Below are 72,089 nucleotides of genomic sequence, written 5' to 3' on the forward strand. Positions count from 1 at the left end.
CTGATCTCACATAATATGAAGGTATTTGCACTAAAACACACACCCAGTAATCATGTTGCAATGGCTCACTGCAATGATTGTATTTCTACCTTACCAAATGACTTCTGCAGATGTAATAATTTTGTCTGATGACTGCTTCTGAAATAGCATTACAGTTTCTTACTGCATCGTTATTGGTTCGATACACTGTGGATGGCAATAAAAAGCAGACCAATTGCGAATCGCAATAAGGTACCAGTTTGCCATAGAAGGCAGAAGAGCCACCCTCCTCAAAATCTGAATGGCTTAATACATACCACAAACACTTTCATAATACAAATGCTTCTGATTTCTTCAACCCATGATTCCTGTTCTTCTTTCAGAAAATTTAACCTGCATTCTCAGTCTAAACATTGCCCTGTGGACTCTATAGCATGCATACTGAAAAGTAGTTTCAGAGCATGAGTAGTTTCAAATATCCAATAAAGCTGAGTGTTGGAAGATAGATATAAGAAATTATTTCTTCATGAAACACATAGTTAAACTATGGAACTTTCTCCCCCAGGAGGCAGTGATGGCTACCAAATTGAATGGCTCAGTCTCCACATTCGGAAGCAACAAGACTTCTGAATACCAGTTGCTGGAAACCACACGAGGAGTGAGTGCTCTTGTGCTCAAATGCTGCTTTCTGGTTTCCCACAGGCAATTGTTCAGTCACTGTGAGAACAGGATACTGGACTAGATGGGCTACTGGCCTCATCCAGCAGGCTCTTCTTATTTTCATGGTATACAGGTGAAACTCAAAAAATTAGAATATTGTGGAAAAGTTCATTTATTTCAGTAATTCAACTTAAAAGGTGAAACTAATATAGGAGATAGACTCATGACATGCAAAGCGAGATATGTCAAGCCTTTATTTGTTATAATTGTGATGTTTATGGCATACAGCTGATGAAAACCCCAAATTAACAATCTCAGAAAATTAGAATATTAAATGAAATCAGCAAAACAAGGACTGCAAATAGAGCAATATTTGACCTCTGAGAAGTAGAAGCATGCACATGTACTCAGTACAGTGGTGCCTCGCAAGACGAAAAGAATCCGTTCCGCGAGTCTCTTCGTCTAGCGGTTTTTTCGTCTTGCGAAGCAACCCTATTAGCGGATTAGCGCTATTAGCGGTTTAGCGGCTATTAGCGGCTATTAAAGGTTTAAGAGATTAGCGGATTAGCTGCTAAAAGGCTATTAGCAGCTTAGTGCCTTAGAAAAAGGGGGTGGGGAGCGAAAAAAAATCACAAGAATCGCAAGACATTTTCGTCTTGCGAAGCAAGCCCATAGAGAAATTCGTCCTGTGAAGCTCATTGAAAAATGGAAAACCCTTTCATCTAGCGGGTTTTCCATCTTGCGAGGCATTCGTCTTGCGGGGCACCACTGTACTTGGTTTGGGCCCCTTTTGCATCAATTACTGCCTCAATGCGGCGTAGCATGGATGCTTCCTTCCTTCCTTCCTTCCGCAGACGAGCTTTATGGGGATGCTAATTTCATTTTCCAGTAGGACTTTGTCACCTGCCCACACTGCCAAAAGTACCAAAACCTGGTTCAATGTCCATGGGATTACTGTGCTTGATTGGCCAGCAAACCCGCCTGACCTGAACCCCATAGAGAATCTATGGGGCATTGCCAAGAGAAAGATGAGAGACATGAGACCGAGCAATGCAGAAGAGCTGAAGGCTGCTATTGAAGCTTCCTGGTCTTCCATAACACCTCAGCAGTGCCACAGGCTGATAGCATCCAAGCCACACCGCATTGAGGCAGTAATTGATGCAAAAGGGGCCCAAACCAAGTACTGAGTACATGTGCATGCGTCTACTTCTCAGAGGTCAAATATTGCTCTATTTGCAGTCCTTGTTTTGCTAATTTCATTTAATATTCTAATTTTCTGAGATTGTTAATTTGGGGTTTTCATCAGCTGTACGCCATAAACATCACAATTATAACAAATAAAGGCTTGACATATCTCGCTTTGCATGTCATGAGTCTATCTCGTATATTAGTTTCACCTTTTAAGTTGAATTATTGAAATAAATGAACTTTTCCACAATATTCTAATTTTTTGAGTTTCACCTGTATATCTTTGATCCAAAAGCAAGGGCAAGAATCAGGCCAAGGTCAATTTCATAGAGAGTACAGCAAGTCAGAAAAACTAAAATCAGGAATAAGAAGCCAGAACTTGGAGTTGTTTCCAGTAACATGGGAGCTGAAGAAAGAAACTCTGGTGTCCTGAACCTCACCCTGACCACAACTGTTGCTATTAAAGAAGTTTCAGTGACTGCTTACTCACAAGTAGCGAGAATACTCTGAACCCATAGGTGCATATTGTGCTGCCACTCTTCAGCTTGAACCTGGACCTTTTTGTGCCAATGTTCTTGAAGGTTGGGTGGTGGTTCCACTTCCTCCTCTGACAGCTCCAGGGGTTTTCCAGCTTGTCCCAACCTGGGGGACCCCTGAAAGAAATCTTCAATAGTGGTTTCAGGGGACTCTGTCTGCTCTTCAAGGTCACTGACTTATGGGCCATTGGCTTTGTCAGTGGAGGACTTCATGCCTATATTGGGCCAGTGCTAGACATGACAGGGATGCCATTTAGATCAGCCCCAAGACACGGTTGTTATTGCCTCTTATCGCCACTCACCCCAACATAACTTGCTGAGTTTGTGAGAGCATGTGAATGAAAGGGTGGGTGCAGTGAATCATTAAAAACTGAAATAAGACTGGGCTCAGCCTCACTTCTACCATGTCAATGAAAACTAGACCTGTAATGCAACAATTTACCCCCAGTGTAAGCAATTTGGAAGAAATACTATGCTGGTGAACAGGTAGGCACATAGTTATCTATCATTCCTCTGCAAGTTGTTATTTGAATAGTGGTGCTGTGCTACTCTGCTGCATTTTTATTTTTTTAAAAAAAGAAGTTCCTTAGATTTGGTGCCTTCCTGTTGCATTTCTATAGCCCAAAGAAATACAAGGATGCCGTTTGGTAGTCATTTCATTACTTTGATTGAAGACTTTTCTAAAAGAAAAAAAATGAAAGAGAACAAATCTTAGCCTGAGACCTGTTTTCCCCGCTTCCTGTATCAGGCGCTACACATTCCCTGACATGAACTCTTTGACCAGATCTCCAAGGGCATCATTAACTGTACCTTGCGTAGGAATGTTTTGTAGTGTAGATATAGTTTACAGCAGACTCTGTGCCTTTATCCTATAACAAGCCAAAGCCAATTACAAATAATGAGACATAAGCTGGAGGAGAATGGGGGCACGAAAATCCGGCATCCATGCAGGGCCCCAGCTAATTTAAGGTATTTCCAGAGTGTCACCAAGTGAGCATGGAGGCTTATGGGCTGCCTGTGTTAGTTTGTAATTCATGAGAGTGGCTCAGTCCGGAGGCTATTGCAAAATTGAGTGAGGACAACAATCTGTTTGGGAAAAAATAATGGCTGGCTACATCGTACCGCATTGGATCACACAGCTGTCAAGGTATAATTTCTCCACATGTCACAAAGGTTAGTCCAAGAGGCTCAGTGCTGGGCTTATTTTGTGAGTACATTCAAAGAAATAGTTTTAGCTTTGAAGATAAAACAAAGCAACAAGTGCCCACAAGATTGGTTGGGCAAGAAATGAAGGAAGAGAAAGGGTTGGGTTTGGAATTCAAGGATTTGCTGGCTTACATGCTTGGTTCTGGGAAGAAAAAGAGAATTCTGAGAAGTAGAAGCTTGAATGAAAGATGAAGAAGAGGCCTGCATAATATAGTGTCTTTCTGTTGGGTTGCAGAAGCAAATAAAGATTGAGGTTATGGTGAACCTATGTAGATTTGTCCCCCACTTTGTCCCATGGGTTTGGTTTGGCTATCAGAAATTTCTCCCCAATCCTAGCTCCTCTTTATCCTGGCAGCTCATGATCTATATAGTCGCTATGTATATAACAACATATAATGTCCTATCCAAAGTCCAGTATAATATGAGGTGACCACACTTCAAAGAACAAAAGATGAAATTTGATGTAGAATACTACGTATTTGATTCCAAGCACTTTTATCTCTCACTATAATATTTAGCTTACATCATCAAAACTTACAAGAAGACTGCCCATTTTTGTATCAGCACAAGCACTGATTTTATGCATATATGTATTATATATACTTTGAGTGGGGCAGGGAGAGCTCTGAAACTGCTGTCCCTGTCAGCGTTTCGTAGTTCTCAAACCTTCTGATCAGCTTCCTTGAAATATCCTTTTCAACATGCTATATTATGGATTTGTGATAATGTCCAGTCAAGTCTGGCTACATTGGCTGAAAATCTGGCAGTTATGATCCTAGGCTTCAGCTTCATGTGGTGCTGAGGGAAATGAAGGATATCCGTAAGAAACCTTTAGTTCAAACTTCAAGACTTAGCAGCCTCTAGGAATAGGTGTAGGGGAAGTGTGAGGGCAGTAGTGAGATTACTCCCCCCCGCAATTTATCTCCCCAAATAAACTTAAATTCTCCCTGATTCCACCTCACTTGAATGTGGAAATGACATTTTGCTCATCCATAATATGTATGAAGTGTTAAAATACAGTGGAATACTGTAATGTTACAAAACATAGTTTAAAAGCACTGAAATACATTATTTGTACATTCTACCTTATTCAGTTGGTCCCATCTTCTCCTGAAGTCATCATACTACTATACTGGAGAATGAGTTACAGTGGCTGAGTGGCTGGACATCACACTGTATGGTGCTATATGGGCTTGTAAGTTTTGCTTTCCCTAATTTTTCTACTTGTTTTCAAACCAGGACATTTCCAGAAATGTGGTGAAATAGGTGTTCAATCTTCACACATGATGGCGGTGTACGCTACCCTCCCTCCCATCTCTACAGGAGAAATATCACATAGGAAGTAGGAACTCCAGGTTTATCATTAAGCCCAGCAATTTCCCACCTGGATAGGGCTCAGAATGGTACAATACTGTATGAGAATGTATACTGAATAATAAGAAAGAGTGACAATTTTCACTTATCAAGCAAAACGGCATTTGCCTAATGGTTCACTTCATGAGTAAGTAGCAATCTGGGCTTTCTGCCTAGATATTTGATTTATGCTGCTGTCCAGAAAATATCCCTCTACCCCTGCAAATTATAGCAAAATGGTTTATATTATCAGGATTTTCAGGCCCCTGGGAAACTTGAAGTCATGCAAACAACTTCACTTTCACAGAAGAGAATTAATGACAAACCTGAAAACGCACAAATGAGCAATGACCTAAAATACTTTGCAGTTTATGTGGCAACATTCAGAGCTTTCTGAAATGCAGAAAAACAGTTACTAAAAATATCTTAGGATCTTTCAGATTGATTTCGGAATCATTTCTTAAATGTCTTGGCCATAAATGCATATAAGATCTTAAAATGAGGGTTTTATTATTTTTACATAGGATTTTTTTTGGGGTGGAGCAATGTAAGATTGTCTTTCATAAACATGGTTTTAACAATGAGTCTGTGAGTGACTGTGGAGGCCAATTCTGGATCCACACGTCCTTCCAGGTGGGAGTTGATCACAGTGTGGATTTGCCAAACATGCCTTCCTCTTAGCGCACTTCTCTCTTGCGTCCTGAGTTCGAGTGTCTTCAAAGCCCATGACACCTTTGGTAAATGCTGTTCTCTAATTGGAGCACTCACAGGCAAGTGTTTCCCAGTTGTTGGTGTTTATGCTACATTTTTAAAAATTTGCCCTGAGACAGTCTTTAAACCTCTTTTGTTGACCACCAGCATTACGCTTTCCAGATTGCACAATATACCAGGTTATTGAAGTACCGGGTTACTGAATGAACAAGGGGTTGGCACTGCTGGCAGGTTGCATGCTCAGAATAAAAATAGGTAGATGATAGATAGATATAGATAGTATCCCACACATATGACTAGGTTACCATAGCCACTCTGGCAAGTTCCAACACATATAAAAGCATAATAAAACATTACAGATTAAAGCTTCCCTATACAGGGCTGCCTTCAGATGTCTTCGAAAGGTTATATAGTCACTCATCTCCTTGACATCTGATGGGAGGGCGTTTCACTTCCAAGAAGGCCTTCTGCTTGGTTCCCAGTAGCTTCACTTCTCACAGTGAAGCTTACAGAAGACCCTTGGTGCTGGATCTCACTCAGTGTTTGGGATGAATGATGGGAGTGGAGACACTCATTCAGGTATACTGGGCCAAGGCTGTCTAGGGCTTTAAAGGCCAGCATCAACACTTTGAATTGTCCTCAAAAATGTACTGGGAGCCGATGTAGGCACTTCAGGGCTGATGTTATATAGTGTCTGCAGTCACTCCCAGTCACCAGTCTAGTTGCCACATTCTGGATTAGCTGTAGTTTCCGAGTCACCTGTTTTTCTTTTTTCCATTAGGGCTATGGTGCAACTTTAGGTCATATTACAAAGGTAAAATGATGTGGATATGTGTGTGAGAAATGTATATGTCCATCCTCTAACAGCTGCAATAAAGCTTAAAAAAAAGATTAGAGATGTGATCTCAGATAGCTCTCATGTCTGTTTTGGCCTCTAGGGCCCCATCTCAAGAGTTTAATAGTCAATCTTCCTTCCTAGGGAACTCTGGTGTTATGTACTGAGTTGAATAGGATCCAAACTGCAGCAGTCTGATTGGTCCTAGAACAATAGGATCCAAAATGCAGCAGTCTGATTGGTCCTAGAACAATAGGATTCAGAATGCAGCAGTCTGATTGGTTGACAGGAACCACCCAATCATGCTCCAGATAGAAGTGAATCCACAACCTGATTGGCTTACAGTAGAATTCCGGAATTAGCCAATCATGTGCAGCCCATTGTGTAAATAATGTATATAAAGCAGATACTTTGAGGGGACATTCATTTATTCCTCCTCACCACTATGAGCTGAATAAAGAGCATGAAATCACTTTGCGACTCTGAGTATATTTCATCTGGGAATTGTAACTCTGTACAGGGAAGGGGATCTCCTAACAACTTTCACCACCCTTCACAAACTACAGTTCCTAGGATCCTTTGAGAGAAGCCACAACTGATTAAAGTTGTGTGACACTGCTTTAAATGTACAGTACAGAAAGGGCCTAGGTATGCTTGTCTTTTTATGGAATATGCCTTGTATGGTTTTTATCACTTCAATAGGCTTAATGTTCATTTCATAACAGTATAATACATAAATGATATAATTAAGAGGATGGCAATGTTAAGTCAAAATGCTGTTTTGAGTTTTAGTGTTAATCAAAAACACGGTCATTTACATGTTTTGCAATCAAATGTATGTGTATTGCAAGTTACATCCACTTACTACTTTTATAACAGTGATTTATCCAATTTATTATGTTTTGAAATGACAAGAAATAATCAACAAGAAGCATTAAACTGTAGCCTTCAAGCTTATTGAAGCATAATTGAATGACAACTTATCATGTCAAAAAGTTTCATTTTTGCTGGCATAGAAACAAAGCAAATTATTAAATCCATGTTTTTTAAAGCATAAAATGCTAGTCTAGTCCTATTTTTGTTTTCCCTCTTAATTAGCTGATAAGTTCTTCTACCAAAAACCCCATCAGCTTGAGAAAGTTAATTTAAAGTCTTCATTTTCATTTAAGTAGCCAATTACATGCAATATGGAAGATTTACTAATGGCAAATCTTCTCCAGTTTTATTTGAAAATGCATGTAAACTCATCCTTATTTTCTCTTGTTTTGGAAGAATAATCAAGCAATGCAATAAGAGCACTTTAATTTAACAAAGCAGTTTCTTAATCCTTTCCATCAGTTTAATTACACTGGTATAAAAGAGAATAAAATTGATTTCCTGTTCACCCGTCCTACACTGATAACGTAAGAACCTACTTTATCACTTTATGTATTGATGAAAGCATACATTTAAATAAACATATACATTACTGAAACTACATTTTAGGTCAGGAAAAGAAATGTGGTCTGGGCATGGAAGCACGCCAGAAAACAGCTTAAGGTTTGCAAGTGTTGCCAGTGTCAGTCAACTGCTTTGGGAGTGGGAAAATGAATCTCTTTCCCATATCAACAAGGGCGATTTCAGGGAGAACATAGATTCTGATTCTCAATGCCTTCCAATAAGTGATCATTGCTGTCAAAACTGGAAGAATTATTTATTCAGCACTACAGTGACTTCTACCTCAATTTTCTCCAATAGCATAGTAGGATTCCCAAGGCCAAGGATCCATAAAGACCTTACTTTATATACCAGCTGCTCACTACTGGCTATTTAAATGTATCAGCTTCATCTTGCCACACAGTATGGAAATCCCCACACTATTACAAAACTCAAATAAAACTAAAATTAGTAACTGAATAAGCTCACCTCCTGAGCACTGCCACTTTTATGTTTGCTGTTCTGTCCAAGCCCTATAGAAATATCAAACTGGGACTGCAAACTAGAGTTGCAAGAAGGCATCAATTTCTCTTCTGACCCACATTCATCACATGCAGCCCTGTTTCTGTTCTGCTGCAGTTCAGCTTCTGTCAGCAACTACATTTATTCATCCTTCGGGCTGCTGTGGTGGAATTTTACCAAAAAGAATTATGTAATTAATTACATTATCATTACGTGATTCCACACCATTCATTTCAATGCAAAAATCCAGTCATTGAGATGAAAAACAGATGCAATGCAAATTGGGAGTGGGGAGGTAATCAATTACGTATCATTTAAAGACCAAGAACAACAGCAGCATTGGATTGATTCCATTCCAGATGTGGGAGAAATAAGCAAATATTGGCAATTTCTGCCTCCATTTTCATCAGAATTCTCCAACATTCCTACCAGGATACACTGGGCAGACAGTACTCTGTCAGCTGTCTGCCTTGTGTGTGTGGTTTTCTTAATTTTATTCTCCTTCTAGCTTCAGAGTCTCAGCTGTATCCATACCTGATTTCAATTGTAGGAAAATATTAAATATTTACAAGTTGTGATTATACTTGCAAAATAGCCCTCTTGGTGAAGTTACTTACAGAACACACTTTACTAAAAATACTTTCTCTCTTTCTTGGATGGACTTCTCCAGCCCTATTCTAATGGTCAGGGATGAATGGAAGTGGAGTTCCACAACATCTACAATATCCCTATGCCTGAATTGTTGTTGTTGTTTAGTTGTTTAGTCGTGTCCAACTCTTTGTGACCCCATGGACCATAGCACGCCAGTCACTCCTGTCTTCCACTGCCTCCCTCAGTTTAGTCAAACTCATGCTGGTAGCCTCGAGAACACTGTCCAACCATCTCATCCTCTGTCGTCCTCTTCTCCTTGTGCCCTCCATCTTTCCCAACATCAGGGTCTTTTCCAGGGAGTCTTCTCTTCTCATGAGGTGGCCAAAGTATTGGAGCCTCAGCTTCAGGATCTGTCCTTCCAGTGAGCACTCAGGGCTGATTTCCTTAAGAATGGATAGGTTTGATCTTCTTGCAGTCCATGGGACTGAATAATTCATGCCTGAATTAGGCAGATTCAAACCAGATGAATGTCAGATTGCTGAGAAAGTTGCGGGGAGGGATCTCTTTAAAGATGGAATAAAATATGAAACCCACCCATCCCCTACCTTTCCTTTCCAGCCTGGCCCTGATACCAGGGCTGGTGAGGGGCGTTGGGTGCAGGGGGGGGCAGCTTCAATACTTTGGGACTTACTTCTGAGAAAACATACACAGGCCTGTAAACTTATGTCTTATGGGAGCACTATTTTTTACAAGCTGCTTTCCTGACAGTGTGCATTTCCAAAGCCAGGGTTATTTAAACCAAGCACATCCCAGGGAGCAAATATGCTTAGTTGGAATGGTACAGTACAAAATACTATTTGCCCTCCATTTCTTTTATCCCTCCCCATCCCCCAGCATGACAGTTTTTGGAGAAAAGCTTGCCACGGTTTTCTAGTGAGTGCACAGCAGGTGTGTCAAATATCACAAGCATGCGATATTGACACTTGGCTGATAAGATTTGCATGAAACTATAGTCACTGGAGTCTTGTTTTGCAAATAGACAGCACTGCACCACCTTTATCAATTTCAAAAACACTTAGCTTTTTCATGCATAAAACGTGCAGTAACATTTTCCTAGATTTTTTCCCCCTAAAAGAAGAGAGGGCATGGGGGAAGAGAAAAGAAAGTATTTCATTTATGATCAGTTCCCCGTAGTGCCAGGATGAACGGGAAAAAATGTGAGGCATTATAAATCCTTGTTTCACCCCTCTGCATTTATTTCCCTGCAAATGTCTTATGCAAATGTGGAACATTAGCATGTTCTTTTTCAACGCAGAGTCTCATATCTTGATAGTTTCTTCTCCCTCATTTTCTCTGTTTCTTCTCACTTCAGAGCAAGTATGTGTTGAAGGTTGTGCTTTATTTTTATTTTTTTAAAAAAAACCTTTAAGTGTCTATTACCCAATTGTTTCCCTCAGTTTTATAGAAACACACAAAGAAGGTACATTTATCACTTCTAATTTACCTGTTCAGAGTTGTCGCTTGGATTCACAGACTGCATATATAACAATGGAGCAGCTATTGCACATAAGAGAAAAAGCCTGAAGCCTTTCCAAGTACTTAGTGAGAATCTTGCTAGTTTCAGCTACTGGACTGGAATATTAATTGCCACAGATTCTGCTAATTCTAAGGACTGATTTACCTGAAACATTTTCCCCCCATCAAAGCTTAATGGTCCAGACAATTCTCAAACAACTGCATTTAACTCCATTTTTTTTCTACAATGAACCTGATATTCATTGGTCAGTCCTCTGATCAGTGGCTTCTTCTGCGACCCAAACAATATCATACATACTTACAAATGAGGCAGATAACAACAGATTTGAGGAACCCCAAGATTTGCAGGAAAAAATACTTATATTTGCTTAAAATTTTTTTTTGATCTTTTAAGATCCATGGAAACTTTACTCCCAAATAAAAGTTCTTGGGATCACTGTGTGACTGGTCATGTGGTAATTCCCACAAATAGTGGCTTTCCCATGCTTATCACATCACACACACACACAGAGTCATGGTATGTACTTGATTGAAATAGCCTTACACCCTAGGTCACAGGGCCCTATTCTATATTTCTGATCATTCTAATTCTAATCCTGATGTCCTATTCATTTTTGTGCTGCTGGTGGTCATTGTTTTAAGAATGCTTTAGAACAATTTTGCTTTAGCTCTAGAGTAGAGAAATTCAGAAATAATCACAGGTAAAAGCTGGGCTGGGTGATCGAACATAGCTTCAATGGTTGCCCTGCAACTCAGCCTGAATATAGATCACACTGTAGTATTGGATTTGGTACTTGAAATGTTGAAGCTGCTCTTGGGTTTTCATTGCATCTTTTGTTCACAGGTGAGTTAATAACATGTTCTTGTTTTATTTATCTTCCTTTTCCATGTGGGTTAGCCATCTCCAGATAAAGTACTGCCTGCTACAGTATATGCAGCTTCTGAGCCATGAGTACTGCCATCTTCCTTTCTAAGGGCTTTTCCACTCACATGGCTATTTAAAATGTTTAACAGATAGCTTTCTCTGCTTACTAGCTCAGTTCAGAAGGCAAAGACGACTACAACTCCATTCTCCCCATAAGGAAATGACCCTCCTCAGTGCGCATGCATTTTCTATGCCTTAATTAAAATGGAGTTTGTATTTCCCACTTCCCAGATTTGATTTTGCCTCCATCTTTAGTGACTGGGAGGGAGAAAACTATATACGTGTCAGAGCAATAATTTTAACTCTTGTCTTTAACTTATGCACACTACATTCTCACATGTGCTGCTGTCTCCTTCATTTTATCAGGATGTATTATATATTATATACATATAAATGCTCCAAAGGGTTTAAGAATCTAATTCTTATGCTCCTGGGAGTTATCTTTTATTTTAGCATAAAAAGAGTGAAAACATAAAAACTATGAAATTCAACAACAAAAATATTTAATAAGACCAAGTCTAAGAAAGCGCCAAAGTAATTATGTCTTGTAATTACAAGAAATGAAAGTGCCCAGCTAGTTTGCACTGAAATGCAACATTTACCAGCCCGCAGCGAGGTAGAGATTAGCTTCTAATTGGATGGAATTAAAAAAAGAAACAACAGGGGAGTGAATGGAACGGTCTTAAACAGTCTGCACCTTTACATGTAAGGGTTTTCTTTATGAACTTGAATGTGTTCTGTGCTATAGTATACCAGACATCCTGTAACACCAGACATCTTGAGAGCTGTTCTATGAGCAGAAATTAGCATAAATCTGAACACTTTGTTGATGAATACAGGTAACCCATTTACCAATTGTCAACATACCATGATGTGCATATGCTTCCTTGGTATAGTGGGTTGTATCTAACTCTACAAATAATGAAGAGGATTTTACCACACTTCCACAACATCAGTGACCTAATGTCCCAAAGCATCCAGCCATTAATGGTAGTTCTGAAATTAAGAGCCACATTTCATTTACAGAATCACAATTCTATCCCATACCCCCATTCTGAAAAGCCCATTCTGAAAACCCCAAAACCACACCAACCAATCAAACTTCACGTTCCCAGACCCCCCAAGTGACAGTCCTGAATTTTCCAGTGACAGTCCTAGGTTTACAGAAGCCATTCCAGCTTCTGATTTCATCCTGGAATGTCCCACGTTTCCTTAGGACATCCCCATTGACATAGGAGAAATGTTGGAAGGTATAGAGTTATGTGACTGCTGAACCAAGGGCATAAGATATCTAAAGGGAAGATTTTTCATGTTTTATGTTTTATTATGTTTTTATGTATGTTGGGCAGAGGAGGAGGAGGAGAAGAAGAAGAAGAAGAAGAAGAAGAAGAAGAAGAAGAAGAAGAAGAAGAAGAAAAAGAAGAAGAAGAAGAAGAAGAAGAAGAAATAATGATGATGATGATAACCCTATTTTCATCGGAGAAATGTTGGAGGCTATGCATCCCTAGTCTCACATTTCTAACTCAGTTTACAAAGCCAACCTTATATCCACCAACGGAACCATTGTTGCTGAAACCCAATCAGATTAAAGTTCATTTGAAGCTTTAACACTGGGACATAAAATGCTGCTCTCACTTCTCTACCATGTGTCTCTCCAAACCCATCATTTTACATAGCACATGGGAAAGCATGGTTCTATAGCTCTGGAATAACACTCCAGAAGGCCCTGCTTCTCCTGGAAGCCTTGGAGTAGCATGAAGTCAAAGGCAGGGCTGCCTCAGCAGAACATGAGCTGCAGAGAGATTGATTTGGAAAGAGGCGTCCATGAATATCCAGTACCCAGACTGATCTGGGCTTTATAGGTTAGCTAGAACATGGAAGTGGACCTAGGAACATGCTGGTACACTGTTTCTGTACCAGTGTAATGCACTTCTCTTTTGGTATTCTCATGCAGATATTATCCTCTGACTTCAGAACACATCAGTGCCTCATTTTTATGTCTACATTTGAATTAGGAGAAATCCTATTTGGAAAATGCCAAGAGGTGTCATTTATGTTAGCCAGTTAGTGATGGCATGTTGACTCCTAGCTGAAAACAGAACTGACACATCTAGTCAAGAAAGTGCCAGCTGGATGGATTTTTGCCCAGTTCCTCTCCCAATAGAAGGATGACAATGTGCGACTAATGACCAACCATGTGGAAGCTGCGAATTAGAGTTATTCTGCCACTACATGAAAGGCACTCAACAATGAATTATTCTTAGTTATCATAAACAGACATTGGGAAAACCTTGAGAGACTGCCACCATAAGACTTTTTGTTCCTGCTGCTGAGAATCCTTCCCCAACACACATCAATTAAGCTTGATAAAGCAGAATAAATAAAAGTCACATGTGGTGTATTTCTGACTGACTGCATTGATTTTGTCCTTGTGGGTAGATTTAATTACACAGTGTATCCCAACATTGGTGTTTTGCTTTGGGTGAGGTGTTGTTTTTTTTTGTAATTTTGTTGGCTCACTTCATTCAATACCTTTCTATTTCTCTGTTAGGGTTACGGAATAGCTTTCACAACCTTTCCATTCTGCAAATTTGTATCAGTGCCAGTGAGTTAAAAAACAAATGCCAATTGTTACAGGATATGACTACAAAAGTTTATATGGAAACTGTAAATGGCTGTTAGGTAAGCCTGATTTTTTTTCCTTCCAAAAATGTTTCTTTCCTCTTTCTTTCTTTTTATCAGTAATGAGACCTGTTCTTTATGGCCACTTGCATTTACATGGGCATCTTCAATATTTTGTGCACTGTAATGAAGGGGTTTGTCATTGTCATTCCCAAGAAGAAGGCATCTTTTAATTTCGTGACTGCTGTCACCATCTGCAGTGCTCATGGAGCCCAAGAAAGTAAAATTTCTTACTGCCTCCATTTCTTCCCCTTCTATTTGCCAGGAGGTGAGGGACCAATGGCCATGATCTTAGTTTTTTTCATGTTGAGAACACCCTGATGTTGGGAAAGATTGGGGGCACAAGGAGAAGGGGACGACAGAGGACAAGATGGTTGGGCAGTGTTCTTGAAGCTACTAACATGAGTTTGACCAAACTGCGGGAGGCAGTGGAAGACAGGAGTGCCTGGCGTGCTCTGGTCCATGGGGTCACGAAGAGTCGGACATGACTAAACCACTAAACAACAACAATGAAGGGGCAGTGACCAGGTACAATCTCTCCAACTGCTCTTCACAGCTTCACAGCCCCATGACCATTGCCCATTACAGTGTCTTCAGTTCTAGCCTCTACTTTTGCTTTCCTACCTCCATTTCCCACAAATTTCTTCTGTTACAAAGATTTCTTCCCTTCAGCAAAAGATGGGCCAAGGGCAAAAGGTCCCTGCATGCTCTGAGACATAGAATTATAGGGGAACACACAGCTGACAATGGCAGTTGACAAATCATAGGATTCTCAATATTTTTTTCTGTCCAGCAAATACCAGTTTAATTGGCTAGGATTACCCTTTCCACATTAAACAGAATTACTTCATTACCTAAGAACCCAGCACTTTCTAGTTAAGATAGGAATGCAACTCAGCCTTCAAAAGAAGAAAGAAAAGAACAGCCTCGTTTTATTTTCTCCTTACACAGAACATTTTTCTTCATTTTCTTTCTCTATTATATAACCAATTATTCAGTAAGGGCTTATCCACACTTACCCTTTGCACCCTCTTTCCAGGCACAGGTCCACACTTTAAAGCTCAATGTCCCAAGCATCCCCACCCCCCTTAAAGCTGTAGGGCAATGAACAGCAAATTGGTTGGATTTTCCTGCTCAACTTTAAAAACTGGGTTTTGGCGTGGAAAGCTCCGGAGCAAAAAGGATAGAAAGTTCTAAAGCGTGGACCATGTCTGGAAAGGACAAGGGATGGCCCCTCAATGGAGATGATGAAAACTATCAGTGCTTTGGCTAACCTTATATCACCTAGCTGCATTTGGAAAGATGTATTTGTTGTGGGAAGTGGAAGTGGAAGAGAACTGAAGGATTGTTTCTTTCCTTGCATTATATTTGGAAAATATACTAAAATTTAAATAGTAAATAAAACATCAAAAATGTCTGAGGCTCAAGATTAAAATAAAATCAGGTATGGCTATAAGATAGGCTTTCTTAACCTAGCTCCTTCCATATATTCTAGGCTTCATCACTGGTGACTATTAGTCATGCTGGGTGAGGCTGATGGGAATGATAGTAAAAAAAATCTGAAGGGGACAAGTTTGCAGGGAAGTTGCTATGGCATGAGCTGTCAACAAGCACTTGCATTTACTACTTCTCAACAGATCTGATTTTAAAGGTGATCCAAAGGAAAGGAATAGACACAAGCAAATGTCTCAGCTCTATGACTATTCCTAAATCTACAGAAACAGAAACTTTTTTCATAGCAAACTAATACTGCATCCTATATCATTAACGATCTCTTGACAACAATGGAAAAATTGCCCCCCTGGTCTCCTTTGAGAGAGAGGGCAGGAATAATAATAATAATAATAATAATAATATGCCACTACAATGCTACAGGGTACTTCTAACAAGGAAAAGTGGGGTGTTTGAAAAGCATATATCGGAGGAAAGATTTTACTATTGTTTTTAAGAATTAATAACAGAAGTGCTTCAGTGTTCCTGCATACGCATTCTCTTGCTTGTATTCATTAAAATAAATCTAGATTAATAGAGCTATTTGCACAAAAAGGATTTAGATAGCAGGGAATCCATTTATTTAAGAAGCTTTGATGTTGTAGGTTGAGAATAATAAAAAACCACATTAGTTTTAGCAGTGGGAGAACTTACATACAGGTATTTTGTTTCCTCGAGTACTTTCACAGGAAATGCCTCTAAGTGGATTAGCTGGCAGGAAAGAAGTAAAGTGTAGTTATAAGCGCTTAGTTCTTAAATTTATAAAATAAAAATAAAATAGGATTGGTGTTCCCCTTCTGCCTTGAAGGGTCTGAAAAGCATACACTGAATTATGATTTGGAATAATAATAATATCTCTGTTTTTCTAGCCCAAGTACCAACTGCACCAACTGCTCAGTCATTTTTGTTGCTTTTAAAACAGCGAAGTGGTCCCAGAATAGTTTTGTCACTTTGGGAAAAACAGACACAAAGGAAACATTGTTAACAGAAATGCCAGTGTGCACTGCATGGTTGTGGTAAAATATGGATGGTTTCCTATTATTTACTCTGACTTCACTCAAAAGGAACACAGTGCTCAACCCGGTGATAACAGAAATAAACAATATAAGGAAAGAGCTGCAGCCCAAGACAGGAAAAGAGGTGCTAAGGGAACGTCTCTCTATTTTAAATGAATTGTTGGCTGTGCCTCATTTCCAAAAGGAAACATTTAACCCTGAATAAGCACCTGGAACCCATTGGTATCTTGCACCACTTGAGGCATTGGGCTGTCTTTATGATATATGGTTTGTTTACACATATATACAACCTGAGTCTACAATGGAGGGGTTTGCAGACTTGACACCGAAAGGAGGTTCTGCTTTTCCTATGGCCAAAGTCCTGGATTTCAGCCTGGCTCTCTCTCTCTCTCTCTTCTCTGCTTTTCCATTCTGCAGATTTTGCATGCCGCTTCTAGATCACTCAACTGTAGCCTTTTGTCTTTCTAAGTAACAGACAGTTGAGGGAGGGAGAACCACCCATTTGTCCTCTGGCACAGAGGCAACCTCTTTGTTCCCAGGCTGGCCTTGCTATTCCAGCAATTGAATCCATGCTGGATCCAGGAATTAGAAGGGGGGCTCAGACATACATCCTACCCCCAACCCAACTCATAACATTAGCCTGGAATCTTGCACCACTCTTAGATTGGGGTGGTCTGCAACAATGTGTTCTAGAACACAAGCTAAAAGCATATTCAACGCTTCTGTTTTTCCATCGTTTAATTCTCAATTTATTCCTTTTTAGTTTTTTTAATTGAAAAAAATTCACTAAACATATGCAAATTTCCATGATAAGGTTTACAAAGTACGCTGATATGTATAAAAGAAGACACTGGGTGTTAGATGCAATAACGTCATAATAGGTGTCTGCCACTCTGTGGAGATGGTCCATAATTTTGGTGCTCAAATATAAAGGCTTGTTTTCATATGTTCAGAAGCCACAGAACAAAATTACCAGCAGAGTGCTTTGTTTCCATTTTATTAAATACAGTAATTATTGTATAAGCAGTATGTTATTTGGTGTGTCTGTAGATGTTAACAGTTCTATGCAACTCAGGGTTCTGAAAAGAATAGTGCTTTCATTCACTTATAAATAACCAGGTTGTTCCATTTATAGTGTAGATGGAGAGATCAAAGACCACTCAGTCTAACAACAACAAGCGGAAGCCATTCATTCTGTTTTCCTAATGGGCCATCCCTCTCATATTAAAGTACACAGCACTGATTGGAAAAAACCCATCATGAATCTTGTTGTTTTAATTGGGGGAAATGTCACATGCAAACAGCAAAGTTTCAGATCTCACCATTGCTGTAGGTGAGTGTAACAAGAAGTGGGAGGAACGACCGCTCCCCACATCAAATTGGGGGGGGGGCATAATTTGCATGGATGTGTGCAGCACCCCTGATCCTACATGGCTCTTAGCAGCTTTGCCTGGCATCGCTCCTCACCCCCCCAGGCTGAATACCTGGAGATTTCCGCCCAACCTCAGACAGTCAACCAATCCCGGTGGTGGAGGCGTTGCCTGGGGGAGTTGGCGAGGTAGGGGGTGGGACTTTCCCACCCACACAATAGACAGTGGAACTTACCTGGGGGATCACAATCAGCTCCAGAGCTTTGCAAGTGACATCACTGGAATTCATCCTACATCTGGAGAGGTGACACTGGGGCCCAACCCTTATTAGCTTGGCTGGGTGGGCTGTGAGGAAGGCCTTGCCACATCATGCAGCTTTCTTCTCCCCCCCCCATGCCTGTTTTGGCCCCTTGGGGGGTGGAGGCGGCAGAAGGGGCCTCCTGGCTGCTTCCCGCGATTCTGGGGGGCTGGGCAGGCTGGGGGGGGCTTGCCACCTGGGAGCCGGTCTTGGATTGGGGTGGTCTCTGCCTGTCCACGCAATGACGTACAATGGCTACCCATCTTGAGAGATAAGGAGCAAAGAGAATTGGTTGTCTGGATTTTCGCAATGACATAAAAGGACATGGTCATGGCTGTCAGTAAGAAGGAAGGGAAGGGAAGGAAAGGAAGGGCACAGAGAGTGCTCCTATGATGGACAGATGTTGGGTCATCCTCCTGGAGACCCTGCAGCCAATCATGGCAAGGTGGAGAAACAACCAACAGGAGGGAGTGGGGAGTCAAAAGGTAGAATGTGAGAGTTTAACTGCCAGATAGAACTTGGCTTAGGATGTAGCTGGGTGCTTAGGGGTTTGTTAGGCAGGACAAACTCATTTAATTTCTTTAGGACAGTAGTTCTCAAACATTTTTCCTCTGGGCCACACTTTCAGAATGAAGATTGGATCACATCACACCAAATTTTTAATCGATAAGTGGGATCATCTTTAAGGATGGTCCTGGTTGCGGGCAGGCCCCCAGGCCGGTTCCTCCCCCCTGGTGTGGACGGAGTAATGCCGTCATTCCAGGGTAGCACCACGATCACCCCGGCTTCTTGGCCAATCACTTTTGTGTGGAGTGATCGTGGGGGGGGGGGGGATATAAAAGTGGCAGCATGACTTCCAAACTTGCAAAGCATGTGTTTGTATAAAGTATTGTTTTATTAATGGCTGGAGAGGCAGGAGGACAATGTTCTTTTAAAAGGGGGGAAAATCCTGTGTCCTTGTATACAGCCTTTAAATTATGGGCATGTTGGTTCATGGTCAATCTTTGTGCTGCATTAACTGTTGAATCAGATCAATTTCTGTGAGTCATGGAGTTTCACAGGAATGTCTTTCCGCTCTTCCTCCGCTATGCATCTTCTAGGAAACAGCAATATAAAGCTGTCAATGCCTCTAAAAATATACGTTTCTATTTGCTTTTGGTGGACTTGAGATTGCTCCGCAGCCATCCTTGTTTGCTCTTTTGTTCACAAGCACTAATATGCCCAGAATAAAACAAAAGACCAGGTAAAAATGTCTGGTCAGTACCTTGAAAATTATAAATAGTACTTCAGCAGATTTTCACCTGTTCTAAGACTATTGTTTACCTAAACAAAGCTGAGGGGAAATGTGACTAGAAGAGAATAACTATTTTCCCAATTGAGCTAAGATCCCATGTAACATATGGACCAACTGAGTTAGAAATGTCTAAGAGTACTCATTTCTATGTATTTCCATTAAAAAAGCCTCCTAAGGAAGAATTTCCCAATTATCTATAGGGCACAAACATAGAAAAATATAGGTGGAAAGTCAAAGATTTATAATTATAATTTTCGATTTAATGCTGGAGTGAGGCACCCCAGACACAGAGAGCTGGATATAGCCCAGAGCTAGATTTCATACTGCTTCTTGAGTCTCCATCTGACCACCTGCCTTTCAGCAGGGAGGGAAAAGGGCTTTGATGTTGTACAGGTTGTTCAAACTGAAGCTTTTTTTCTCCCTAGAAGTTCTATCACAAGCAGATTAAAGCAGGGGGCAAATTTCTCCGCAGACTTGTGTTCCTCACAAATATACCAAAAGTAATTTATGCATTCTGCCACTGATAAATGCAATTGCATTTTAAAATTTATGACTTTAAATATTTGTAAGTTGGGACTTGAAGTTCATCTGTGCGTTGGCCTTATTTCCATTCGTCTGCAAGGATTACCAAGATCTTTTTATCTCCCCCCTCCCAAACAGGATATCTGTCTGTCTATCTATCTATCTATCTATCTATCTATCTATCTATCTATCTATCTATCATCTATCATCTATCTATCATCTATCTATCTATCTATCTATCTATCTATCTATCTGTCATCTATCTATCTATCTATCTATCATCTATCTATCTATCATCTGGAGTTATGAAGAACTAAATATATGCCTTGATTTCCGTGGGGAAGAGCTATGTTAGGGTTGTCATACATCCAGAATTTACCTGACATATCCAGAATACTGCAGTCGGTGTTGGTGCCTGGGTACATGGAGCTGGACTTCACTGGGCTTCTTGCACCAGCTTGGAAAACACCAGGCAGTTCTGTTCTCCCCCATAAGCGACCCTCAGGATGATTCATCGCTCTTCTTTCCTGATGCGCTTCTGCGACATATATCTGAAGACATATGCACACAACACGTTAGCAGAGTCCAAGCAGAAGCTAGGCATTGGAGGTGTGGGTTTCTAAGCTACTTTATTATGTACAAAACAGGACAAAAGAAAACATGGCTCTTCTCTCCTTCTTCATCTCCGAGAGAGCAGAAAAGCAAAAGTACAATATAGCAGAACAGTGTAACTGAACTTCCGTTCTCATGACTCCAACAGTATGGAATGTCAACACAGACATGTGATGAAAACAATCACACATCCTGCAACGGGAGGAATGAAATCCCAACAGTTGGCAGCAGTGTCCAAGCAGAAATCAGGTGAATGTCTGGGAAAATCCGGACATATGGCAGCCCATGTCGGCAGTGTCTTTTTGAACCAGAGTTTTGATCCAGTAGAGGAATCCCAATATTAGTGGGGGGCAGAGGACTCTTTTGATGATTCCCTCCACCCACAGTCCTTAATGCCACCTCCCATTCTGTTCTAAAGAGTCACATTGAAGGCTACAAGGGGAGGGGGAAACTGGCAAAGGTCACCTTCCCTCTCTTTCCGCCCAGTGGAAGCATCCCTTAGTGTAACTCTGCTCTGGCAATGCTGCTGTTGTTTGAAGCAAAGTGTGAATCCAGTCCCATATCTGCTGCCAGAGCTTGCTCCATGGGTTCCAATTCTGGAGTTCTAAAATATGAGGTTTTGGTTGGGGAAGGACGCTCACAGACTCACTGTCCCAGCACTAATTCTACCTGGTGATACTCTGAGTTTTTCCACGATGCCCACCACCACTTCCTCACTGAGTATCATAACCCACTTCCGGTTGTTACCCATTACCATGTGCCACCATTTTAAATCTATAGTGGATGTCTTTGTTTATCAAGGACACCAAGCCTTTGACCATTTCAAAGCTGTTTTCACTTTTGTCCATTAGCTTTACAAACTCTGCTGCTCAGACCTTTTATCCTTCTCAAGTTCCTAGTCCTTGGTGAATAGACACTATTTGATACAATTGAGATATCCTCTATATAAAACGGTCCAACAGGGCTGAACACTACAGTGCAGCATCAGTGATCCCTAAAACCCCCAAAGCAGAAAGGCTGCATAAAAGGATAACCACGGTTGTCAACTTGTCTCATAAAAGAAAGTGTGAACAACATGAGCATTAAATAATCATTTCTGACAGTCCAAGGCATTTTGTTTAAGACAAAGAATTCATCTTTAAAGTTTATAACACTATTTCCCCATACTTCCTCTCCCTGCCATAACAGGGCTAAACATGCCATCAATCAGAAAACCAACACAGCAAGACCTTGGGAGAAATCACTCTATAGAGGTGACCAATGATTTGACAGATTCATTAACATTAGCACCTGCAGTCACCATGAGGATCACATTTTTTTAAATAGATACAATTTAACGAGGATGCAATTGCTATAATCAGATTATTCTTTATGTGTCCAATATATGGATCATTACATAATGATAATTTTATGGATAATAATAATTTTGCCTCAAATTTTGCTTTTATTCTTGTTGGTACAGTATTTAATATTGTTTTACTAGTCATGTGTAGTTCAATAACATCTGCAGTACAGATGAATGAATATGTCAATTTTGGTTTCTTGTTTTTCTCATCTTAAGTTCAGTTCTCCACAACTGTTTGAGATGCAACTTTGTCTATTATACACATTTATTTTCAAAATATTTTTACTAGTATATCCAGTCCATTGGACCCACTATTGGTCTCATCTGCTAAATCTGCTAGAACCTGTCTTCACATGCATGGGAACTCCCTAACTCACGAAGCATTTGAGACCCATCGGCTACTCTTACCTGATTTATGGAGGTTTCTGCACATACTGTAGAAAGAAGTGATGGGCAGATCGTGCTTATCAACCTGGGAAGGTAGCCCATCTAGGAGAATAAGACTCTGATCCTAAACCTCTGCTGCCTTGTGGGATATCTTTGGGGAAAGAAAAGGCTAAGGTGTAAACTCTAAAAAAATCTGGAGTGGAATCCCTAAGACAGTTGGATAACCTAGGACTGATCCCAGTTTTATAGCAAGTATGTTTTTGCTTATCATCCATTATACAAAACATGTCTTATAATACCTGCAGCTCATTGTGGTCTTTAGTATATCATGTATTCTCCCGTATCCACTCATTTCAAAGCAGAGAAACATATCTGTTGCTTGACACCTGCAGATGAGATTTATTTATCTGTAACCTTCTCAAATCAGCATTCCAACCCCCAGAAGATGTTTGCACTTGTGTGATATTGGAGGATGTATAAGAGGAAAAATATCGCAAAACAAAGCCATAAACCATGGAAGGAAAAACGACAAAGATGTTTCCACACTGTGCAATGATGGTGATGTCCAAGTGTCATTACCTTTGTGTCTGTTCATAGTTTCAAATAAGAGGTTATTATCTGAGCCAAACATGGCTCATAAGCATACTGAGGTTTATATAAAGCATTAAATGCAGAAAAATCTTTCCTCCACCTTCACACTTAAAAATGTTGTTTATTCCATCTCCAGGCTGTAATTTTCTAAATGCCCTGGTCTTTATTTCCCCCCTAGTCAACAGCATCATTCAACTGTATTATCAAATAAATATAAGACAAAACCGCAAAAACTTCACACAACTGAGTTAAATGTATGAAATGCTAAATTTTGATGTGCCAATGAAATCTTAGTAAGATGTGCTAGCATATCCAAAATGTAAAGCACATATGAGAAACACGACTTGAAAAATAACACCTTATAGCAAAAAACACAAAAGGGCGCATTAAGGTTGCAAAGGCAACTGCCAATGTATTAGCCTTTTCAAAAAACTTTCAAGTTGTTGACTTAACAACCTCAGTAACGGTCCTTTAAATGTCATTTTAAAACATGCAATTATCTAGGTTTTCCTAGGAACAGCAAAACCACAAATCTATTATGTATTTAAAATATGCTTTTCAGAGATCCTCTATGAGAGCTTTAAATTAAAGATATAAATAAGGAACTGGTATTGGAGATATTAATATTGCGCAGTTTGAAGTGACTGGATGCATGAAAACTGACTCCCTTTGAAAGGAAGCATTGTCCAGACCGATTAGAGATTATTCAAAAACTTTACTTGCAGAACTTTCTTCATAACAGAATTAAAACATCAAATGATACATCCAAACAGTTTCATAAAACAGGCTTCTCTAGGCATAGACTTAGCATCATCTTAGAAATAAAATAACTTACAATCAGAGCTTGCAAACACAGCGCTTTTGCACTCTCTCTGACTCTCTCTGTCTCTGTCTCTCTCAGGTTCCATTTTGCCTACACTCCAGCCCTAAGGATGTATATTCCTGGACAGCCATTTATACCTCCTTACTCCGCAGAGCTTGTCAAGAAAGGCAACTCCCTTCAAAATGGTGATTTGAAATTCAATAGCCTCCCATGTGGTCTAAGGTTAAACACTCATGTGTTAGCTAGCAGAAAACAACAATAATTATCAATTCACTTATAGCTCAGTGTCCGTTTCTTGGCTTAAATATAGCCCCATGGAAAATCCCCATGTTAAAGCCTTCAGTAATATGCATTTAGACATTCACCATTTCAGTGTTAATTAAACCAATTATACTTAACAATTGGGGCAGGGCAGTGGAAAAGAGAAGGATTTAGGAAAGAGGTGGGAAGGGACCTGCCTGCTTGCCTCTCAGCTTCATAGAGGCAAGCTCTTGGCTAACTTGAACTGAGGCGGATTGGAAGGATGTGCAAGCAGGCAGGTGACCTCTTCTAGACAGGTGAGGCAGGATAAGATAGATAGCTCTTTATAATTAATATATAGTTCAGGGAGAGGTAATACATGGCTGGCGACCTGATCTGGCCCCTCTCAAGTAATTTTTTTCTGCTGCCTCCAAGGCCTCACTGATGCTGGTGACAGCAAAAGGAAAAACATAAAGCAGACATAGAGCATACAATTACCTGGGCACAATTCAAAATGTTGGTTATGACCTAGAAAGCCCACACGGCTGAGGTCCAAGCTATCTGAACAACTGTACAAGCCTGCCCAGATTTTGGTATATTTGGGGGAGGTCCTTCTCTCAGTCCTGCCACCTCCACAAGCACGCTCGGTAAGGATTAAAGACAGAGCCCTCTCTGTGGCTGGTCCCAGACTTTGAAATTTCCTTTCTAGAGAAATTACACTGGCTCCCTCCTTGTTGTCCTTCTGTTCCATCAGGCTTTTGAGAACAGACTGCATTTAATGAAAGGGCTCGTGCCATGCAGTTTATAAATATAGAAATAGAATCACAGTTTTAATTCTATCGATGTTGAACTGCTTTTTATAGACCCCAGCTATGTTTTAGCTCTTCTTATTTTTATCTGGCAACCACCTTGAATCCCTGTCAGGGGAAAAAGTGTGGGTATAGATAAATAAATAAATTGATAGCAGCAGCAGCAACAACAACAACTGGGGTAGGAAGAAAGGACACTCTGCCCTGCCAAGTGCCCAGAAGAAATGCAAATATCCCCTTTCCCAGTCATTAGATTGATCACCCCCTTCCTCAGTGGATCTACACAGACATGCTGAGAAGGTGGGGGTTGTTTGTCCCTGTGGGTTGGCCACACCACTACTGGCATGTGGTTTCAAGAGAGTTGGCCAACAGTTGGCTTTTGAGGCAGAGGTTCTTAGCCACCCCCAGTATAGAACACCTTATTGTTCAATATGGTAATATTTTCCATTAATATGGCACTATCAGAAGTGGTTCACCTGGTGGGGCAAAGCAAACAAAAAAATGTGGGAGGAGCACTCCAGTATCATTGCATATTGTTGCTCCACAGTTCAAAAACTGCAAGGTATCATTTTTCAAATTTATCCAAAGGCCAAACTAAGACTCAGTTTGAAGACTGCAACCTAGGTTTTTTTTAATGAAGTATGTTTGAACATGTATATAGTGTAAAAAATGAAGTTACTTTCCTCCAAGTATGCCTTTTAGCATGAATGATAGTACTTAGAGACGAAAAGATATTTTAGATCTACTTAGTAACAACACATGAAAATAGAAACAAACGCGAATGATACTATTAAACCTGAGTGCAAAAAGCTAAAAAGCCTTGGTTTCTCAGTACATTAAGCAATTAGGATCCCTAATTTAAAAAGGACTATTTTCCTCTCTCATCAATTTAAGCAGATGTAATGCTGCCGCTCTTTCACCTTCCCTTCGGCAAGTACGTGTTAGCAACTGACAATCATCAGAAATGCTGAAAAGAGTCCATTTTCATTCTCTTTGCCTTGAACCTATGGTTGCTTTTGGAAGAGAGATGCTTGCATTTGAAGTATGGGTGGTGTGAGGTTAAATTCTCCATGTCTAGGCAATGATGTCCTACCAATCCAACTTAGTCATGTTAAAACCTTAATTTTTTTTTGGAATAGATATCAAAGAGCAGTGAAAAAAAAAGTTTGCTATATATTTCTTATTAGCAGATGCTGACTGGGAATGCACATCTTTGAGGCTGCATTTGTTCATAGGAACACAGAAATTTCACTCCATGAAATTTCAATTAAATTGTCACAGGTCTAGGTGCTATGATTTGAATTAAATTGGGCTGTTTCCTGGGTTGCATGCTACATTAAACACATTAATTTTAAAGCGGTTAAAGCAAATAGATATTCTTGCATGTGTTTTTTCTTTAAAAAACAGCATTTTCAGCTCAGTCCTATGGATGCCTAGTTAACCAAGTTCCATAGCACTAAATATGAATGCATAACATTTCAGTCTGCACTTCAGTTTGAACTCAGAAACAAAGTTCATTCATTTCAACGGGACTTTCTTCCAAGTATAAACATGCTTAGCACAATTCTTATGGCATGTTTATAGATTCATTCCCCAAAGAGATGCACAAGATGGTAGTGTTTATGTCCTCAAATAACATCCCAGTTTCTCCTTGCAGTCTGCCCTCAATTACTTCCTCTCGGAAAAGTATTTTTAGAACAGCAGTCAATTCCAGACCCTTAATAAAGCTCTCCAGACCAAAAATAGATAATCACATGCCTTTGTAATTTTGATCTGTATCCAAATACTGATTGTCACCTGTTTCACTCCAACTGTCACCATGGAGATTGGCACTTGCACATCAAGAGGGCTAAAAGAAAAGCCAGAAAGGAGGTGGCATCCTTGGGAGATGATAATTCTGTGAACTCAATGGGTAAGAATTTGATGTTCCGGTACATTGTATTTACTCCTTTCTCTCCACTTTCCCTTTATGTCAGTTGTTGATGTGTTGTTGTTTTTTAAATAGCTTATCAATAAGAAGTAAACAAACAAACAAACAAACTCTGTTCAAATGAATGGCTGTATCTGCTACTCAGAGGCCAACGGATTGTAGATATTAGGGAATATTTAGTCAAAAGTTCTTCTATTTCCCCCCCAAACCATTGGAAAAATGGCATGGAAGTAAAAATGCCCTGACCTATGGAAACTTTAGAGTTGGGAACTGCAGGTGCTACAATCCTGTTGTGTCCATGCTCTCACCTTCCACTGCCTCAGTCTTAACATTTTACCATGCATTTTGCAATTGAGTACACAAAAGGAATAATTTCCAATGTAGTGACAAATACATTTCATAGCCCAGAACTCTGTGTTATTGCCAAGTGTGTGTGTGTGGGGGGGGGATGTTTCCCTGTTTTTTAACATTTCACACATAATGTCAATCAAAGGTGCTGGGCCACCTGATGGTAAATCCTTAAAGTTCTCCTTGACGCCAATTAGTTACTCATTTATTTACTCATTAACAGACTTCAGTCACCTTGTCATGTTCTCAATCAGGATTGATTACTAGGCTCTTTTCCAGTCCTTTGGGAATCCCATAGCTTATGTGTTATGTAAACATCCAAGGGAGCCCAGTCATGGGAGTAGAGCTTATTGATCTTTCTAGAAGCAATGTTGGAGAAACCACAGAGCAGAAAGCAACTGCATTGCCCTAGGCAATTGCACAGGAAGCCTGATATTATAGAAGCGGCTTAGTTGCTACTCCTCTGCAACTACAGTATTGTAACATAGGAGAGTGGAAAGTACAGGACAGGAGAATCATATGGAAAGAAGTGTGTTATTAGTACATTACTTCCCCATCTATTGTTGCTGAGCTTGTGTTTGGTTGCACATTTGGGGTTGATGGGGGAGTGGATTCTGCTGGGCAGCTGTTGATGAGTAACAGCAGTTAGAATATCACAAGGTATTGTGTAACATGGGGATTGTCCCACTGCCTCCTCATTATGCACCCATAATGTCTCAGAGCTGCCCTGTTACTACCTAGCATCTCAACCAGCCACTAGAACAATGTATTCAATGCTATGTGGACTACTCTAAGAAGGCAGTGATTGAAGAAAGCTGCATTTCATCCATTTCCTGCAGTTGTCTTGGAGCCATCCATAAGTAATGGAATCAAAGCCCAGGTCACCTCCAAATCAGCTGGTCCAGTTTGCAATTTGGCCAAATCTGGTGCAGACCCAGCAAATTAAATGGTTAGTGGAGTTACATAAAGAAAAAAGATTCAATAAACAACCAGTTGAAAGGCATGAAGACATTCCAAGAAACCTCATAAACCCCTTAATTGCTCTATTTATTATATGATACTTTTTCTTTCTCTGAGAAAAATTGGCTATAAATCCTCTAAGTAAATAATCCAGATTCACAGGGACGACATTTCCCCCCACATAATGGTGCACCTTCAACAAGGTTCTGCACTCAAATGGCAGCAGGGTGGCAAAGTGTATATATATAGATAGTATGGAGGGTAGACAACCAGACCATTCCTATTGTGAGACTCAAGTGGCTTAAAAGGGGGAAAAAAGCTGAAAAAATTATACAGTGGTACCTCTGGTTTTGTACTTAATTTGTTCTGGAGGTCCGTTCTTAACCTGAAACTGTTCTTAACCTGAAGCACCACTTTAGCTAATGGGGTCTCCCACTGCTGCCGTGCTGCTGTCACACGATTTCTTTTCTCATCCTGAAACAAAGTTCTTAACCCGAGGTACTATTTCTGGGTTAGCAGAGTCTGTAACCTGAAGTGTATGTAACCTAAAGCGTATGTAACCCGAGATACCACTGTAGCACCATTTTCACTACAAACTTTACTTCATGTTAGTACAGAGTAAAGTGTGACTGTGGGTATGGAGCCAGGAGAAGGCAGTTAATCCTATTAATTAAGGAGGAGATCTTGTGTAAATGGCACTAGTTTCTTCTCCAAGAAGTTTGCTTACTACACCACATACTTTTCAAAAGCAGCAGCCTATGAAAGAAATTGGAGGTTTCTTTCTGCTACAAAGTACAACTGCTCTTTTACAGCTAGTCATTAGTGGTTAGGCATACAATGAACACATCTGATCTCGCGGCAGTAAATATATGGTGCATAAATGGGGAACTTGCAGAAAGGGTAAATCTGTGCCAACAGTGCAATCAGAATGTTTATGTTTATCACATCCCTTTATATAGCACATTACAAATCGGTCTTCAAACAGTTGAGAATTGGTGAGATGGGAGCCACCATCCAGGCAAAATGGTAAATACTGCATTGTTACATACCACCTCAATCTTTGAATGGTGTGAGTTTCCAGATGTCCAGGTGCCTTCTCAGGCTTCATGTTTCCTTTGGAATCGAGGCACTGTGGAGACTGTTGTATCTTTATGATATACGGTTTCTTTACATATATTTACAAGACTTGCCCCAAAGCTAGTTTTGGATTGTCTGTGCTCAGATCTGATTGGGATGGTGGAAGGCTATCGCTGTTACCATTTTCTGTGCCTCTGTTATTGCCTCCCACAAATTCTTGCTCAGTTGAGGCTTGTGTAAATCATAATCATGACAATTTATACCCCGACAATCTGGCTGGGAACCAGAGCCTAAAGCAAGAATGGCTCACTTGTGGTCCTTCAAATGTTGTTGGGTGGGATCTTCCCATCACCCCAGACCATTGACCACATTGGCTGGGGCTGAGGGGGGTTGGGTCACAGGTTAGCCACCCCTACATAGGCATGCATGTGTGCTTCAAAAATGTCTCTAAAACATTTAGAGATGGAAATATTTGCAGGAGTTAGCTCAAGTGATGTGCACCAACCTGGATGGCTTTAAAAGAGGATTACACAAATTTGTGGAGGTAGAGGCCTATCAGTGACTATTAACTGTAATGGCTATGCTTCACTTCCACTGTCGAAGGCAGCATGCTTCCGTCTACCAGTTACTGGAACAGCAGGAGGGGACAGCTATTGTCTTTGTGTGCCTGCTGGAGGGCTCACTGCGTGTCAGTGGCCCCAGACAGCCATTACAGGAAAGTCCCTTCTGAAGTTTTTTCTTAAAATAAAAAAATAAGAGCAGGAGAAAGTGAGAAAGTTCCATAGCCTTACTTCATACCAAAGCTGTATCAGTTACTGCCATGGAAACACTTAATCTAGTAACTCTCACAATAGTGTGGGCGGGGTAGGATAATACAGCTTTCCCTGTAAACTAGCAAATAAAAGGAAACCCTATAATTTAACACATTTTGTCATTAAACCCTGTCGTTAACATCTATAAGTCTATTCTTCTACATGAAGCAACCAATCTGGGGTTTGGTCGAGGAGAATGAACTTCTTAATATATACCACCAGTGTGTTTTTCTTGCCACATAGTTTTCGGAACTTGAGAAAACTTGTGTGATAAATGCTTTACTTTAAGGCCTAAGCACAACTATAAAATGTGTTTTCTGTAGCTAGTACAGTGGTACCTCGGGTTAAGTACTTAATTCGTTCCGGAGATCCATACTTAACCTGAAACTGTTCTTAACCTGAAGCACCACTTTAGCTAATGAGGCCTCCTGCTGCTGCCACGCCGCCGGAGCACGGTTTCTGTTCTCATCCTGAAGCAAAGTTCTTAACCTGAAGCACTAGTTCTGGGTTAGGGGAGTCTGTAACCTGAAGCGCATTTAACCTGAAGTGTATGTAACCCGAGGTACCACTGTACTACAGTTTGAAAAAGACACATGGGATAGGCCTAGTATTTGTGAGGGCAGCATCATACCATTTCAGCCTGGACGTGGGAGCAAATACGACTGAATTGGTTCCCCGGAAGAGCAACAACACCAACAAACAAGCCCCTTTATATAAAACTACCACATAGGAGGAAAGGTTATTTATTTGTTTTCATTTATTCAAAGGAGGAGGACAAGGCAGGGTGAACTGGGTTAATGGCCAACAAGACCTGCTTAGTAGAGTTGGGCAAGCGCCAAAATGTTCTCTCTCTCACACACCCCCCCCAAGTTATTTGCTGCCCTTCAGAGTTAAAGTTCTTTTGAGTCGGTTTTCTGGGCTTTCAACATCAGTGCTGGAAGGGCACATATCAGCTCTGTACATACTATCCCTGAGTTTGCCTATGATAGGGAAGGAAGAGCTTACTTAAGAACACAAGAAGAGCCTGCCGGATCAGGACAGTGGTCCACCCAGTGCAGCATCCATTTTCACAGTGGCTAATCAGATGCCTGTGGGAAGCTTACAAGCAGGGCCTGAGCTTTAACAGCATTCACCTCTCCTGAAGTTTCCAGAAACTGGTATTTAGGAAGCATTACTGCCTCCAGGTGTAGGTGCACAGCACAGCTGTCATGGTTAGTATATTTGATAGCCTTATGCTCACCTAGGGTAAGAGAAGTGTGTAGCAAGAAAAGGAAGGGTTCGGCAGTGGTGAGAAATGATACGCTGAGCATCTTTTCCCACCAGGAATTATGGGGTCCAATATTGCCAGTGGGCTGCAATGCTCAGAGCACATTTTTCATCAGAAGAGACAGGTTACTGGACATGAACAATACCTTGGGAATCTTTTCCTGCTGGGGATAATGGGTCTTGTAGACAAGCATGTTCATATTTGGTAAGAAAAAATATTATCAGATATTGTCAGGCTTTGGGGAAGCAGATCCCTCCCCCGGTGGCAGCAAAGAAGCCACCGGGGAAGGGATAAAAAGAAGAGTTATTACCAATTAGTTTATTCGATAATCACAGCGAGAGACAAAGGAATGCAGCCTCTCTCTAGAAATTGCGTTGCTCCAAGTAAAGTCTCTACTATTCTACATCACCCCTTCATCGGCTTATCTGAGCTTTCTGTCATTGAGCTTTCTGTTCTACTATCCTCAATGCCCACCAAGTCTTGGGGGAGGAGAGGTCAGGAATGCTTTCCAAAGACACTGAGTCTGTCAGCTGTCTCTCCCCCCCCCCCAGTGTTTCTCCTTCCTGCTGTTCCTCTTCCAATATTTCCCAGCTTTCCCCCTCTGGATCCTCTGAACTATGACCTTCTGCAAACCACTGTTCTAAATCTATGCTGTCCTGTCCTCAGAAAGGTTCAGGAGAAGGGGGCAGCCCCCACCATTCTTCCTCAGTCCAGCCCCTGACAGATATGGGATTACGTGTCCTACTTTACAATGGACAGTTTTTAAAGGCCTATTAGGGGACTTTATTTGAAGGGTGATAGTCCTATAGCTGAAAAAGTCATATATTTCAAAGCGTTTGCAGTGGAGGGTCCCATTGTAGGTCTGTTTGTTCTCCCAATCAGGCATTAGCATAGAAAAGAAATCCTACCATACTCCTTCCACCCTGGACAGCATGAGGGGCAGGGCTGTGAATGCAGAGGCGGTTCCACCACTGTATTAAGCCCTTCTGCTTCTGAGGCTGATGCTCTGACAGGGTCAATATTGAAACCATAAGCATTTGATCCACTGGTAGATTCATAACATACAAAGCTGATTTTGGTTCTCATTGATTATAACCATTTTATTGCATCCATGAATGAGATCAGCTAACTTACAGTATTTGTCTTATTTATAGTTTATTAAGCAACAACAACAAAATAACGACAACTTGAACATAAAAAGTGCGTGAAGCACATTAATCAAACTTGGTTCTTGTAAAATTGTGAAGAGGGACAGTAGGATAATTTGAACACTAATATGCATCCTGGCAGTTATTTAGAATCTGTTCCCTTTGGGAAAGAAATATGGTAGTACAGAGTATATTGTTATTAAAATCTGGCCTGGCTTTACATGAAAGGATGGGTTAATAAGTTACAAATCTGGGAAGATGCTTCTGCTGACATTTCCATTTATCTCTCAAAGGCAAAAAGTAAGACAAATTGGATGGCTCATACTTGCTTTTTCTGCATCCATTTGGACTAGCGTGTCAAGATGCTTGCTACTCAGGGGTTTAAAATTGATGTTCATTTTTTTTCACCTGATGTTCCAAATGGATGCAGAGAAAATGGGAATTAAATGATTGCTCATATTTTTAAACCATCATCCTATAATTTCAGCTGTTCTCAAAAAGAGGATATATATCTCAGTCTAAAGCTAAAATTTAACAGTCGAGTGCATGGGAGTGGGGAGCAGGCATCACAAGATGACTTGCATTTAGTATGATTTGAGGTTTTTTTTAATTAAAAGGGGTATTAATTACAAATAAAATTCATAGTAGCATTGTGTATCTACCTACAAACTCTGTTTCAAATCTCACCTCTCTGGGTATTATTAGTTTGATGGATAATTCTCTTTCCATTTGTTTATGTAGAATTCTTATATCTCACTTTATAGCCCTAAGAGGCTCTCAAGGCAGCTTACAAAAAGGGATCACTATTAAAATAACACTAGTATTATTATTATGTATCATTTAATAAATTTCTATATCACCCTTCATCTGAGGATCACAGGGCAGTTTACAATATAAATATACATAACACAGTAACTAACAAAAACAACAATCCCCAGACACACAGTTTAAAAGACTATAGATGGTTTAATTAGCCAAAGGCCTTGGGGGAAAAGGAATATAATATCAGACAGAAACCAGACAGCAAATGCCACCATCCATGTAACTTCTCCAGCCCACAGCCTCAGCTAAATGTGATTTATCAATGTGTTTCAGTTGTACAGTGGTACCTCGGGTTACATACGCTTCAGGTTACATACGCTTCAGGTTACAGACTCCGCTAACCCAGAAATAGTACCTCGGGTTAAGAACTTTGCTTCAGGATGAGAACAGAAATCATGCTCTGGCGGTGCAGCGGCAGCAGGAGGCCCCATTAGCTAAAGTGGTGCTTCAGGTTAAGAACAGTTTCAGGTTAAGAACGGACCTCCAGAACGAATTAAGTACTTAACTCGAGGTACCACTGTATTGTTGAGAAACATGCAATTTTATGTTGGTTTCGATTATGAGATTACTCATGGATCTGGAAAATCTGGATTGATTGTGGGAAAAGTGCAGACCACCACTTGGTTGAGGAGGTTGTTTTCTGGATTCCAGCATAAAAACTGAGACAGAATGAGCTTTGAATCCACATATAAACCAGGTTTCTTCAGGCAGCATTTTTGCCTAATAGGTAACAATAACTTGCCACCAAATTATTTGACTTTTAGGGTGAAATCCAATGCCATCAGGACAGATTTCTGCTCACACAATAACAGTTCTTCTTCTGCTCCTCCTCTTCCTCAGGAACTTTAAGTAAGCCACAACCCACATCTCCCCTGGGTTCTCTAGTGATACATGTCTGTGCAGACCTTCCAAGTGTCCCTATTTTCCAGGGATGTCCCTTATTTAGAGAAGAAACTTTAATTTCTTATTTGATCCTGGAATGTCCCATTTTTTCTTAGGATGTCCCTATTTTCATTGGAGAAATGTTGGCATGTATGGAGTTATCTGACCCTCAAGCTATCTGAAAGCAATCCTGTATAGGGAAGTTTTTTAAATGTTTAATGTTTTATTGTGTTTTTTTGGTATATGTTGGAAGCTGCCCAGAGTGGCTGGGGCAACCCAGTAAGATGTATGGGGTATAAATAGTAAAATTATGGAGGGTAAAATGCTGGAGGGTATGAAACTCATCCTTAGCAGTTTTACTTTTAAGCATTCAGAGTTCTTGTTGTTATGCTCTGAATTTTGAACACTGAACACCCACCTCCCCACCCACTTGCTGGCTGTGTTCCAGAAAGCACAAACAGAGTCAAATTAAAAATAGCTGTAGCGCCAATATGCAACCCAATCTACGGACAGAATAGCCGTCTGCAGATATGTCTTGTATCAGTGTCCCGACATGCAAGCACCAAAGCACCTCTCCACAGGTAAGAAATGAGAAATTTTCAGGGCTGTTGAACACCGCACATTTTCACAGTGGATCAAGACAAAACTATTTAGTCCAGGTGCTCCTGTAATTATGTTACATTGGAAAGCTCAATATTGTTCAATGGGCCTCAAACTCTCATGTCTGAGGTGCAGAGACAATGGAGCTATCACTAGAATATTGTGTTGCAGTCATGGAATAAAATACAGGTCAAATGTAGGTGTTTATACTTTTTCTTCTTACTGTGTTCCTTAGGAAGATCTACATGCCAAGGTTTGTACTGAGATGTCTCAGTTCCAAAGGAATATATTGCAAATAACTAAAAGTTTACAATTCACATAGATTATATTGCTTTTGTGTGCTATTAGACTTTTAGACAACAAAACAAGCCAGTGACATTATCTGTACATAACTATTATTAGAATCATCCTCTGTATGACTCAAAGGGATGCTTGATAAATTTATTGTTACAGATTCTGATATGATCTGGTACCCAGTCCAAACTTTCCAGAGTAATGTGCATATCAGAAATTAAGCTACCCATTAGTACTAGAGAAGCTGTTTATTACAATGCATCACCGTTTTAAATTTTAAAAAGAGAAGTGTTTGGTTAATGTGAATATATAACAACAAAATCTCGAGTTAATATCCCCTAGATGTGCTCAACAAGAAACCAGCCAAATTCTGAATCAGTTCTGTATTGCAGTAGCTATCACCTTTATTATTTGCTTTTACACTTCCTTTAACAGCCTATAAAATGTGCATAACAACAAAATAAAAGTCCACACATTTTATTCTTTGAAGACCATTAATGGTTTAACATCTTCCCATATATATATTCTTTGCAAGTGTTTGCCTTAGATTTCCTTTACTTGCCCATTTAGTTAGCACTAACCTTGGTGGTAACTAAAACTAAAAATAACTGCAAGTTATTTCACATGTTTGATTGCATTTTGCGCAGGGGTAATTGACTTATGAATTGCTGTGGAATTCAACTGAATCAGAAACCAACTGTCAGTTAGACAATTGGATTTTTGAAAGGCTACGTGTAACATTTAAAACAATGGGAGGTTTCTCTATATTCCCCACCCCACCCCTGCTGAAAGCTTCCACATGAAACTACTCTAGGGATGGCTTTACAACTGAAACTGAAACCATTCATAGGATAATGTCAAAAACCTGAGGCACTTCTTCTTGGCTAAAGTTGTTGCTGTGTGAGTGACAACTTTACAAATTGGCCTCTGAATTGTCTAGACACCTTGAACTTAATCATGAGTTCATAAAAAAAGAAGCAAGAAAGAATATGAGTTAACTGCTTTGGAAAACAATGTATTGTGATGCTGTGAGCTGCTGCATCCACTTCCAACTTACTTTGTTCCTTGATTCAGAAACTGACCTTGGGGCAAATGTAGGTAAACAAGGAGAAAAGGAGGTCTAGTTAAGGGTGCAGTCAGAGCATCTTTTCTCACCAGGGACTGGGGCAAGGATTACAAAACCTAGAGTTCCCCCCAAGACACTGACATGACAAGCATCGTTTTCATCCAAGAGAAGACCCTCTGAGACAAAGATTCTCTACTAAGATCCTGGGAATCCATGTCATCAGCGTTTGTCCCTGCCACAAGGTACATTTCTGAGCTTTGAGGAATGGGGAGGTGGCAGGAGCAGAAGTGGCCTACAGATAACATACAAGAACAAGATGATACATTACATCAGTGTCCTCTGTCACAAAAGAGCCTTCTCTTCCCAGTGCTGATGGGTGCATTGCTGGTGGCAGTGCTTTAGTTGTGTGTCTTCCCTCTGCAGGTATCATGGGTAATGTCACATGATCCACAGCCTCATTGGGATCATACATGAATTGGTAGGCTCAGACAGAGGAGGAGTATGAAGGAGAAGGGGTGTGCATTGTGGGAACTGGGGTTGGCTCCAGTTATTATGGAAGGGGGAGTAAGATCACCAGTTCTCCTCCCTGCCTCTTCCATAGAGTGTAGAGCCTCACTGAGGTTTGGGAAGGACCTTGACCAGCTGCTGGGAAGGATGAGTAGGAGGCAGCAGGGGAGGGCACAGCCTTGTCACTGATGGCCAGGCACCACCTTTGTAGATTGGTACAGACCCACATGACCAAATAAAAATGCAACAAAGTGAGAGAGTCTCACTAATAAGTTTACTGTGCCTCACCTTTAAAACTTTGACTGTAAGGGCATGGAAATTGTTGGGACATTTCCATTGCTTTTGTCCAGTTCTGAACGTCTTGCTTGGTTCCTGAATTCTTGACCTCTAATGCTAAGCCTGCTGCTGAGCCTTTACTGTTACTTGGCTAAAGAAAGAGCTTTCTCTTACTCATAAATAATAGCCTATGTTGTCATCCTTTAGGTAAGAGGCATGATAGGTAGCCAGATTACAAACTGCTAGGATGTGTTAATTAGGTTGAAGGCCAGGGAGAAAGTGAGGGGCATTTTATTTTATGTGAAGATTTCTAAACTACTTCACAACAAAAGGTTGACAATGAAGTAAGATGAAATATAAAGTACAAAAGGTTAGAAACCCAGTTAGCTCAAGACACTAAAACTAGTGCATACAATTATTCCATAAAATGGCCGGATCACACTTCAAGGAAAGTATGATCTTCCTTACCTAAAAATGTATTTAATGGACATCTAACTATGAAAATGTTAGGGTCTTTGTGGATGTAAGTTGCTAACTAATTCTAGAGGACTGGACCTGCAACACTAAAAGCCCATAAGAGAACATCTTTTTGATGTAATATACATATGGAACAACAAATACCAACTACACTTTATGTCTTGTTTGCTCACGTTTTTGCTTTGCACATTTTTCCAGAGCAACATGGAGATTTCTTGAATCAAGAGACTAGAGATACTTAATATGATTGGAACAGTGAGTTTCTTGGACTAAATCACAGTATATTCAGGCATTTTGTGGAGAGCCAGTGTGGTGTAGTGGTTGAGAGTGGTAGTCTTGTAATCTGGGGAACCGGGTTCGCGTCTCCGCTCCTCCACATGCAGCTGCTGGGTGACCTTGGGCCAGTCACACTTCCTTGAAGTCTCTCAGCCCCACTCACCTCACAGAGTGTGTGTTGTCGGGGAGGAAGGGAAAGGAGAATGTTAGCCGCTTTGAGACTCCTTAAAGGGAGTGAAAGGCGGGATATCAAATCCAAACTCTTCTTCTTCTTCTTCTGTTGCTTTGGCTTTTTTAGTTGCCAATTTTATTGTTGGCTTCTTTTACTGTGATATATATCCTGGAATCATTTTTGATGAAGCAGGTGGTATATATGTATGAATAGGGATGCAAAGCATATTGACATCCGGGCCCATCAGTTTCTAAACAGAGCACCCATATGTATAGCTGATGGGTAGCTAATCAAGCAGAGATGTTTTGGATGTTTTGGACTGCAACTCCCACCAGCTCCAGCCAGCATGCTCAATGATAGAGAATGATGGGACTTGTAGTCCTGCCCAACAAATCTAGACAGTGCCATATTGGCTACCTCTGCTTGATCAACTGGATCAGGGGCCATGTTTTTATGGCAAAGCTAGCCCTCAAGTGGCACATAAAACACTCATTAATCAGGATTAGAAGTTATTTACATAACATAATTACATGGCTCCAATTTTTTAAATAAAAAAAAATGCTATGAAACTCTCTACTTAAAAAAAAGAAAAAAGAAAGATTTAAAATACTTTATTAATGGTTTTATACCAAGCACTGTTAAGGGGGAAATATATTTGATTTTCTTAAGTGTGATGTGTTATATAATTAGCTTCCAATCACAGACAAGGCCCTATTCATCTGGATTAGATGGCATTAGCATAATAGAATTGCTTCTTAAGAAAAAGAAAATGCCGCAAAACACTCAAGGGAGCCTAAATACACCACACAGATATTAATGTAAAATTATAATTAAATTGAAACTATCATAAATTTGCCATACTATCACCATAACATTTCATTAGCCAACATATATTCATTGTAGTGCATGAGCTCAACAAGTTTACACATCACCCGCTACAACAATGCCTTGTTTTTCCTGTAACTTCAAAATTATCTTAGAGATGGAATATAGGGCAAAAGGTTGTGTATTATCTCCTTCGGTATCATCACTCTTCTTACCCAGACTGATGCAGCATGACATACAGTGGGACCACAACCTACGCAAACTCCACCTATGTGATCACAGCTTAAGTACCGTTAACTTCTAGGAGATAACCATTGGTCCAATTAATGTACTTTTCAGGGTGTCCTACCCTCTATCTATCTATCTACCTACCTAGATCTAGGTAAGTAGATAGATAGAGGGTAGGACACCCTGAAAAGTACATTAATTGGACCAATGGTTATCTCCTAGAAGTTAACGGTACTTAAGGTTTTGTTTAAATTGAGCACCATTGCTTTCCTGTCTATTTCCTCCTGAGTTGTTCTTTTATTTTCTTACATAAAGAACTGTAAGAACTTGTTCCCACCAGAGGGGATGCGTCTTCATAACATTTTTAATACAATCAAGATTACCGCAGCATAGTCTCTAATTACGCTAATACTAGCCCTCAGAAGACCTAGTAAATTTACAAAGCAAGCAAGCAAGCAAAAAGGAACTATGGACCACGATTATAACAGCAGGAATGACAGTTACACAAATGAAACCTTACAAGGTTGGCTCCAGAATGCTGGACTCGAACATTGCTGTCATTTCAAACTTCCAAGAGTGTATTGTTTGGCTTCTACTGACCATTATCACCTTGTGTCTATTTAAATATTGTCTGCATGGGAGATATAAAAATAGTCCACAGAGATCTTTGTGATACTTCAATTTGCAGCTACTCCCATAGCAATAGCTTGCCATTGGAAGACCACAGAAGAGGCTGGCTGCATCTATTTTGGGAAATGGCTCTGTTGCAATGTTTAACACAATAGGGTCACTGTGTAGCACAAGTACTTTGAGACTGTTTGGATGCCCTCCCCAGAATATGAAAATTGGAACAGACAGATGATACAACATCAACTCTCCCATGTTTAATTTTGTAAGGGTGTGATACAAAATGGAAGCTAAAGTTATGGTTGCTTGAGGATACAAGTAAACACTTCAGCAAGTTTTAACTGTAACTCTTTATTGTGCTTGTACAAAAATAAGATTGTACTCTACACAGAATCTACTATTTGTTGTATTTTGGATAATTGTTGTGTTTTTTAAAAACAGTTCCCTCTAGCAAGCTGGAAACTACAGGCAGGATATAGTTGTCTGGAAACTGATGTATGTCAACTACTTTCAGTCAGGTCTGACTATAGTTTGCTTTTAATTCAGTGGATCACTTGTTATTTTATGATCAAGCATGATAGAAACATTCTTTCACATAAATACATTTACATGAAGAATTTTGAGAATGGTAGGGGATTGTATTGGAAAAGGAGATGCTTTCAGGGGATGTAAAATGGACTATAATGTGGAATTCAATTCCTCTATTTAATTATCCTATATTTTTAATAGAAGACATAGCAACAGAGTTCACACACCTGACTTTACTGCACAGACGAATGAGCCCAGCTAAAATGTCATTCAACTCTGGTTAGGACACATGACATTGATAGATGAAACTGAAAATTGCCAATTCAAGTTGACCCTTTCTTGATAAAACATGGCTGCTTTGAGCACAAGTGAGATAACTACCTAAATTAGTCATCATTAGAGTCCAGCAAACTCTGGGAAGCTTGACTTTCGGCTTTGGCACAAACCTGAACTATTTTTATTTGCTCTTCAAAAATAAAGGGGAGAGGGTGCTTAAGCAATACAAGTTATAGCTCTTCTATAGATTTATTCCACAATAAATTTGAGATTTCTTTCTGAAAACTCCTTGGTGTAGTAATCCTATACAGAAATCAACCCCACTGAATTCAATGAAATTTACTCCAGATAATTTAGGTAATTTACTCCAGGTAATTTACTCCAGGTAATGTATTTAGAATTGTAGCCTAAGATACAAATTTTTAAAATACATTTTCCCCTTCTCCTTTCTTTCAGTGGTGAGCATTGTATAAGGGACTGCTCACTTCATTTCTGTATAAGCCAATGAAGCTTCTGCAGTATTTTGAGAGCTCTTGATGAGGACCAATAAACATCATTGACTTAGCAGATGATGAATGACTCATAACAAAAGGAACTGGTTTCAGACTGTGCATGACAAATTTCTCTCTCTGGGAGACTCAAATCTAGTCTCGCTAGTTTTAATAGGATTTATCACTGTGCAGACATTACTTTCAGCCATTTTCTGTGCTCATAGGCTATTTACCATTATGGTTTGCTAATACTATTTAGAAAACTATTTGGCTACTACTATTGATCATTTATATGGTACATTTTCTATCTGCATTGCAGTGCTTTCCACTCCTCATTGTGTCTGCCCCTCCAGAATAATAAGTGTGACGTAGGTTACTATCATTCCTACATTACAGGCAGTGAACAGAATGTGAGTGATGCTTAGCTTGTATGAATTGACTGCATAGACAAAGTTCATTATAATTACATTTACAAAAAGCAAAAAGAAATCCTACACAAAATGCTAAAATTAGTGCTGAGTCAGAAATGTTCCTGGCCCCATTCTTAGGTCATGAAAAAGAGAATTCTGGCTTCAGGGAAAGGGGAAAATTGCAATATTAGGGGTGACTGGGTTTGGGAGCTTCTGCTGCAAAGTGGTAAAGGCTTGTTTCTTCACCTTTTCTTTTTTATACATCTTTCAGGCAGTTTCTGTTGGGATACTGCCAGGGAGACAAAGTCCATCATGACTACACGTCGTCTCCGGACGTCCATCGATCTCCCGTAGACACGCAGTATCAGCAATTAGCGACACGAGCTCCAGAAATAGCTTGCCACATTCCAGAGCCGTGCACGCTCTATCAGCAGATAAAGCACACAGCAAAAGATGCACGCAGGAGAGCATTATTTACAAGTTTATTTCTGCGTTGATCAGAACAAAGAAAAACATGACTGCCTGCTTCAGTGTCTCCGGCAGAGAGAGAGAGAAACAAAAACAAAGACACAACAGAAACATCCTGCGAAAACAGGAAATACGCAGACTCTGTGACTCAAAGCCTGCTCCCTTTTAAGGTGGAACGGAAATATCCTAACAGTTTCCCCACTGTAACATGTAGTAGCAGCACTCTCACTTGCTGGATCATTTGCAGGGAAACCAAAATGCTTGTTTACAAAGCTCTTGTACTACCATATGGACCACTTATAAACACCATCTCCAACTCCTCAAAAGTTTCCATCAATGCTGTGTCGGGAAAATTTTACACATCACTTGGGAAGACAGGCAAACTAATGTCAGGGTACTGGAAGAAGTAAAGATCACCAGTGTTGAAGCAATAATTCTTCAACATCAACTTCGTGGGACTCGTCATGCTGTTTTGGTGCCTGATTATCATCTTCCAAAGCAACTACTCTATTCCCAACTCAAGAATGGAAAGCGATATACCGGTGGACAACAAAATAAGTTTAAAGACCCTCTCAAGGCAAATCTAAAAAAAAATAATGTAACGTAAGCACTGATAACTGGGAAACACTAGCCTGTGAGCACTCCAACTGGAGAACAGACTTTACCAAAGGTTTTCATGGACTTTGAAGAAGCACAAACTCAGGGAGAAAATGAGAAATGCGCTAAGAGTAAGGCATGTTTGGCAAAGCCTCACCATGATCAACTCCCACCTGGAAACCTATGTCCCCACTGTGGAAGGATGTGTGGATCCAGAATTGGCCTCCACAATCACTTATGGACTTGCTGTTAAGCCCATTAATGGAAGACACAATCTTACTTGGCTATGAGTGATCACCATAGAAGAAAGAAGCAGCACTCTGATCAAAGAGCTAATAGTCCACACAATGACTCCTCTGAAAGGGCACTGAAAGGGCTCCCCCCCCCAAGAATCCTGAGAGCTGTAGTTTGTTAAAGATGCTGAGAGTTGTCAGGAGACCCCTATTCCCCTCACAGAGCTACAATTTTCATAGTGGTTTAAAAATCATCATCACAATCCTCAGTCCCTCTTCACAGAAAACTGGGGGTCTCATAACAAGTCTCAGAACCCTTAACTAACAGGAATCTTGGGAGAAAGCCATGTCTTTAAAGTATTATGATACAGTGGTACCTCAGGTTAAGTACTTAATTCGTCCATTCTTAACCTGAAACTGTTCTTAACCTGAAGCACCACTTTAGCTAATGGGGGCCTCCTGCTGCTGCCACGCCGCCAGAGCACAATTTCTGTTCTTATTCTGAAGCAAAGTTCTTAACCTGAAGCACTATTTCTGGGTTAGCGGAGTCTGTAACCTGAAGAGTATGTAACCTGAAGTGTATGTAACCTGAGGTACCACTGTACTGCTTTAAATGTATAGTGCAGACAAGCTCAATTTTTACCTCCATGACAGAATGCAACATGGGCTGTAAAAACCATGCCTTCACATAGGCTAATATTTCTTATCTCCTTGTTTTTGCTATGAAATCTATCAGTGCTTGTACTTTCTGATGGATCAAAGATAAGGGATGGGTGGAGGAGGTAGGCATCTAGCTCTACCTCCTGACTTGCCAGGCTCTGCACCTTGACCTTTGATCTACCAGAATCCATTGGCAGGATGGGTGAGACATGCATAGAGCAATCCTGCTTTTTGAAAGCACCAGCTGCCATGGCTTTCAGTGCACAACGCTTCACACCAGAGGCGAGCGAGTCCCAAAAGCTAGGAGGAAAACCAAAGTGCTTAAATAAAGCAGCTTGGAAAGTCAGAAAGGGCAACTTTCCATTTCATTCAGTATCAAAAATTTAAATAAATTGTGCCTATAGAAATCCTTTACACATTTTTTGTGACAGACTAAAAAGAAGAAGTTAACAGCTGTTATGGCTATAAAATCTTCCTTTATTATTGGTATACTAATCCCAGGAAGACAAATAAGGCTCAGCACATGCCAGGGATGCAGGCCTTCCAATCATAAATGAAAGATACATGGCATCAGTAAGGAAACCTATTGGCTGTGTCAATAATCTTTTATTTAGCAACACATGTTGGTAATGTAAACAGCATGGCACTAGATCCCTTTGGTAGGTTTAAATGCTTGGATGTGCAAAGCAAATAATAAAAGTAAATCTTGTCATGTTTGGTTTCATGGCCCTATAAATATGCAATCAGATGTCGGCACAACAGCTTGTAAGTTAACAATATCAAGTTCCCATTTCCAATAAAATGTGGGAAGCATAATGTGTGATTATTTGCTACTTACATTTCTCCGATCTGATTCTATCTGCTGGAGATCTGCTACAAATAAGGAGACAGGCAGAAATACAAAATCAGCTTTTAAAAACAAAACTTCAGTTTGTAACTAGGGCATGAAGGTGATAACTTTATCCTGAAGTTTCTTCCTTGCATCTGGAAGAGATGGAAGCTCTTCAGATGTTATTTTAACCAGGTCAAAGTAACATATGGAGTGGACACTCACATATGGAGGATGTGAGTTTCCACTCCTGTCTCCAATGCTCACATCCTCACTTCCCCCACCCTGACCTTCCCAGCTTAAAGGGAAGGTCTTAAGTAGCTCTGAAGTGGAATTCCTTGTGCATTCAGGTGAACCTGCTTAGTAGCATCTAGGTGACTAGAAACCCTGATTGCATGTGGTTCTTGGTCACAGGGAAGGTTCTAGGTTCATTTAGGCAAAGAATCATCTTTCAGACCATTCAATTCAGGAATGAGAGGGCTGAAGCTTGCAGGGATGGGGAGGAATAGAGCAACAGTGCACATTGTACACCTCATCTCTTCTGTGAGTTTCTTTCTTTCAAATGAAATGTGGGTGGGATTATGATGTGGATTTGTAGCTGGTTGATGACTCTCCATCAGCAAGAGTAGGGTGCCACAGTTTTTTGTCCTAGGGCAGGTGTTGTTCAACATCTTTATAAATGATGTCAATGAAGGTCATCAAGTGTGCAGCTGACATCAAAATGGGTAGGATAGCTAATACTTTAGAAGATTTTAAAAAAGATTTAAGATTGCCTTGATATTATGGGGAATTGACCAAAGCTAACAATATGCTTTTCAGCAAAGATAAATGCAACAGTCTGCATTTAGGCAGGAAGATGGCTAATACTGCCATCTTGGCTGCTGACAGAGGCCCTGCACAATTCACAAGTGCAAGATCATCAGGTATAGCAATTCCTATCACTTCTATCTATGCTGGCAAAATCTGATACAGGTAGGAAATGTGGATTTTCTTCCAGATGTTAAGAGGTATGTGACCTGTGACAAAAATGTAGAGGTCCCACAAACGATGACTGTTAAGGGTCTAGAAATTGCTTCAACCCAATGAAATTTGTTGATAATTTATAATTACATTACCACACATCTCCTACGCAAAGACAAGTGATAGGAAAATCGGAAGTTCAGAGCTATCAAAAGTGGATGATCCATGACAGTCTAAGTCACACTGTAAACAAAGATAAATTATCTGAAAGAACACAAAATAGTTAGCTGATTTGCGCCCAGGGAAACTGAATGACAAAATACTCCTCCCAAGGGATTCAGAACCAATTAAATGTTCGTGCATGCCCTGGAGAATGAAACGATGAGTGGAAGAGAATAAAGAATGTGACTTAAAAAAAAACAAAAACCCAACAACTCTCAAAGATGTGGTGTGGATTAGAAGACTGGAGGGCTTTAAGTTTACCGCAGTACAAAGTTTTTCTTGCTTTGTGTAGACTTTGCTCCATTTTGATCATTTTGTTCCTCTGTTTGTTTCCCATTCCTTTTGGTTTTAGCAATGATTACCCCATAGCTACAATGGTTCCCATCTTTCTCACTTGAAGAAGAGAATTAAAATTTCACCTCAAGCATTCATGGTTCCAGAGAATTACTTTCTGTGCAAGAAAACAACAAAGAAAAGCCTTTTTTTTTTTTACTGAAGACAAGCTTTTATATTTACAGAAATTAAAGTTGCCTTTAGACAATTTGGCATGGAGAGATGGAAGAGGATATGCTAAGCTCATTACCAAAGAAGAAAGCTTCATTAAAATGAATTGTAGCAGCTCAGAAATACATATTTGTTTAACACAATATAGCTTGGTTCTTTCAAAGAGTATTATAGAAATACTGCATTATAGAGGCACAGCCCTGCTCTATTCTCCTTGCACTACCCCTACACATGAAGAAGACTCATTACTAGTGCCTTACAGATGGCAAATATGGGTTCGTCACTAATAACTCTGGAAGGAGGGAGAAAGATCAAGTCTTCTGGAGCCTGGATAACAGAAGTGAAATATTGTTCTATGTGAGGATATGGAAACATCTGTCCTTCATCAAGGAAGAGAAGCTCTTCATGCATTATAACATCCCTTTAAAAAGCACACTCATCTTGCCAAGATATAAACCCATATATTTTTATCCCTGAGATTAATTTAAAATGTATTTATAGAGACATCATTTCTTAAAACTTACATTGCTGAAGATACTAAATGTAATTCTTTCCTGTTTAAAAATAATAACCTTATTTGACTCCATGGATGTAATTTCTTATTAAAGTCTGCTGAAAATTCACCATATGAAATTATGAGGAGTTTTCTTTTAAGGACATCTGTTCACATCATCTTAGAAAGGAAAAATGACTCAGGGGATGAAAGGGGTATTTCTTCTTTCTTTCTTTTAGAAAGTACCATATTTTCAAATAGGACAGCTAGGCATACGCTAACTTTAAAATGGTTTGAGGCTCTCCATGGACATCTAGCTAGTTTCTGTGAGAACAGGATGCTGGACTAGATGAGCCATTAGTCTGATCCAGCAGGGGCTGTTCTTCTGCTCTTATGTGCATTGTCTTCTCCTTACTCCTAGGTATACAGCATGAGGACAAGGCAGCAGAAGAAATTCAAGGGTGCAGAATCCTATTAGCCTGACCAAACAATACATTCTTCGACCATCCAGTGACCGAGCACTGTACTGACAACTAAACAGCAGCTACCCTTTGAGAGGGATCAGCAATACAGAATAACCCTAGTTTCACTTGAATATCATGGCTAGATTTTCTTCAGCTCACTTAGTGTTGGTATTATGGCTAGGATTATTTATTTTTGCTTTATTTTTTTGTTCAACCATTTAGAGACCACTTTATCCTTTGTCTCTAAGCAGTGTAAAGGTAAAGGTAAAGGGACCCCTGACCATTAGGTCCAGTCGTGGCCGATTCTGGGGTTGCGGCGCTCATCTCGCATTATTGGCCGAGGGAGCCGACGTACAGCTTCCGGGTCAAGTGGCCAGCATGACTAAGCCACTTCTGGTAAATCAGAGCAGCGCGCGGAAATGCTGTTTACCTTCCCCCTTCTACTTGCACTTTGACGTGCTTTCGAACTGCTAGGTGGGCAGGAGCTGGGACCAAACAATAGGAGCTCACCCTGTCACGGGGATTCGAACCACTGACCTTCCTATCAGCAAGTCCTAGGCTCTGTGGTTTAACCCACAGCAGCACCCGCGTCTCACATAAGCAGTGTACCAGTGTGATTAAAATGATACAGTAAAAGTAAAAATAAGTTAGAACTAACCAGTAAATCAGAAAATTTCCTTTATTTCAACATGCCACTTTTAAAATTAGTAATGTCACTATGGCTATTAGTGATGTCACTATTAGTGATGTCACTATGGCTTCATTCCACTGTCATCTGGGAAGATTTACTGGCTCCATTCAGAGGCAGTGTTAGAAAAAGATAAGCAACATTCTGAACTGCATGAGTCCTAGACCAGACAGTTCTCTATGAGATGAGAAACACACACACACACACACACACACACACACACACAAACAGAACTTGTGCAGTAAAACTAGGGCTTGTAGTTTCAGAGAAGAACAAATCTCTTCATGTGACATGAGCTGCATTCAGGCAGCACTTTATTCAGACTTCCTTACCTATTCAATTCCACATTTCATGTGGAATAAAAGCTACCTCTGGAAATTAAGTCAAATCTAGCAGAAGTTTTGCACTTATTTTTGTGTTGTTTCAAAAATTAAAAATTAAAAAATCCATTTGCATGCCTGTTAACTTAGAAAATCATGGCAGCTTTGCATTGTAATTTTCCAGCAGTTTTCAGGATCATGCCACAGCCGCTCATGTGATGAAATTTGGTGTGGTATCTTGGCAAACAGTTCTTTCCTGCTGTTTAAAATGTAGCATGACATGGCAGTACATTGATCAAAAAACCATAAATGCATAATACAATGGTACTGCAGCGTAAAAGGAATATTCAGTATTATGCACACATGTTCTCTCTTGTGCAGACATGAGTCATGTGTGCCAGAAGCCCTCTTCAGAAGGTTTTTCCAGGATTTTACAATGCACAAGGAGGCTCCATGAATCTAAGATCTTTCCCACTTCAAACAATAACCCTCTAATTTGTGCAAGACAAAAAGAACTTCTGCCCCCTTTCCATGTTTAGCACAACCTCAGGATAGCAAAGAGCTGCAAGGTGTCAGATTATCAGCCATTCAGTATTTCTGTTGGTGCCATATGTTCATTTCCAAAATGCTTAGTTAAAAAGAATCATCCTATCTCAGTGATTGCTTTGTTTGTTTGCTGTCTGTTTGCTGTTGTTTTTGCATATATACACACTTGTGTGCCCTCAAAGACTGTTCATGCACCTTTCTGTTTTCCTTTTTTAAATCTTGAGTCTAAACAGGCTCCCGTGCATTGAGTGAATTCATGACTGCTGTGAGAGAACCTCATAAAAATGTCCCTTTCTTTCATGCCATGAGCACCTTTAGGAAACTGATGTCTAATTGCCTTTTTCTAGAAGCCATAAGGCCTGCAAGTGCCAGGCATTTCTGAAAAATCAAACCCTAATTTGCTATTCAATCATTCCTACCAATCTTACCACTTGCCTAGGCAACTTCGAACACTTTTCTCCCTCATACATTTCATATTCCAGTTTATTTCTTTGAAGTTGAATTTCTTGGGCATTCCCCGACAGTGTTTCTAATCTCTCACAGTCTCTTTGAAGTATTTCTCTTCTGGCTAGGTTTTGCTCCTCCATCCAATTTAATATCTTTTTGCAATTTTCTTTATTAGGGCGAACCAGACATTCAGAAGCTCCAGCCCTACAATGAGGTGTGCAAGGTTATGAGGCTCTGTCAATAAACACGTTGATGCAACTAAAATATAGTCTTATAGACACCAAGTCTTAACGAAGACATAACATGTTCCTGTCACCAGCAATCTATCACAATTTTACGCCATCTTCTTTGATTCCCTGATTTTGCCATTTGTTTTAATGAGAACTTAAGCTCAACAATCGTAATTATTTTTAGGAACATTAATTGCAGATATAGATAAAGTCTGAACAGTAATGAGGTAATCTACACTTGTTTGCTGATGGGTAGGAAAGCAATGAAAACTAATGGGCCACAAGGCTAATGGACACAAATCAAAGAAGCTGCTGTATATGCAGGAAGAGACCTGCACTCATGGAAAAAGTGCCCGATTATGGAAATTACCAAGAGTGATGCTCCCACATAGACATAAAGCAAAGCATTTGGGAAAATAGGAAATCATTATCAGTTACTCTACTAGCAAACTCAGATGGTTAAGACCCTTATCAGTTTGGAAGCAAAATGGGGATTCTCAATACTTGAGGGGCTCTTAAGAAAAGTCATCGTAGATTTATACAGCAATCCTCTATATATGCATTTTAGTTCAATTATGATTATATTTATATTGTTTACCGTATAACTCACCTTTTACTCCTGACACGGTCTCAAGGTGCCTTATAGCTCAAATAGAAACAGCTAAAACATAGGAGGCAAAACAATAATTTTAAAAAATCAATTAAACAATTATATATATATATATATATATATATATATATATATATTCTATTGAAACATATAGAATATAGATCATTACAATAAAAGCATCATAGCACCAGCCGTTAAAAACAAAACGGTTCCCAAAAGCCTTTGGAACAGGAAAATTTCTACCTGCTGGTAGAAAAACAACAAGGAGGAAGCCAGCCTAATTTCTCTAGGAAGGGTTTTCTCAAGACTGGAAGGAGCCACTGAGAAGGCCCAGTTGAATTCAATAGGCCTCACACCCAGGTAAATGGGTGCAGTGTTACTATTTAAGGGAGTAAGTTTCATTGAACCCAGTGACTACTTACTACTTACACAGTAGAGACAGACAGGATTACATTTTAAGGCTGCAATTTACTTTAAAAACAAACAAACAAACCCATTTATTCAAAAGTTACAATACAGTTACAATACAATATATTTTCAATCAATATATTCCCTCCACAGACACTTCTGTGATGATGGTGGCATTAAAATACCCTGTTCTTCCTCAATAAAAGAGGAAAACAGAGACCAGATTGTATCAAAAGTATCTTTTTTTGGAATTTACCTGAACTCAGCTGGAATTACTTTGGAGTAGGCATGAAAAAGACTGCGCTGTTAAGTTCTGTGTCATACAACCCAACATGGTGCCCTCCAACGGTTTCTGGATTGCAACTCTATCATTCTTGATCACCCGCCATGCAGGCTGGGACTGGTGGGAGTTCCAACAACAAGGGGGAGGGGTACAATTTTTGCTACCTCTGCCACACAAGGGAGGCCGAAATGAAAGACAAGAGACCCCCCCCCCCAATACACACAATTCTCCTTCCTGCTTCTTCCACAAATTGGTAGCTTTTTAGAACATTCTCTATATAAAGTGTCTGCACACTGGGGAAAAATAGTAACAATCACCTCAAAAAGTAAATAAAATAATAACAGCCTCAAGAGGTTTGGGACATTTCCAGCATCAGGAATTTCACAATTAAATCCTCCTCTTATATATTTAAAGGAGTTAAAATATCTGCCTGCCTATTAGACGACAGAATGAAGACTTATTTTGTTGTCCTCATTTGCTCTCTTGACTACCATCTTCTACAGACATAACTCAGATGCCTTCAGGCAAGGATAATTCCACTTGACCCGCAAAAAGCTCAGGGCTCTTTTTGCTCTACACCAGACAGTTGTTGCTGCCACCATGTTAGACAAACAGCACAAAATGCTTTTAATGCTCCTCGGTTGCGCAGGCGTCAACTGACAGGTAGCTGCAAAACAACAACATCAAAATGGGATTTCCTTACATTGGTGATATAACCGGAGTTGTCCCAGGCAAACTGGGACAGTTGGCAAGTAAGACAATTCTGATGTTAAAAAGGGTGGTAAAATTGAATTGGTGGCAATAGCCTGGCATCAGTCGTGTGCATTGTGGTATGCCAGCAGCATGCCAGTCTCCCAGTCAGGCAGCAAATCAAGTTGGTTTATGACACTGGGTAAGCTGCTGCATATATCTGGTCTCTCAAACTAAATGTCAAAGAAAATAGAAGGATGTGTAGGAAACAAGGGTTTTCTACGTACGTAGGCTGAGACCCTATCTGCCTGCGGACTGCCTCGCCAGAGTGGTGCATGCTCTGATTATCTCCCGCTTGGACTACTGCAATGCGCTCTACGTGGGGCTACCTTTGAAGGTGACCCGGAAACTACAACTAATCCAGAATGCAGCAGCCAGACTGGTGACTGGGAGCAGCCGCCAAGACCATATAACACCGGTCTTGAAAGACCTACATTGGCTCCCAGTACGTTTCCAAGCACAATTCAAAGTGTTGGTGCTGACCTTTAAAGCCCTAAACGGCCTCGGTCCAGTATACCTGAAGCAGCGTCTCCACCCCCATCGCTCTACCCGGACACTGAGGTCCAGCACCGAGAGCCTTCTGGCGGTTCCCTCACTGCGAGAAGCCAAGTTACAGGGAACCAGGCAGAGGGCCTTCTCGGTAGTGGCGCCCTCCCTGTGGAACGCCCTCCCACCAGATGTCAAAGAGAACAACAACTACCAGACTTTTAGAAGACATCTGAAGGCAGCCCTGTTTAGGGAAGCTTTTAATGTTTGATGTATCACAGTATTTTAATATTCTTTTGGAAGCCGCCCAGAGTGGCTGGGGAAACCCAGCCAGATGGGCGGGGTATAAATAATAAATTATTATTATTATTACTTATCATTCACTTCTATGGGACAGGGCACCTAAGTGTTCTGCCAAAGTCAGTTGTTCATTTGGATTCAAGAGGAATGGGCACACTTATGAGTGAAGGCAATGGGTTTTATTGGTTACACCACAATCATTAGACATTAACAGGCTCAATACACATACACAGAGCCTACATACACAGAGCCTAGTCAAGGCAAGCTACCAACACACAACTAGAGTAAAGTCCATCCCAGAATGCTTCAATCTTATGTTCCATCTGCTGCTGGAGAATGCTTAGACACAGTAGCAAATGATCCCCCTAGCAGCTGACAGACTCATAGAGCTCTCTCAGGATCTCCTGGACTATGCTAGAGACAGCTGGAGACAGCATCTCCAAAGCTCACATTTGTAGCCCATATCCTGCTGAGTCAACTAACTGGTTCATTACTCATGCCCATGTGAGTCACATGCTAGGGGCCCTAGGTCCCTGCCATAAGGATCAAAGGGATGACTCATCCGTGCCTCTCAAAGTCACAGCATGTGACATCATCCAGTTTGTGTCTAGGAGACACCTGTTAAACAGGGCTCATGAACTTTCTGTTTTGTTTGCTATGCATTCCCATAATAAGTGAGTCTAGCAAAATATAATTAACACTTTCAAAGCTCAAGCTTACGCTATGACAACAGGCCAATGCTAAGTCCAGGCTTATGCCTGGACACCACTGAGGACATCAAAAAGGGCAATTGCCACACACCATTCCTAATCTCCTCAAGGATGCAAAGGTCTTCCAGATCTCATAACCCATATGTCTCATAGTCCATTTCTTAGAGAGTGCTAGATATTGCAGCCATTTTGAGAATAAATCCTTCACCTGCTCAATGCTATAAAATGGCACCAGCATTGAAAATGGTGGTGACAAAATTATGGCTGAAGTAGTCTCAAGGACAGGGAAGATAATGGAGGCATTACCTCTTCGAATTGTATCCAACAATTGTATGTGAATTGTATCCAACTAAGTCATACTCAAGGGACGTGGGTGGCACAGTGGTCTAAACCGAAGAGCCTACGGCTTGCTGATCAGAAGGTCGGTGGTTCGAATCCCTGCGACAGGGTGAGCTCCCGTTGTTTGGTCCCTGCTCCTGCCAACCTAGCAGTTCGAAAGCACGTTAAAGTGCAAGTAGATAAATAGGTACCGCTCTGGTAGGAAGGTAAACAGTGTTTCCATGCGCTGCTCTGGTTTTGCGAAAAGCAGCTTAGTCATGCTGGCCACATGACCTGGAAGCTGTCTGCGGATAAAACGCCGGGTCCCTTGGCCTATAGAGCGAGATGAGCACCGCAACCCCAGAGTTATCCGTGACTGGACATAACCGTCAGGGGTCCCTTTCCCCTTTACCTTTACCTAAGTCATATTCAGAGGAGCTTCACTGAAATATATGGGCTTCAATTAGTTGGGACTTAACTGGAAGTTGAGTGCAGAGCCTTACCCATCTCATTTGCTCTTCTACCCTTTTTTGGAGCATATTTGCTTAGATGTGGAGGCTTCTTCTTTCCATAGCTCTGTGGTCATATAAAACTCTGCCCATTGTTAATAAACATTTTTCTTTTTACCTGTTTGTTTCTTTATGCTTTTCTCCCTTTTGTTTCTTTCCTTTGGGTTATTTGTTTGTTTAGGTAAAAGGATTTATTTGGCAGTGTCTCAGCCAGACAGGGCTTTTCTTTTTTCAGTACAATATTATATGACATAGCTCTAAGTTCAGAGGCACAGACATCTATGGTTTTGCCACATTTGTTTCACATCAGAGGGAATAATTCTTGTTTTGCATTTCGGGTGACATTGCACTTGAAAGTGAAGAGGAATGATGAGGCAGCAAAGGAAAGGAAGTGCAAACAAGATACACTGTGGATACTGAAATACAGGAAACTTCACAGAACCAGGGAGGTGGATCCCATAGACAAAGATCTTGTCCTAAAAATGGGGGAAAGGAATACAGTGGTTAAGTACTTAATTCGTTCTGGAGGTCCGTACTTAACCTGAAACTGTTCTTAACCTGAAGCACCACTTTAGCTAATGGGGCCTCCTGCTGCTGCTGCACCGCTGGAGCATGATTTCTGTTCTCATCCTGAAGCAAAGTTCTTAACCTGAAGCACTATTTCTGGGTTAGCGGAGTCTGTAACCTGAAGCATATGTAACCTGAAGCGTATGTAACCCAAAGTACCACTGTAAAGGGAATTGTATTCCACATCCAGGCACTGACCCATTCAGGTTGTACTGACCCATGCAGGATTCCCTTTTGAGATAAATCTCATCCTCCTCTTGGCATCACAACAATACTAAGAAGCAGGACATCCTTTAAAATAAGAATGTGATAAAAGGTCATAGACAAGTTTGTCCTTGATGTTGCATTCAGGTATAGTAATCAGCTAATTATGCACACGAAGTTGGCTGAACTCGTAAAGAGAGCTTCATTTGCCATTCCGTGTTACAGAAAGGGATGTTTTAATCTTTCATAGCATTCGCATAAACGACATTACAGAATGCCAGTTTGACATACAGTAATGCATCTGTAATGAAAACGTTTTAGTGGTACCCTAAATATTGAAGCAGGGGGTTTGTTTTAATATCTCTTTGGTTGAAAACATTTCATACATGTGGCGGGTGACGTGCTACAAGAAGAAGCTTCTAAGCTGTAACAATAATCAATACAAAAAAGCTTCAGGGAATCACCATACGGGCAACAGGTAGGACAACTTATGATATAGTTAAATGTATTGTAGCACTAGGTTGTTGCCTCTAGCTTCTTGAATCTTTATTTCCTAGGTAAAAGTTGCTTCTAGTTTTCTGCCTCATTCTCAAGGCCCCTTCACTCAAAGGATTTCACTCAAAGGATTTTTGGAGTTTCCCTTCCATTGTGAGCTGGCCAAGGGTGTTGCATGTATGCTTTTGGTTTCCAGTAAACATTTCTCCAGCACTCTTGAGCCTCCCTCATTGCCTTAACTTCCTAATTTGAAGAAAAAGCCATGACTATGTGATATGGTACTGGTTTAAATGTACAGTGGTACCTCAGGTTACATACGCTTCTGGTTACATACACTTCAGGTTAGAGACCCGCTAACCCAGAAATAGTACCTTGGGTTAAGAACTTTGCTTCAGGATGAGAACAGAAATTGCATGGTGGCAGCGCAGCAGCAGTGGCAGGCCCCATTAGCTAAAGTAGTGCTTCAGGTTAAGAACAGTTTCAGGTTAAGAACAGACCTCCAGAACGAATTAAGTACATAACCAGAGGTACCACTGTATAGTGTAGATCGTGCCTTAGGGTTACCTTTGTGGAACTCAAGAGGGAGGAGACTGAAGACAAAACTTAGGGCTGCCATACACCTGGATTTTCCCATATATTACTGGATTTCACGTCTGCAGGGAATTTCTGAAAGGCGGCGCTTTGACCTGGATCTTAGACAAGTCAATTGAAATATCGGGGGGGGGGGGAGCTTAAGAACTTTTGGGGTTTCCTTAAAAGAAGCTCAACAATTTTGGGGTACAGGCACCACTGGGATTGGTCAAGGCTGCTACATCCTCCCAATACCATTTAGTGAACAATAGAGCCTGCAATATGCTTCCTTTATTGAACTCTAGTGTGAGAAACCTTAGGCCAGGCATCCCCAAGCTCGGCCCTCCAGCTGATTTGGGATTACAATTCCCATCATCCCTGAGCACTGGGCCTGTTAGCTAGGGATGATGGGAGTTGTAGTCCCAAAACAGCTGGAGGGCCAAGTTTGGGGATGCCTGCCTTAGGCCCTCCAGATGCATTTGAACTAAAACTCCCATCAGCTCCAGCAAGCATGGTCAGCGGGCAGAGATGACCATCTGAAGGGCAAAAAGGATCTCCACACCTGGGTTAACCAATTGTCAGATGATCTTATACACAAATAGGAAGAAAACAGCAGTCCTTTGGCACTGTTTCGTAAGGGCAGGACAGATATTTTTGCAACTTGCACATTTGAATCTGAGATCTCTGCGCATGTCTCTGTTTGACACATTTTATTTCCCTTACCAATGTAATTGTCTTGCTCAGATCCTCCTTTGTCCCTAGACAGGTGAATACTGTGTAGGAGAATGCCAGGCTTGTGATTTATTCCCAAAGCTTTTAGCTTTAATAGCTGTGTGCTGTATGTTAAATTATTGTTTTTTGTGATGTACTGAACACGCATGCAGCTGTTGTGCAGCGGAGATAAATGTGTGATTTAAGTGAGTGGGCAGCTCTTAGATAAAGGCTTGAGTGTTTTTTAAAAGGAGAAAATAAAATGAGACATGTGATATGTACATGAATGTTTTGTTCTGTCTTTAGCAATCTTTTGTTTCTTTTCTGGAAATATATTGGGGTGGGGAGGGGGATGATAAAGCTTTAATCCTTAATATACTTCCTGCAGAGAAAATCCCATTAAGCATACTGGAATTTACTTTTGTGTAAAGATTGCTCTGTAAGATAATGGCAGGTTGTTAGTCTAGTTTCTTTCACACTGTCTCCTTCAGAAAGCAACACAAACTATTAGATTGTGGCTGGTTTATAGGGAGGCAACATTTGCGGAGAAAGCAATGAGGAAAGCTGATCTAGCTATAGTTTAGGCAGTAGCGAAGGAAGAGGAGTGGGGGGGGAGCACACAGCCCCTGGCAGCGTGATCCCCGTGGGGTACCATCGCGGCTGCCCCCCCCTGCGCTGGGCACCCCCCCCCGCAGGCGGCACACCCCGCCCCCGCCTGCTCTCTGCCCCCCCCCCCGTGCTGGAGCATGAAGCTCTGCCACTGAGTTTAGGATGGTAATTGTCTTGTGTCTGAATGTAAGATAGCCAATTAGGATTGGCTAGGACATGGGCTTTATCTGGGGCAACCAACCACAGAGCCTGTCAACTAGCCTTTCATTCAGGACTTCCAAAGTGAAGCCCTTCTTGTCCCAGTGGATGAGTAGAACAACTTTACTTGGTGGAAACTACAGTACCACATTGCTGCAATGTTAATGGGAGAGAGTTCTGCACTGATATGCAGTTGTTGTTTTGCTACTGCCGCCATTTTTGTGATCCTAGCAGTGATGGGGAGTCATGCTCCCAGTAGCTTGGGTGGCTGGCAGGCACATTTTTTGTTTTGTTTTGTTTATCCACCTTGGCTCCAGTGTGAGAGCGGCAACACATTGCCCTAACTCTTATTGCTGCATTAGGATGCCATGGAGTGCTGTGCCACTGTATAAAATAAAATAAAAATGAACAGAGTAGCCAAGTTAGAGAAGGCATTTCAGCTCAGCAATACCCAACAGACAATCAACTGAAATTGTTCCTCTGAAAACAACAACTATGCAACTGCTCACCAAAACCAGCCTCCTTCTTGGCTGATTGGAAGGAAGACAATAGATCACATAATTTTTTAAAAAAATAAATCTAATCCTGCAGAAATATCCAGTCCTTCAGCGTCTGTTCTTCAATTTGAAGGTGGAGAAATAGTGAATAATAATAATAATAATAATAATAATAATAATAATAATAATATATTGTTTTATACCCTGCCCATCTGGCTGGGTTTCCCCAGCCACCCTGGGCAGCTTCCAACAGAATAATAAAAACACAATAAAACATCAAACATTAAAAACTCCCCTAAACAGGGCTGCCTTCAGATGTCTTCTAAAATTCAGATAGTTGTTTATTTCCTCAACATCTGATGGGAGGGCATTCCACAGGGCGGGCGCCACTACTGAGATGGCCCTCTGCCTGGTCCCCTAGGGTGGTTGAGTGGGCAATGGGGTTGAAGGAGCCAAGGGCTAGGAAGAGAAAGAGAAAGAGAGTGGGGCTGAAGGGAGTAATCCTAGAGGAAGCAATGAAGAATGAGGAAACTTTAAAATTCTGTTTAATCTCATGGCTATCTGCAAATTCTTTATACGGTAGTTGTTTAAGTTGTGATTGATGTGAGGTGATTTTGTTTTATTGTTTGCCAATAGATACACCCACCCATTGTGCCAGCTGACAATTAAGTCTGGCTAGCTTCCTGATGAGGTGATTGCCTATATGATTAGCCATAAAAAACCAAAACAAAAGGAAGGGGCTTTGTGTGAGATGGCAAATGGGTATGGGTGGAGGTGGGCCCCCTCCCCCTGTTCATAGATTGTTGTTTAGTCGTTCAGTCGTGTCCGACTCTTCGTGACCCCATGGACCAGAGCACGTTCATAGATACTGTGAAGGAAAAAATCCAGAGTTTAGAGTTCAGTTTGGGCTGTGATATGACCTAGAAGTAAAGCAGAAAGCTGGAAGGCCAAAGAGGCGAAGCCCAATGTTTGATTTCTGTTTGAATGCAAGGCATTCAGGAGAAACAAGACCCTTTTGGAGTGTTAATGCTGTGATCCCCTCCATCGTAGGCTCAGGTTGTATATTTGCAGTGTTTTTTTCTGGGGGGATGCAGGGGTACACATACCCCTAAACATTTTGTGAATCTAAGTTTGGCCTCATTGAGGAGCAGTATTTCAATATGAGCAGGAAAATGAGCATACCCCTAAACATTTTTTTTAAGGAAAAAAGCACTTTATATATGTGTAAATAAACCATATATCCTAAAGACACCACAGTCTCTGCTGTGCCTTATTTCCAAAAGGAAACACCAACCCTGTATAAGTGCCTGGAACCTCTGGAATCTTTCTTTGCTCAGAGACTGGGGTGACATATTTCTCCAATGTTAAAATGGATCCTTGCTATTAACTACAGATTATGCCAGCATTTCCCAAACTAGGCATAGTTCGCTTTCCTCCCGGAATTAAAATTGGGGTCATGATCCTCTTTTGCTTCCTGCTGGCCCAGAACAATAGCCAGGCATTCTACAGAAATAAGTAGTTATAGTAGCCCTATTCTGGCAGTCAGAATGTAATCACATACCTTTAAAAAGATGTGAGAGAGGGAAAGGGTTCATGAGCATCCATTCCCAGCCTCCTTGTCCTTGGCTGTTGCAGCAGAAAAGCTTCCTATAGTCAGTGAAATCTTTGCATGTTCTGGAACTCCACCGGCAGTCACTTGTGTGGAGGGTGAGTTAAGGCAGTGTGGTTCTTCACACTCTCCTTGTGGCTTTTAGGTAGGCCACATTCTCATTGCCTGAATAGAGCACTGGCCTTCTGGTGCTCTGCTCTTTTGCTTGCTAAGATGAGTCAGGGAATGGGTAGCACTTTGTGGGCAACGGTGATGCTCCTGAGGTTGCCATGCTCATCAGCCATAGGATAGGCTTCTTCAGGAAATCTTGGTGCATGCTTGCTCCTTCTCATGGGACAATCTCGGTGCCCATCTGTTGGGAGAGAACATCAGCTCTGCATGAAGATTTCCTATTTCAATGGTTTAATTGAATATGGTGCCTTCATTTTTTTAAAAAAAATGCATGCAGTTCCCCTACTTGAAGCATATAAATTTCCCTGAGTGTACAGTTTTAAGACTCCCCAGCTCATCCAAGTCAGTTGCAGGCAGTCAGAAGCATAGCTCAAGATCCCCCCAGTTTGAGCACAAGTGATGCTTTTCATAGACCTGGATAATATCACAGACGAAATGGACAATAGTAGTCTCATGTTTTCATTTTTCCAGCTATCTGTAGGGGGCAGCAGAAGCTAAACTAAACAAAGAGGCAAGTTGTCCAATATGGGGGAATGGAATCACCGAACTGTGTATCTTCCCTGCATGTAGGTAGATTGTGATGGGCCTGGATTGCTGCAAAATTAACATTTCCTAATTAAAATTCTCCATATTAGCAAACTCAGGTTCCATGTATTCCTTTTTTTTATCTAATCTCTTCTTTTATATACAAAGCTACTGAAGCTGAACAAAACCAGTGAGATAAAAATTAACACACAAATTGTTTTTCCTCCCTTTGGGCAGGAAAAATCCTGTTTACAAGGAAAATGCAATTATGTATAAATATTTATGAAAATAAAAGGGGGGGAAAGTCAGACACCAGTGATTGTGGGGGGTGTTTTTGTTTAGGGTAGAAAAATAATCATGAAACAAGGCAACATACATGATATAATTATTGAGATTTCTACTGAGTCCTGATGGGGAGCCTATTTTCTACACTTAACATTTTCTGCTATTTTAGTGCCAATAATTAATTCTAAATGGTAACTCAACACCTGACAGAAAAATATTCTGAGCTTTAATTAAGCAGAGATACATAGAAGTTATCTTCCATCTTGAAACTACTAAACGTTTTTACATCTGAACAAGACTTTAAAAACAAACAAACAGATCATATGGTTATGAATTCATGCAAAGGAATTGAGAATTCAAAGGAGAAAGATTCTGTGAAGAGAATGCAATCTGACCAGAGGTTTAAATGAAATTACTTTAAGAGACAACCTTCACCATGTAATGAGACAACTGGATCTATTCCTTTGGCCATGTGAGTGAGAAACCAAGGAATTAATTCACCTTTCATTATTACTGTTCAAAGCCTTTGATGCAGTCATTGCAGCAAAAAGTTACAGCTGAATTTTAAGTTGTACCTGTAGCATATTTATTTTTAAATGATGTGCATTTTCACTAAAGACTTCACATTAATATACATTAACAGGAACTTTTTCTGATTGAAATCAATCAGAAATTGAAATCAGATGAATACAGTGGTACCTCGGGTTACATATGCTTCAGGTTACATCCGCTTCAGGTTACAGACTCTGCTAACCCAGAAATAGTGCTTCAGGTTAAGAACTTTGCTTCAGGTTGAGAACAGAAATCGTGCTCTGGCGGCATGGCGGTGGCGGGAGGCCCCATTAGCTAAAGTGGTGCTTCAGGTTAAGAACAGTTTCAGGTTAAGAATGGACCTCTGGAACGAATTAAGTACTTAACCCAAGGTATCACTGTACTGTTGTTGCTGCTGCTGTTTTCTAGATACCTTGGGGAAGAGAACATGTTTCTAAGGCTGAAATCCTATCCTATACACTAGGGATAGCTAATCCAGCATGGGGTCTAATCTGAACTCCCTGAAAAAGACAGTGTTTGTAGCCCAACATGACTCCACTAGCAGCAGTGGCAAACAGGGTTCAGCAATCAAATCAATCATTTGATGTCAGGGACCGTGCTGAGGAGGGCTGCACTGAGGAGGAATTGTGGGAGCCTTCCAACTGCTCTTGATCAGGATCCTGAATCTTCACAGGAGCAAGGAAGTAGTATAGATTTGGAACAGTGGTTTGCAGAGGGACATAGTTCAGAAGGCAGAAGCTGGGAAGTACTGGGTGGGGAACAGCTAGGAGGAGGAGAACTGGGAGAGAGAGAGTTAACAGACTCACTGTCGCTGGAAAGCATCTAGCCGCTTAGCCCAAGGTCAAAGAGGGCAGATAAGTGATGGGGGGGGGGGGGACTAGGGAGGAAGTGGGTGGAACCCTTAATTGGGAGCACCTTCATTCCAAGGAATGGATTCTTTGTTCTCTCGCTGTGATCATTAAAATTTCCAACTGGTAAGTGACTCCCTTTCGCTTTGTTCTGCTTATCTATAGCCAAAGGGAGCGGGGGGGGGGGGGGAGGAAGCCAAGTCCCTGAATCCTGACATTTGATGACTGGAGAGGGGGAAATAATTTCCTTTTGCAGCTGATCTCTGTGTGTGCCTGTCCTCAGTGTTACTGTGCATGCAAGTGTATAGAGTGGTGAATCCTACCAATGGCAAGCAACCCTTGGATTGATGCCCAAAGATAAATGCAGCCCACAGGCCAAAAGGGTATAGCCACCCCTTGTTTTCTCACTAGGGCTGTGCAAGGACCCACCACACCAACCCTGTGATTCCAATCTGCGGCCCCTAGATTAGGTCACTTTGGTCTGTGCTGCACAGGGGCTGCCCACCCTGCTCCGGATATTTCTCTAAAACCATTCAAGGGAGAGGGAAGGGTAAAGGGTTTTGTTTTTGTTTTGTTTTTGTGGGGTTTAAGACTTTAAAAACCAAGTAGACATTTTGTGGGTTCACAGCACTGAGGTGGTTTGCATGCCAGCAGATCCACCTGCATGAGGTTGGCTGGCCACTTTTCCTTTCTGAGAGGCTTCCATGCATGCAAGGAAAGTTGACCCTGAAGATGGAGTGGAAAGCAAAAAGGGGGGATCTGATTCTGCACAGTGGCTTTCCTTGCAGACTGCTTGCTGCTCCTACACAAGTGACTTTGCTTACATGCAGGATCTGATCCTCCTGCTGAGGTAAAGGTAAAGGACCCCTGGGCGTTTAAGTCCAATCAAAGGCAACTATGGGGTTGAAGTGCTCATCTCGCTTTCAGGCCGAGGGAGCCGGTGTTTGTCCACAGACAGCTTTCCGGGTCACGTGGCCAGCATGACTAAACCACTTCTGGTGCAACGGAACATTGTGACAGAAATCAGTGCATGGAAACACCGTTTACCTTCCCACCACAGTGGTACTTATTTATCTGCTTGCACTAGTGTGCTTTCGAATTGCTAGGTTGGCAGGAGCTGGGACAGAGCAACAGGAGCTCACTCTGTCATGGGGATTTGAACCACCGACCCCCCGATTGGCAAGCCCAAGAGGCCCAGTAGTTTAGACCACAGTGCCACCTGCTGAACAACTTTTCAGCCAAAGCAGCTCCCACATGCTCCAGAATATATGCCTCTGCTGAAGAACTGTAGAGCAGAGGCATTGATCCTTCATGATGTGTCACATTGGGCAGAAAAAGGACCCCGGCTTGCCCATCTTGCCTTATAGCGTAGGTAATCCCAAAATTTTCGTATATCAACTGTTTAAAAAGCACCAGACTAGTAAACCATCACACATCCAAAGCAATACTTCCTGCCCATATCCTGAGATCTTTGGAGAAGGCTTTTCCCCATATTCCACCATAGTGATAAGCTTGCATTGTGTTGATGTGGGATAGAGACTTCTCTGCAGTGGCATCTTTTTGTACAGCAGGGATGACTAACCTGTGGCCCTATGGATTAGGTTGCAACTAAGTGGAAGAGCAGCTACTTTGCATGCAGGATGCCCCTGATTTAACCCCCAGCAATTTCCAGTAGGGCTGGGTGAGACCTCTGTGCAAAACCTTGAAGAGCTTTTGCAAGTCAGTGTGGACAAAACTGAGCTAAATGGGCCAATGGTTTAATCTGGTACAAGGCAGCTTCCTATGTTCCTAGTTCCCATCATCTCATACCATTGGGGTTTCTGAAAACTGGATTCCAACAAAATCTGGAAGACCAAGTCTGGTTTTGCTGCCTTACAGGTGCAATTAGCCCTGGCGCTGGTGCCAAGTTAAGACTTATTTCTTCGCCCAGGCATTTTAACTTGGGTAAGCTGATTAGCGTTTAATCTGCTGTGTGGTTGTTGTTTTTTGCTGCTTTATTTGTTTGATGTTGTATTTTAGTATGCACCGTTGTTATTTTATGATACGATCAGTTGTTTTTATTTCACGTTCTGCAGCCTTCCCTGATACCTGTATTGATGAAGGACAGGTGCTAACTATTTTAAATAAATAAATAAATAGGCTTTTGTGAATTTCCATCCCGTACCCATTTAAAAGGAAATACAGGCCACTGCCATTCAAACTGATGGGCAATTATTTTGGTTTCTCTCCCCTCCCTGCCCTCTCCTCTTCAGTCTCTGTTTCCTCACTATCACCTTTAGCCCATTCCATTAACTTGGCAAGTCAAAACATAAACAAATCTCATTCTGTTTAATTAACATGATAATCACTCTTCACGCTGCCAACATCCCAACTGATATCAGTCGACTGCTTAATATGCTTCAAAAAAGTCTTTTATATTGTGGAATCAATACAGAGGAAAGCCCATCCTCAGAAATGCCAAAAGCCTGAGTTTTAGATATAAAATTCCACTGGATAAGAGACTTTTTTTTAAGACATACTTGAAGGGCATACAGTTAAGTACATTTATTACTTCTCTTTTAAATGGAGATGGGGACCTCTGGCCCACTCCACCTTTGAAATTAGTCCTCCGTACCTTGCCTGTTGCCCCCAATTAGACTGGTCCCCCAGCCTGCTTTATGTCTGGCTGTTAAAAGAAAAAAAGAAAATTCCCTATACCAGTAATAACTAATAGCTTTAAATGAACGTGACTATCAATAGGAGCTGAAGAATTAAACTACAAATTTATGTATATTTTCAGGACTAGAAGCCATTTAAATAAAAATAAAAATCTCATTGCTTTATTTTGGGATGTCTGTCCCACCACCCCATCTCTTGCTAGGACACTCTGTGGCCTTGAGTATCATGAAGATATACATCAACGTTGCAATATCATAATTTCAGTATACATATGTAACTAAAAAATCAGCAAAAATGAAAAGCTAACTACCAAACAGAAATGTTGCAGAAATGCACTAGGCTGAAGGTAGGGAACCGTTGTCCTTCCAGATTTTGTTGGGCTACTGCATCAAACATGCCTGACCACTGGCCGGGGTGCTTCAGTGGTCATGTGGCCAGCATGACTAAGCCACTTCTGGCGAACCAGAGCAGCACACGGAAACGCTGTTTACCGTCCCGCCGGAGCGGTACCCATTTATCTACTTGCACTTTGACGTGCTTTCGAACTGCTAAAAGAAACCAACAACACTGATAGAAATATAAGAGGAATCATGGGTCTTGTGCGCAACCCTACTACAAAAACTCAGTTTCCCTTTTAAAAAGTTGAAGAGAGTTTAAGTTAGTTTAGTTACTTTTCTTCAAAAGTAATTTTTTGCACTTAACTGGATCACAAAACAGTCCTTCAGAAATTCTGAAAACAAGCCACTTTCAATTAACTTAAACTTCCTAAGATTGGAATTACTTTTGGAGCTATAGGCACAGCCATAATCAAGAAAGCATCTCTCAAGACAGGATTTCTCTGTATCCTAGTTACACTTGGATGCATTTCTCTTTCCAACCAAAGAATTTATCCACAGCTGATATAGCCGGAAGGCTTGTTCTGTGGTGTGAACCTTCACTTGCCAAGGAAACAGTCATTTTATTACCATGAAGACATCAAGAAGGCTCTAGAGAGAATGGTGAAAGCTCCTAAAAGCATTTTTAGCCTCCCCACTTATTCCCCCAAAGCACTATATTTCAAAGTAACAAAATTAACAACCAGAGAATTGAACTGCACAATGACTGCAGAGTATTGCAGTTTGTTTTTCTGTTGGATTTCTGCCTTGTGCTCTCCATGTGTCTTCTGTCCTTTAATGTACATTGTAGTTGTTGTTGCTATTATTTTTAAACAACAACAACATTGTAAATGTCAAAATTAAAGAACTAGATCTTGTACAGTCCTGGTTGTTCTTGGCTTCCCCTCACTTCAGATAAAGTTACAGTCATACCTCATGTTACGTCTGCTTCATGTTACATTTTTTCAGGTTGCGACACGGAAGTACTGGAAAGGGTTACTTCTGGGTTTCGCCGCATGTGCTGTAGCGTTAAATCGCACTTCGCGCATGCGCACAAGACCAAATCATGCCACGCACATGCGCAGATATTGTGCTTCAGGTTGTGGGCTTTTCACGTTGCGAACGGGACTCCAGAACGGATCCTGTTCACAATCGGAGGTACCATTGTATTCCTGATGGATAGGTCACCACCCAGTCTTAAAAGTTGGATTTCCAGCACCCAGTCCTGAGATTGTGGCTATTGTTTTGATAGCTTTTGGCGAGAGAAATGCCGTTTTCAACAGCACCTTCTTCTCCAGTGATACAAATTCATTTGCACAGCATACTTCTCTGCTTGGTAAGCAGGACTCCCATTTCTACCTACAAGAGTGGGTGGGAATGTGTAGGTAGGAATTGGTACTAACCTAGAGCATACACTGCAGACTTAAATGAGTTTCATGGTGATCTCTACTTATTCTTGGCATCTATCTGTCTTGAGAGACAATAGAAGAGTGCGCTATTGGGGCTAAAGTTAAACTATTGGAGAGTTACAACACCTGCTATGGCTGTGCAGACCAATATGGGAGAGACGGGGGTGCCATATGGGGGGAGCGTGCCCCAAAACAATATTCAAAGCGGGGGCCAGGCCCTCACAAAATTCCATGGTGGAACCCACCAAATACAGTAGCACAAATTAGCATAGGACTAGGTCTTCACTTGCTATGAAGGGGAGCCGCAGCACATAAAACTGTCATGGAATTAGATTTTGCGTGGAAATGATGGGAGATCCCAAAAGTCAACTAGTACAGGTTACTTTGCCACCAGAAGGCACAATAGCTGACTGAAAATATATCCAACCCCGTCAAATTGATTGTGTGATACTAGCTAAAACTGTCTGCCATCTTTGGACAAGAGACCCCTGTTTCCACATTTAGCAACAGGGGAACACATTATGTGTGAACCATAGTGAGTCTTGGAAAAAGGGTCCACAAGAGCTAAGTCAGTAGAGAAGCATTTTTAGTGTATGATTTGACCTGATGAAGTAAATACATAGAGCCATAGAGTCAAACCATAGAGTGGAAGGTAACCTAGAAGGGTTCTCTAGTCCAGCTCTCTGCACAATGCCAGATCTACAGCACCACAGTCTCCTACTTGATAATGTGACTTTCTCAAATATTGCCTTTGTGTGTGTTATTTCAAATATCTTGATTTGCTTGACAAATGCCCTGCATGGAGTTTACAAATTGCTTTGACTACTCAACATTTAACTTACATTGTTTGGGCTGCAAATAGAAAATTCTCCGGAGACCATTAATACACATTTTGAACAACTCCAGTAGACCTAAATTAAATTTTAAAACATTGTGCAGAATGTACATATTACCATGGCACTGCTAGAAATTGCTTGGTGTGTTCATTCTCTTAAAGATCCCTGTAGACTTGATAATGTAATGTACTTAATATTAAAGAATTTACATGAGTAAATAATACCTGTAAGCAAAATGGTGCTTTTGCTTAACAAAGGGAAAAGTAAAAGTTTCTGAGCCCACCAAATACCTGAATTATCTTCTGCGTAATGGGCATAGGTTATGTGTCAACCAACAGTAGCTGTATGGTCAAATTCTTTCCCCCATATTGAAATGAAATATTCTATGTGACTTCATTATTAAGTTCATCTCATGCCGTGTAAGCCTGTTTTAATCAACACAGTTGAAGTGTGTACTTGAAGCCTATTGACTTATCTTTGCATCTAGAGAAAGCAGGTAATGTTGACAATAATTTAAATTAATTTACTGCAAAGTAGCAAGACACCATATATTAGCTTGTTGCTGGGAAACATGCATCCAAATGCATTTTGAGTATAGGTCAAGGAGATCAAAATAAGAATTATTGGCATCATATGCTCCTTCAATGAGAGTTAGGACTTTCTTCAGGATTTTGTGAAAAGAACTGTACTCAGTATGCAGCGCCCACCACCTCTGATCTGAAACATAAAAAGCTGAAGAAGAAGAGTGTAACATTATGGAGTTTTTTATTCTACTGTGTAAAATCAAAATTATTTAAATAGCTCTTAAGCTTAAAGTATTGGCTTAAGTTGATATTTAATGGGCTGAAGGAAGACTAATTTATTTACTTACATTTGTATAATTACGGTATGTCCTGGCTTTCTTTCATCAACAAACCCAAGATTGCATTCCTCTGGTTCCCCAGTGGTCACACATTCAGGCACTGGCAAGACCTAGCTTCAAGAAATGGGTGCCTTCTGTGCCCTGGGCCATTTCCAGTTATTTTTCCAGATATTTTTTATAATATCATTCTAATAGGGGGAAATAATGTTAAACAGACCAGTGTAGACCAGCCTAAGAGTCTCATGCTCTACCAAATGAGCTATCCAAGGAATACAGTGGTACCTCGGGTTAAGTACTTAATTCGTTCTGGAGGTCCGTACTTAACCTGAAATTGTTCTTAACCTGAAACACCACTTTAGCTAATGGGGCCTCCCGCTGCCGTCGTGCCGCCAGAGCATGATTTCTGTTCTCATTCTGAAGCAAAATTCTTTTTTTTTTCAAATGAGTTTTTATTGGTTTATCATTATATATACATATAAACAAATACAAAATATAATACATAAATTACATGTGTCATATCCAGTCCATGAATCATACATATATTACATAGTTGTTTTAAGCTCCACCGAGCCTTAGACTTCCCTCCACGCCTTTGGTATGTATCAGATAAATTCTGGAATCACATATTTTATCTCCTTTACTTATTAGTCGTTCGCTGTAAGAGTTATTCCAGTCCCGCCAGTGTCATCAAAGTTCTACACTTAGTTCTTATATACGTCAAATATTTGTTCCAATTATCATGAAATTTCTGTTCGTCCTGATCCCTTAATCTTCCTGTTATTTTAGCTAGCTCAGCATCGTTTATCATCTTGACTTGCCAGTTACTTATAGTAGGTATTACCTCCATTCTGAAGCAAAATTCTTAACCTGGGTTAGCAGAGTCTGTAACCTGAAGCATATGTAACCTGAAGCGTATGTAACCCGAGGTACCACTGTACTATGATATTGGCAGTTATTTTCACTTCCTTTCATAATGATCCCTAGCATGGAGCTTGGCTGTTTCATAGCTGTTGTGCACTTGAGGTCCACTATAACCCAAAGGTCTCTCTCCTGGTTAGTCTCAGCTTCCAACAGGCATCACTCTACATTTGTTTACATTGAATTGAATTTTATCAGCCATTCATTCAGTTTGGAGAGGTCATCTTGGAGTCCTTCACAATCCTTGTTTAAATGACCTTGGTTTAGCATCATCACCAAACCTGGCCATCTCACTGCTCATTCCCAACTCTAGATTGTTTATGAACGAGTTAAAATGCACAGATCCCAATACCAGTCTTTGGGGGACTCCACTTTCTACTTCCTTCCATCAAGAGAACTGTCAATTTCTTTCTTCTCTCTGCTTCCTGCTACTCAGTGTTTTTCTTCTAGAAAAAAATGAGCCGGTACTCACCATGAAGTTGTTACAGTAAGTGCAGCACTTTTAGCCTGTGCTTTTCTTCTGTAAAAAGGGTGCCAGTACTGCGTACCCTTGAGTACGCCCAGAAAAAAAGCACTGCCTGTGCTTTTCTTCTATAAAAAGGGTGCCAGTACTGCGTACCCTTGAATACGCCCAGAAAAAAAGCACTGCCGCTACTTAACCATCTCCTGATACACAAAAGTACTACACCTCTTATTCCATGACTGCTAAGCTTACTCAGAAGTCTTTGGTGGGCTGCTTTGCTGCAAGCTTTTTGAAAATCTGAATACATTATGTGAACTGGATGACCTCCACCTCTCAGATAACACTGAGAGTGAGACAGGTTCCCTTGCAGGAACCATGCTGATTCTGTTCCAGCAAGGCTTATTCTTCTGTAGCTTGGCTGTTTTACCTTTAATAATACTTTCCAACAATTTTTCCGGGACAGATGTTATGCTAGCACACTTGTAATTTTCAGGATCTTCCCCCCACATACATGTTTAAAATTTAGGTGCACATTGGCTGCTTTCCAGTTGTCTGTCATGAAGGCTGATCTGAGGGACAAGTTACACATTTTTGTTAGCAGATCAGCAATTTCATCTGTGAGTTCTCTGAGAGCTTTTGAGTGGATGCCATCTGAACTTTGCCTCATTCCTTCACCTATTATGTTTCAACAAGAGCAAAGGACAGACTGAAAGGTGTCCTTTGTCATCAGCAAAAAGTGCAGTCTTGCAGAGTTGGCTATTCAGCTGTCCACAGCAAATGTCTTACTTCCTTTCAAGCACACAAGCCCTAAAATAAAATATTTATATCACCTCTAAACCCACAGAGAGATTTCTGAAGGAAATGCAGGCAATAAAATAGAATACATTTTGAGAGAGCGAGGTTAATACAGCAGAGCAGGAAGAATGACTGATGACAATTTTAGAGTATAACACCCATCTCACCGAGCTTCGAACAATTGGTATTTGCTGTTGCTTTCAGTCTGCAAACACTATGGAACTGATTACTCCCCCTGCTCCATTTGCATTGAGTTTCCTTGCATGGAAATGAATGGGGTGGAATAACTTAACAAGTTACATAATTTTGCCATGGTAGACAATCTAAGGAATCCCTAACTCTCAAGCCTATAACCCTGTCTCCTGCTACCAAGTTCATTTGCAGGGGTTAATTCTGAATGACTGCTGGAAACATTAACCAAGAAGAGAGAGAGGGCTCTTTCTGTGGCAGTTCCTAAGTTGTGGAACTCCCTCTCCACAGAAGTATGTCTAGTTAACTTCATTGTACAGCTTCTGACATATGCTAATGACCTACCTCTTGACCTTGGTTTTCAGCAGCTAAAACTGTTTTGTGGGATGCACCTCTTTTACTCAATTTATAATGTTCTGTTCCATTTGGAGTGGTTTTAATATTTTATAATTCTAATGATTTTTTAATTGCATTTTCTACTGCAGTAAGATAAAAAGGTAAAGGACCCCTGGATGGTTAAGTCCAGTCAAAGGCGACTATGGGGTGTGGCACTCATCTTGCTTTTCAGGCTGAGGGAGCCAGCTTTTGTTCACAGACAGCTTTCCAGGTCATGTGGCCAGCATGACTAAACTGCTTCTTCCACAACGGGACACTGTGATAAGTGCCAGAGCACATGGAAACACCATTAACCTTACCCCCGCAGCGGTACCTACTTATCTACTTGCAGTGGTGGCATTGTGGTCTAAACCACTGAGCCTCTTGGGCTTGCTGATCGGAAGGTCGGCGGTTCAAATCTGCACAACAGGGTGAGTTTCCATTGCTCTGCCACAGCTACTGCCAACATAGCACTTCTACTGCAGTAACCCACCTTGAGACCTTATGGCAAAGGGCCAGTGAGAAATCAAATACATACATACATATAAGCTGTGGTTCATGACCAAAGTAAACCTGAATGTCTATCTTGAGTGCAGTTTCTTTTTCTGTTTGGGGGGGGGGGGTGAGAAGCAGAAAAGCTGACAACGCCTTAGTTGAACTAAGAAAATGCACAAACACAAAGAAGATGCAATATTTGCTATTTCATGTGACTAGAAGCAGGTCTTCATAAGTTTTCCTGTATCCTGATATGGCTTGGGATCACATTAAGCCCTATAGCAATAGTGAACTGTTCTGCATGTATTTTGTCTCATTCCTGAAATTTACGTATACTGTACTTTTGATTTTTGTTTTATTCTTTTTATATTGACATCATATATATATATATATATATATATATATATATGCTTTCGTAGATTTTCACGGGTACAGGAATGCAGGTTTTGGTGTCCTCGGGTGTCTTCCCGTGTAAAAGTTGGGGTGTCTAGGCGACGTTTCGACGAGGTCTCACTCGTCATCTTCAGGCTGGTGCTTTCGGCTTCTTGTTACTGGAACAGAGCAGGATCTCAGTGTTTGAGTTCCTATAAATACTGTTGAGGAGGTGTGGTGTATAGCCTCCAGTGTTCTGGGCAGAGAGGAGGTTCCCAGGCTAGTGTGCCTTTTCTTCTTTTGTTCCTTAATTACTTGAGGGATATCTTGAGTGATTTCTTGAGTGATTTCCTGAATCCCACTTAGGTGGGTCATTAGGTGTGGATTAGTTGCTAAAGCCTTCGTGTCTTGAACTCTTGAACTTTGTGAAGAGTTTTTCTGAGAAGATGGCTGTACTGCACTTGGTTGTGCTCTGGCTTGGCTTCGTGTATAGGGGCGAGCTGTGGTTTTGTGGCCTGTGCCAGCCAGATCTGTGTAGGGATTGCAGGGGGGTGCAGCATCCGGAGGTGCCACCCTGGTTTGGCTACTGGATGGTGTCTGTAATTTATCTGTGGAGAGGGTCTGGGTTTGGGTCTGGTGTGGTTGATTGGTGATGGCGTTCTGTGTGCCTCTGGATCTGGTGTCAGATTTTGTGGGGAGGGCTAATTTCCAGATGTCTGGCAAGCGGGATGTGTCGTCACGCTTGTTCATGTTGTGAGGGTGTTTCTCTATCTCGATGGCTTCCATGATTATTCTCTTGTGGTGATGTTCCATGTTAAAGAGCAATTTGGAATCTGCAAAATTAATTTCGTGTCCTGTTTCTTTCATGTGTTGGAAAAGAGAGGAAGTTTTTTCTTCTTTTTTGACGGCATTCTTGTGTTCTGCGATACGTGCATTTATTCGTCTGTTTGTTTGTCCAATGTACGTGGCTGGGCAGACTTTGCAGGGTATTTCATAGACCCCTTGGTTTTCCAACTGAATTTTATCCTTGGGGTTTCTGAGGATATTGGCTATTTTTTGGTTGGTGCAAAAGGCTGTTTTGATATTGTGTTTATGGAGGATTTTGCTAATTTTATCTGTAGTGCCCTTGATATAAGGAAGGAGGGCTATGCCATTGTTTTCTTCTGTGTCTTGGTTTTTGGGGGGTGTTTCTTTTTGGATTAGCTTCGTAACCCTGTTTTGCTGGTATCC

General features: G+C 40.8%; 1 protein-coding gene across 1 annotated transcript; it reads left to right on the forward strand.

Annotated features, from left to right (window-relative positions):
• The first annotated feature begins 18,294 nt into the window (after window positions 1–18,294).
• Window positions 18,295–46,890, forward strand: LOC310674394 (uncharacterized protein). The gene is made up of 5 exons (XM_083433615.1): window positions 18,295–18,321; window positions 20,892–20,992; window positions 21,932–21,996; window positions 26,764–26,850; window positions 46,625–46,890. The coding sequence occupies exons 2-5, from the start codon at window positions 20,898–20,900 to the stop codon at window positions 46,684–46,686; spliced, it is 309 nt and encodes a 102-aa protein (XP_083289741.1). The 5' UTR covers window positions 18,295–18,321; window positions 20,892–20,897; the 3' UTR covers window positions 46,687–46,890.
• The last annotated feature ends 25,199 nt before the right edge of the window (window positions 46,891–72,089 follow it).

Source organism: Podarcis tiliguerta, assembly GCF_965153285.1.
Source record: "Podarcis tiliguerta genome assembly, chromosome: 3".
NCBI classification, from domain to species: Eukaryota; Metazoa; Chordata; class Lepidosauria; order Squamata; family Lacertidae; genus Podarcis; species Podarcis tiliguerta.

What these genes read in the sequence shown, in the direction of transcription:
- LOC310674394 (XM_083433615.1), top strand. Translation starts at nt 20,898, where the DNA reads ATGTCAACACAGACATGTGATGAAAACAATCACACATCCTGCAACGGG. An exon ending in GGAGAAATCACTCTATAGAG is followed by an intron (nt 21,997 to 26,763) that starts GTGACCAATGAT and finishes GTCACCATGGAG; the next exon opens with ATTGGCACTTGCACATCAAG. An exon ending in TAATTCTGTGAACTCAATGG is followed by an intron (nt 26,851 to 46,624) that starts GTAAGAATTTGA and finishes CCTTACTCCTAG; the next exon opens with GTATACAGCATGAGGACAAG.